The following is a 72,089-nucleotide window of genomic DNA, read 5'->3' as shown; positions in this document are numbered from 1 at the left end:
AACGGTGAGCAGTTATAAAATGCAGTCTTACCCATTCAAAATAAGAGTATCAAAATACGTCCGTGCTGGATGGTCCACCGAAAAACCCCAACGCGCGTTTCGCTGTTTTCAGTCGCTTCCTCAGGGGGTACATCAAGCCCATAATGTGTGTGGTCCTTTTATAGTGTGTGTGTGTGTGTGTGTGTGGAATGATGTGAATCCACATTAGCGCCGAGACGGGAATCGGCGCTCGTCCGATGACGCGACCGGAAGCGAGGCATGCCCCACATCCAGCCCCGCATGCTGGAGCGCACATCCGGATTCCCGACGCGTTACGGGAGTTCCGGACATGCGCAGTGCATGTATCGAGGCTGAAGGGGGCAGGCGTCGCCGCAAGCCGCATCACCGAGCAAGCGCACGTCATCGCGGAGGTAAGTGGATTCAAAAGATGAGGAAATTTAGATCCCAAGATTAGAACATAAGATATTCATCATATTTTGAAAATTCTATTAACGCAATGATGTAATTATAGGGTCATTTAAAAAATAGGCATCGATGGCATATGTGAATATACACAGTAAAACTGGACAACTGATACATGAATACAAAGTATACGTGATACACAAGTGTATTTATACAATAAAGCAAGCATTAAGTGAACACAAAAAATAGATAATAAATACTAAATAAATAAAAAGTTAAAAATAATATGTGTATGATATGCTAACGCATATACTAAGTATTGCGTAGGACATAAATTAGGGATAAACCATTAAGGTACATAAAAATGTGTACATATGGTGGTATCATAAAGAACACAAGCAAATAATAATTTTATAAATAAGCCCCGATTCGATATCAAGGTCATAAACAAAAATATAGTACTCTCTATCAAGAAATCTACTATAATATGGAAAGTTACGGGATTCTATCCCCCCAATTGATAATATATAAAGACTAAAATAAATAATTAAATATACATCCACAGATGCACTAGGTCGGCATTATTCCCGAATACATTAGTCGGGGAATATGCCACATCCTCACTCTACTGTATTACGGGTAGTTGTCATAGTAACCCACTCAGAGGAGGGCTATATTATACCGAAGTATTACGGCACAATAGCGCCATCTGCATATAATATCACATCATTACATAGCGATACTTAAAAACAGAAAAATCAAAAGACATCCTCGTTTTCTTAATCTTGTCTTCTCCTGGAAGTTCAGATGAATCGTATCATATTTGCACCACACACGAGAACCAGACATATGGGACAAGTAGAAGGATATCTAAAACATCATATCTATAATACAAAAAACATAATTAATAACAAATAAACAGACTCAGCAGTAGATTTTACAGGAACGGGGCAAAACTTAATGTTTCGTTCAGTCCCTCGGGTTTCATTGACCCCAGTAGGACGATCCACTTGCACTCTTTCTGTGCAAGTGTCTTCTTCATGTTGCCCCCTCTGATGCCACAATGGACCTTCTCAATTCCCCGTATTGATAATGTTCTGGGGTTACAATCGTGGTATGTTTTAAAGTGTCTCGGCAGTGTTTTTAATTGTGTGATGTCAACAATTTCTCTTGCCCCCATGATGTCACGTACGTGTTCCCTCGTGCGAACCCGCAGTTCTCTGGAGGTAAGTCCCACATAGACTTTGGGACATCCGCACGTCGCGTAGTACACCACATAAGTGGTGCTACACGAGATATATTCCCTAATTTGAAAATGTCTTTTTCCGTCAACCGTAGAGAAATGAGTTGCACGGCAAATGTTAGCACAGGATTTGCAGTCTCCACATGGGAAGCACCCTTTCCTAGGTCCTCGCGACCCAAATGGACTAGATTGTTGGGGTATATAGTGACTAGAAACAAGAAGATCCTTGAGGTTTCTTGATCTTCTTGCTGTCATTAAAGGTCTGGCTGATAAACCCTGTGCCAACTGTGGTTCAGATTTTAAAATGGGCCAATGTCTAGTTAGGATGGTCCTCATTGCATCCCATTGCCCATTAAAGGTTGATATAAACCGTACATTTGGATTGCCAGCAGCTCGTGATTTTGATTTGAAGAGGTCAATACGGGGAGTAGATCTTGCTCTCCTGTAGCCTAGTTTTATATTCCTATTGCTATATCCTCTTTCTCTAAATCTATTACTGAGATCAATTGACTGTTGCTCAAACAGAGTATCTGAGGAACAGATCCGCTTCATCCTGAGGAACTGACCGACTGGGATGGCTTTAATGGTGGAAGGAGTGTGGGCTGATGAAGCATGCAGCAGGGCATTAACCGATGTGGTCTTACGAAACACATCTGTATGTAGGAAGCCCAGAGTGTCGGTGAATATTTGTATGTCTAGAAATTCCACTCGATGTCAATGATGCTTATACGTTAGCTTAATATTAAACGGATTGTCGTTCAAATGCTGCATGAAATTCACCAGCCCAGACTCCAGTCCTTGCCAAATAAAGAAAATGTCGTCGATGTAACGTGTCCAGAGGAGCACATGGTCAGCGGCGCAAGCTCCGTCCCCATGAAAAACCTGCCTCTCCCAAAATCCGAGATACAGGTTCGCATAGGACGGAGCACACGCCGCCCCCATCGCTGTACCCTGTGTCTGTAAATAAAAATGATCTTTAAACACAAAAAAGTTGTGGCTCAGAATAAACTGTAACAAATCCATAATCAGGTCACATAGTTGGCCATCCCAGTTACTGGTCCCCAGGAAGAAGCGGACCGCCCCCAGACCATCATGATGTTTAATGCTGGTATATAGGGATTCTATGTCAGCAGTCACGAGGTACGTGTCTTGTTCAATTTGGATCCCATCGATCCTCCTAAGGACATCCGTCGTGTCCTTGACATATGACGGTAAATCTGCGACCAGTGGTTTCAAATAATAGTCAATAAACTTGCATATCGGGTCACAGAGTCCGTCAATGCCGGAGACGATCGGACGTCCCGGAGGATCGGTGGGATTTTTGTGTATTTTAGGCAAAAAATACAGGGTCAGTATTTTTGGGTCGGAAGTCATCAGCCCATCGTATATTTTCTTGGGAATAACACCCTTCTCAAAGGCTATATTAAGGATCTTCAGGAGTTCCCGTGAAAAGAAGCCTAATGGATTATATGATAATTTTATATAAGTCTGCTTGTCTCGCAAATGCCTGTATGCCTCCTTCTCATATTTGGTTGTTGGCCAAATTACAACAATTCCCCCTTTGTCCGCAGGTTTAATGACAATATCGTCAAGTGCTTGTAATTCCCTCAGTGCGGTCCTTTGTTGAAAGGTTAGATTATCATTAGTCCTATATACAGACAGTTTTTTAAAATCGTCAATGACTAGTTTAGTAAAAATCTCCACCTGAGGGCATAGGGACAAAGGGGGAAACCTAGTAGATTTTGGCACAACAGTTGTTGGGAACGTACCTGATATATCAGTACTTTGCTCCCGCAATAGATCTTCTAGGGCTAACAGTGCCTCTCTCTCCATCGGGCTATTAAACTCCGCAGGTACATCTCCCTTACTGTGTAGTTTTTTAAGCACCAATTTCCTTGCAAATAAATGTAGGTCTTTTAGGGCTGTGAAAAAATTAAAAGAATTTGTCGGTGAGAAGGTTAGACCTCTGCCTAGCACCTCACATTGGACATCAGAGAGGGCATATGAAGAAAGGTTTGTTACCTCAAGATTACGCCTGGGTTTCTTGTCCCACTGATCATTAGATGGTTGTTTCCGTTTCACTTGTCTATCAAAGAATCTTCGTGAGGTTTGAGGTCTGGGAGCACTAGCTACTTCCAAGGTAGTACCGCCCTCTCTTAATCTAGAGGGTTCGTCCGCCGATGTATGAGATGACATAGAGGATGATCGAGATCGTGTTTTGGATCTAGACCAGCCTCTGCCCATGCGCCATTTGTATACCCTTTGTTGTTTGTAATCTAGGACATCCCGCTGGAATTTTCCAGCTTTAGCTGTGCAGATATCCTTTTCCCACTTCTCTAGATCTTGATTCAGATCCTCGGATATTTTGTCTAAAGCTGCACTAGGCAGTTCTGTTTTAAGTGTGGCTTGAAGCTCCTCAATGTTTTTCTCGATCTCATTTAGGGTGGACTTATTGGATGATACTAGTAACTCCATATATCCCTTAGAACAGTGATCGGATAGTTCCTCCCATCTTTTTCTAAAGTCTTCGTTCTCTATATCGAATGATGGGAATACCTGAACTCTCAGGCCACGGGGGATAAGTTTCCTAGAGAGGTATTTCTCTAGGAATGCCTTGTTCCACCAGATTTTAGTTCTCTGGTGAAACAGATTCCTTAATCTACTGCTGAGTTCCCTACAATCCCTCCCACTAGTATTTAAAAGCAAACTAGAGTCTTCTTTACACATTTCATCTAGTTGTGTGAGCCATGACTGGTCACGGACTCTGAAATCCATAGGATGCTGAGAGCCAACAGCTGTGAAAAACACAGAGATAATGATTATAGATACATAGACTCCAAGCGTATATTGGTTACAGGCTAGGTAAAGTTTGAGAGACCAACTTCCCCCCATAATGTATCAGATAGACTGCTCCATGATTATTGAACCATACCGAAGAAAGAAGCTAGAGCATAACGTCTAAGTATATAAGAATATATCAATTTTTATTTTTAGAAAATAACATACAATTAAAAACACTTCATGAGAAGACTCTAGTATCAATACCGTGATACATCAAACAGCACAGGACAGTATTACGTATTAGAATGGTATAGAGGGCAAGAACATAAATGCTACCCACACAGTTAGATATATAAAGTATCTCATCCAAGTGGATTGTGTACTGATAAACCACAGCGTCCTCTCAGTTATATGTAAATACAGTAGATATTACCAAGTCACAAATGGATCACATAGGGTGAATCAGTAAATAAACGGTGAGCAGTTATAAAATGCAGTCTTACCCATTCAAAATAAGAGTATCAAAATACGTCAGTGCTGGATGGTCCACAGAAAAACCCCAACGCGCGTTTCGCTGTTTTCAGTCGCTTCCTCAGGGGGTACATCAAGCCCATAATGTGTGTGGTCCTTTTATAGTGTGTGTGTGTGTGTGTGGAATGATGTGAATCCACATTAGCGCCGAGACGGGAGTCGGCGCTCGTCCGATGACGCGACCGGAAGCGAGGCATGCCCCACATCCAGCCCCGCATGCTGGAGCGCACATCCGGATTCCCGACGCGTTACGGGAGTTCCGGACATGCGCATACCATGTATCGACCCCAGAACATTATCAATACGGGGAATTGAGAAGGTCCATTACATAGTACATAGTTACATATAGTTAGTACGGCTGAAAAAAGACACATGTCCATCAAGTTCAACCAAGGGAAGGGAAAAGGGAAGGAAAAATTTCTACACATAGGAGCTAATATTTTTTTGTTCTAGGAAATTATCTAACCCTTTTTTAAAGCCATCTACTGTCCCTGCTGTGACCAGCTCCTGCGGTAGGCTATTCCATAAATTCACAGTTCTCACTGTAAAGAAGCCTTGTCGCCTCTGCAGCTTGAACCTTTTTTTCTCCAGACGGAGGGAGTGCCCCCTTTGCTTTTTGAGGGGGTTTTACAAGGAACAGGATTTCACCATATTTTTTGTATGTGCCATTAATATATTTATATAAGTTAATCATGTCCCCCCTTAGTCTTCTTTTTTCAAGGCTAAATAGGTTTAATTCTTTCAATCTTTCCTCATAACTTAAATTCTCCATGCCCCTTATTAGCTTCGTTGCTCTTCTTTGTATTTTTTCCAACTCCAGGGCATCCTTTCTATGAACTGGAGCCCAGAACTGAACTGCATATTCTAGATGAGGCCTCACTAATGCTTTGTAAAGTGGCATTATTACATCCCTGTCCCGCGAGTCCATGCCTCTTTTAATACACGACAATATCCTGCTGGCCTTTGAAGCAGCTGATTGACACTGCATGCTGTTATTGAGTTTATGATTTACAAGTACACCCAGATCCTTCTCAACAAGTGAATCCGCCAGTGTAGCGCCCCCTAGGACATATGATGCATGCAGGTTGTTGGTACCAAGATGCATAACTTTACATTTATCTACATTAAACTTCATTTGCCAAGTGGACGCCCAAACACTTAGTTTGTTTAAATCTGCCTGCAATTCATGAACATCTTCCATAGACTGAACTATATTACATAGCTTGGTGTCATCTGCAAAAATAGAAATAGTGCTATTAATCCCTTCCTCTATATCATTAATAAATAAGTTGAATAATAGTGGTCCCAGCACTGAACCCTGGGGTACACCACTTATAACTGGGGACCATTCAGAGTAGGAATCATTGACCACAACTCTCTGGATACGGTCCTTGAGCCAATTCTCAATCCAATTACAAACTATATTTTCTAAACCTATAGTCCTTAATTTACCCATTAGGCGTCTATGGGGGACAGTGTCAAATGCCTTTGCAAAGTCCAAAAACACTAAATCCACAGCGGCCCCTCTGTCTAGACTTCTGCTCACCTCTTCATAAAAACAGATTAGGTTAGTTTGACAACTTCTGTCCTTAGTAAAACCGTGCTGGCTGTCACTTATAATGCTATTTATTGTCACATAATCCTGTATATAGTCCCTCAATAGCCCCTCAAACATTTTCCCCACGATGGATGTTAAGCTTACTGGTCTATAATTACCCGGGGAAGACCTAGAGCCCTTTTTGAAAATAGGCACCACATTTGCCCTGCGCCAGTCCCTTGGCACTATACCAGTCACTAGAGATTCTCTGAATATTATGAAAAGGGGGACAGAAATAACTGAACTAAGCTCTTTAAGAATTCTAGGGTGTAACCCATCAGGTCCCGGAGCCTTGTGCACATTTATTTTATTTAATTTAGCTTGGACCATCTCTACATTCATCCAATTCAGTATATCAACTGATATATTAACAGCACTGGCACCGGCTACATCAGCTGCTCTTTCTTCTGTTGTATATACAGAGCTAAAGAACCCATTTAGTAACTCTGCCTTCTCTTGATCCCCTGTGATCAACTCCCCATTACCATTATCTAGGGGTCCTACATGTTCAGACCTTGGCTTTTTTGCATTTATATGCTTGAAGAATTTTTTAGGATTTGTTTTACTATCCTTGGCCACCTGCCTTTCATTTTGTATTTTTGCTAATTTTATTACATTTTTACAGATTTTATTAAGCTCTTTATATTTTACAAAGGCTACAGCTGTACCCTCAGATTTGTATTTTTTAAATGCCCTTTTTTTGTCATGTATTGCCCCTTTCACAGAAGGTGTAAGCCATGTGGGGTTTAATTTGAGTCGTTTATACTTATTACCTGTAGGAATAAATTTTGCACTATAATAACTCAAAGTAGATTTGAAAATCTCCCATTTATCATTTGTTCCATTTTTTGACATTAGTTCTTCCCAGTCTATATCCTGAATTGCAGCCCTCATCCTGGGGAAATTGGCTTTCTTAAAATTAAATGTTTTTGCCCTCCCAGCCTGCGTTTGTTTTTTACAGTATAGGTAAAATGTAACTATATTATGATCACTGTTACCGAGGTTTTCACGAACATTGACATTCCCAACAAGATCTGCATTATTAGAAATGACCAGATCCAACAGAGCTTCACCTCTAGTCGGGTCTTCCACAAACTGGCCCATAAAATTTTCCTGCAACAGGTTGAGGAAATGTCTCCCCTTTGCAGTTGAAGCCGAACCATGACACCAATTAATATCCCGGAAATTAAAATCTCCCATTATCACTACAGTACCCGCCTGTGCAGCCCGCTCCATCTGTTTATATATCTGACCTTCCATCTCCTCAGTTATATTGGGGGGTCTATAGATTACACCAAAAGTAATTTTTTCAGTGTTTACCTCCCTTTCTAGTTCCACCCACAAGGTTTCAACCTCCTCACAGTCTTCACCCACTATTGTCTCTTTCACACTCGCCTTCATATCACTTCTCACATACAGACATACACCACCACCTTTCCTATTTGTCCTGTCTTTACGAAAAAGTGTAAAACCCTGTAGATTTACAGCCCAGTCATGTGAAGAGTCCAGCCATGTTTCAGCAACACCAACTATATCTATATTTTCTTCCAGTATCAAGGCCTCCAGCTCCCCCATTTTGCTTGCTAGACTTCTGGCATTTGTGAACATACACTTTAACTTGCCTGTCAGTTTTTCACTTTTATTATCAGAAATGTGATTTGACATTAATCGGTCCTTTTTATTTACACTGATGTTTTGTAACGAAAGGATCTCCTTATCTTGTTGTCTAGTCCTCTCCCCACATTCTGTTTCTCCCCCCACCAATATAGTCTGACCCCTCTCTAACCTGGCTACCCCTTTTTTTTCTACATTGACCTCCCTCCTCAGCCCTAGTTTAAATACTCCGCCACCCCAGCTAGAATTCTCTCCCCCAGCACAGCGGACCCCCTTCCATTTAGGTGCAAATCATCTGCAGAATACAGTTTGTACCCCAATGAAAAGTCAGCCCAGTGCTCTAGGAACCCAAATCCTTCTCCTCTACACCAAGACTTCAGCCATGCATTTAACTCCCTAAGCTCCCGCTGTCTTTCCTGTGATGCGCATGGCACAGGCAGTATTCCTGAGAATACAACCTTGGAGGTCCTTCCCTTCAGCTTGTAGCCTAGTTCTTTAAAATTATTCTTAAGGCTCCTCCACCTACCATTTATTCTGTCGTTGGTACCGACATGGACCACGACAGCTGGATCATCACCAGCCCCTCCCAGCAATTTGTCCACCCGTTCCACCACATGCCGAACCCTGGCACCAGGGAGACAGCAAACCATTCGGTTGAGGCGGTCTTGGCGACAAATTATTCTATCCGTCTTCCTGATTATAGAATCCCCTACAACTATCAATTGTCTTGGCTTACCTGCATTACCATCCCGCCGACTACTAGCTGGGCTGTTCTCCCGGCTGTTAGGGAGATCAGTATCCACTAGGGCTGCCTTTTCTGAGACTGACACCCTCGCATCATCACCCAACCTGGCAATTTTGCTTGGAATGCCAGAAACCGGATCGGCCTTCCTTGTCTTTGACCCCTTTCTACTGCCCCTAACTACATTAACCCAGCTACTTACCTGATCCTGCTCACCCATGTCTTCACCCTCCAGTTCTAACCCACTAACTGCATGCTCTGTGAGCAGCAAGCTCCGCTCAAAATTGTCTATCCTCCTCAGTGTTGCATTTTGCGCCTCCAGATCTCTAATGCGAGCTTCCAGGTGAACAACATGCTCACATCTGCCACAGAGATATTCACCCTGGAACTCCGGCTCCAGTCGTGTATACATATGACAAACTGTGCACTGAAGAAAACCTCCAATCTTGCTATCCATTATCCAAGTTACACCAAAACAGCGAACAATTGTCAAAGTAAAAGAAAAGAAGAGTACTTACTGGGGCTTCAACTCCTCTTTTCAACTCCGGTTTTAGAACTCCACTTAGTTCACAAGCCACTTAAACCACCAAGCTCAGAAAGAGCAAGCTCAAAATGAGGTCTGCTGACTAATTTATACCACCTGTGTCCAGTTAACCCCTTCCCCCTCGTCAGCTGCTCAGCTGGAACGAATCTGCAAGGGAAAAAAAAAAAAAAAAATTGACAATTTTTTTTTTTAAATTGTGTGAGTTTTTGCTATCTTCTATTTGCTAGCAATCAAAACAGATTCACAAACACAGAAATACAGCAACACAATACAGAAGTACAGCAACACAATCCGGTTTTAGAACTCCACTTAGTTCACAAGCCACTTAAACCACCAAGCTCAGAAAGAGCATTGTGGCATCAGAGGGGGCAACATGAAGAAGACACTTGCACAGAAAGAGTGCAAGTGGATCGTCCTACTGGGGTCAATGAAACCCGAGGGACTGAACGAAACATTAAGTTTTGCCCCGTTCCTGTAAAATCTACTGCTGAGTCTGTTTATTTGTTATTAATTATGTTTTTTGTATTATAGATATGATGTTTTAGATATCCTTCTACTTGTCCCATATGTCTGGTTCTCGTGTGTGGTGCAAATATGATACGATTCATCTGAACTTCCAGGAGAAGACAAGATTAAGAAAACGAGGATGTCTTTTGATTTTTCTGTTTTTAAGTATCGCTATGTAATGATGTGATATTATATGCAGATAGCGCTATTGTGCCGTAATACTTCGGTATAATATAGCCCTCCTCTGAGTGGGTTACTATGACAACTACCCGTAATACAGTAGAGTGAGGATGTGGCATATTCCCCGACTAATGTATTCGGGAATAATGCCGACCTAGTGCATCTGTGGATGTATATTTAATTATTTATTTTAGTCTTTATATATTATCAATTGGGGGGATAGAATCCCGTAACTTTCCATATTATAGTAGATTTCTTGATAGAGAGTACTATATTTTTGTTTATGACCTTGATATCGAATCGGGGCTTATTTATAAAATTATTATTTGCTTGTGTTCTTTATGATACCACCATATGTACACATTTTTATGTACCTTAATGGTTTATCCCTAATTTATGTCCTACGCAATACTTAGTATATGCGTTAGCATATCATACACATATTATTTTTAACTTTTTATTTATTTAGTATTTATTATCTATTTTTTGTGTTCACTTAATGCTTGCTTTATTGTATAAATACACTTGTGTATCACGTATACTTTGTATTCATGTATCAGTTGTCCAGTTTTACTGTGTATATTCACATATGCCATCGATGCCTATTTTTTAAATGACCCTATAATTACATCATTGCGTTAATAGAATTTTCAAAATATGATGAATATCTTATGTTCTAATCTTGGGATCTAAATTTCCTCATCTTTTGAATCCACTTACCTCCGCGATGACGTGCGCTTGCTCGGTGATGCGGCTTGCGGCGACGCCTGCCCCCTTCAGCCTCGATACATGCACTGCGCATGTCCGGAACTCCCGTAACGCGTCGGGAATCCGGATGTGCGCTCCAGCATGCGGGGCTGGATGTGGGGCATGCCTCGCTTCCGGTCGCGTCATCGGACGAGCGCCGATTCCCGTCTCGGCGCTAATGTGGATTTACATCATTCCACACACACACACACACACACACTATAAAAGGACCACACACATTATGGGCTTGATGTACCCCCTGAGGAAGCGACTGAAAACAGCGAAACGCGCGTTGGGGTTTTTCTGTGGACCATCCAGCACGGACGTATTTTGATACTCTTATTTTGAATGGGTAAGACTGCATTTTATAACTGCTCACCGTTTATTTACTGATTCACCCTATGTGATCCATTTGTGACTTGGTAATATCTACTGTATTTACATATAACTGAGAGGACGCTGTGGTTTATCAGTACACAATCCACTTGGATGAGATACTTTATATATCTAACTGTGTGGGTAGCATTTATGTTCTTGCCCTCTATACCATTCTAATACGTAATACTGTCCTGTGCTGTTTGATGTATCACGGTATTGATACTAGAGTCTTCTTATGAAGTGTTTTTAATTGTATGTTATTTTCTAAAAATAGAAATTGATATATTCTTATATACTTAGACGTTATGCTCTAGCTTCTTTCTTCGGTATGGTTCAATAATCATGGAGCAGTCTATCTGATACATTATGGGGGGAAGTTGGTCTCTCAAACTTTACCTAGCCTGTAACCAATATACGCTTGGAGTCTATGTATCTATAATCATTATCTCTGTGTTTTTCACAGCTGTTGGCTCTCAGCATCCTATGGATTTCAGAGTCCGTGACCAGTCATGGCTCACACAACTAGATGAAATGTGAAAAGAAGACTCTAGTTTGCTTTTAAATACTAGTGGGAGGGATTGTAGGGAACTCAGCAGTAGATTAAGGAATCTGTTTCACCAGAGAACTAAAATCTGGTGGAACAAGGCATTCCTAGAGAAATACCTCTCTAGGAAACTTATCCCCCGTGGCCTGAGAGTTCAGGTATTCCCATCATTCGATATAGAGAACGAAGACTTTAGAAAAAGATGGGAGGAACTATCCGATCACTGTTCTAAGGGATATATGGAGTTACTAGTATCATCCAATAAGTCCACCCTAAATGAGATCGAGAAAAACATTGAGGAGCTTCAAGCCACACTTAAAACAGAACTGCCTAGTGCAGCTTTAGACAAAATATCCGAGGATCTGAATCAAGATCTAGAGAAGTGGGAAAAGGATATCTGCACAGCTAAAGCTGGAAAATTCCAGCGGGATGTCCTAGATTACAAACAACAAAGGGTATACAAATGGCGCATGGGCAGAGGCTGGTCTAGATCCAAAACACGATCTCGATCATCCTCTATGTCATCTCATACATCGGCGGACGAACCCTCTAGATTAAGAGAGGGCGGTACTACCTTGGAAGTAGCTAGTGCTCCCAGACCTCAAACCTCACGAAGATTCTTTGATAGACAAGTGAAACGGAAACAACCATCTAATGATCAGTGGGACAAGAAACCCAGGCGTAATCTTGAGGTAACAAACCTTTCTTCATATGCCCTCTCTGATGTCCAATGTGAGGTGCTAGGCAGAGGTCTAACCTTCTCACCGACAAATTCTTTTAATTTTTTCACAGCCCTAAAAGACCTACATTTATTTGCAAGGAAATTGGTGCTTAAAAAACTACACAGTAAGGGAGATGTACCTGCGGAGTTTAATAGCCCGATGGAGAGAGAGGCACTGTTAGCCCTAGAAGATCTATTGCGGGAGCAAAGTACTGATATATCAGGTACGTTCCCAACAACTGTTGTGCCAAAATCTACTAGGTTTCCCCCTTTGTCCCTATGCCCTCAGGTGGAGATTTTTACTAAACTAGTCATTCACGATTTTAAAAAACTGTCTGTATATAGGACTAATGATAATCTAACCTTTCAACAAAGGACCGCACTGAGGGAATTACAAGCACTTGACGATATTGTCATTAAACCTGCGGACAAAGGGGGAAATGTTGTAATTTGGCCAACAACCAAATATGAGAAGGAGGCATACAGGCATTTGCGAGACAAGCAGACTTATATAAAATTATCATATAATCCATTAGGCTCCTTTTCACGGGAACTCCTGAAGATCCTTAATATAGCCTTTGAGAAGGGTGTTATTCCCAAGAAAATATACGATGGGCTGATGACTTCCGACCCAAAAATACCGACCCTGTATTTTTTGCCTAAAATACACAAAAATCCCACCGATCCTCCGGGACGTCCGATCGTCTCCGGCATTGACGGACTCTGTGACCCGATATGCAAGTTTATTGACTATTATTTGAAACCACTGGTCGCAGATTTACCGTCATATGTCAAGGACACGACGGATGTCCTTAGGAGGATCGATGGGATCCAAATTGAACAAGACACGTACCTCGTGACTGCTGACATAGAATCCCTATATACCAGCATTAAACATCATGATGGTCTGGGGGCGGTCCGCTTCTTCCTGGGGACCAGTAACTGGGATGGCCAACTATGTGACCTGATTATGGATTTGTTACAGTTTATTCTGAGCCACAACTTTTTTGTGTTTAAAGATCATTTTTATTTACAGACACAGGGTACAGCGATGGGGGCGGCGTGTGCTCCGTCCTATGCGAACCTGTTTCTCGGATTTTGGGAGAGGCAGGTTTTTCATGGGGACGGAGCTTGCGCCGCTGACCATGTGCTCCTCTGGACACGTTACATCGACGACATTTTCTTTATTTGGCAAGGACTGGAGTCTGGGCTGGTGAATTTCATGCAGCATTTGAACGACAATCCGTTTAATATTAAGCTAACGTATAAGCATCATTCACATCGAGTGGAATTTCTAGACATACAAATATTCACCGACACTCTGGGCTTCCTACATACAGATGTGTTTCGTAAGACCACATCGGTTAATGCCCTGCTGCATGCTTCATCAGCCCACACTCCTTCCACCATTAAAGCCATCCCAGTCGGTCAGTTCCTCAGGATGAAGCGGATCTGTTCCTCAGATACTCTGTTTGAGCAACAGTCAATTGATCTCAGTAATAGATTTAGAGAAAGAGGATATAGCAATAGGAATATAAAACTAGGCTACAGGAGAGCAAGATCTACTCCCCGTATTGACCTCTTCAAATCAAAATCACGAGCTGCTGGCAATCCAAATGTACGGTTTATATCAACCTTTAATGGGCAATGGGATGCAATGAGGACCATCCTAACTAGACATTGGCCCATTTTAAAATCTGAACCACAGTTGGCACAGGGTTTATCAGCCAGACCTTTAATGACAGCAAGAAGATCAAGAAACCTCAAGGATCTTCTTGTTTCTAGTCACTATATACCCCAACAATCTAGTCCATTTGGGTCGCGAGGACCTAGGAAAGGGTGCTTCCCATGTGGAGACTGCAAATCCTGTGCTAACATTTGCCGTGCAACTCATTTCTCTACGGTTGATGGAAAAAGACATTTTCAAATTAGGGAATATATCTCGTGTAGCACCACTTATGTGGTGTACTACGCGACGTGCGGATGTCCCAAAGTCTATGTGGGACTTACCTCCAGAGAACTGCGGGTTCGCACGAGGGAACACGTACGTGACATCATGGGGGCAAGAGAAATTGTTGACATCACACAATTAAAAACACTGCCGAGACACTTTAAAACATACCACGATTGTAACCCCAGAACATTATCAATACGGGGAATTGAGAATGTCCATTGTGGCATCAGAGGGGGCAACATGAAGAAGACACTTGCACAGAAAGAGTGCAAGTGGATCGTCCTACTGGGGTCAATGAAACCCGAGGGACTGAACGAAACATTAAGTTTTGCCCCGTTCCTGTAAAATCTACTGCTGAGTCTGTTTATTTGTTATTAATTATGTTTTTTGTATTATAGATATGATGTTTTAGATATCCTTCTACTTGTCCCATATGTCTGGTTCTCGTGTGTGGTGCAAATATGATACGATTCATCTGAACTTCCAGGAGAAGACAAGATTAAGAAAACGAGGATGTCTTTTGATTTTTCTGTTTTTAAGTATCGCTATGTAATGATGTGATATTATATGCAGATGGCGCTATTGTGCCGTAATACTTCGGTATAATATAGCCCTCCTCTGAGTGGGTTACTATGACAACTACCCGTAATACAGTAGAGTGAGGATGTGGCATATTCCCCGACTAATGTATTCGGGAATAATGCCGACCTAGTGCATCTGTGGATGTATATTTAATTATTTATTTTAGTCTTTATATATTATCAATTGGGGGGATAGAATCCCGTAACTTTCCATATTATAGTAGATTTCTTGATAGAGAGTACTATATTTTTGTTTATGACCTTGATATCGAATCGGGGCTTATTTATAAAATTATTATTTGCTTGTGTTCTTTATGATACCACCATATGTACACATTTTTATGTACCTTAATGGTTTATCCCTAATTTATGTCCTACGCAATACTTAGTATATGCGTTAGCATATCATACACATATTATTTTTAACTTTTTATTTATTTAGTATTTATTATCTATTTTTTGTGTTCACTTAATGCTTGCTTTATTGTATAAATACACTTGTGTATCACGTATACTTTGTATTCATGTATCAGTTGTCCAGTTTTACTGTGTATATTCACATATGCCATCGATGCCTATTTTTTAAATGACCCTATAATTACATCATTGCGTTAATAGAATTTTCAAAATATGATGAATATCTTATGTTCTAATCTTGGGATCTAAATTTCCTCATCTTTTGAATCCACTTACCTCCGCGATGACGTGCGCTTGCTCGGTGATGCGGCTTGCGGCGACGCCTGCCCCCTTCAGCCTCGATACATGCACTGCGCATGTCCGGAACTCCCGTAACGCGTCGGGAATCCGGATGTGCGCTCCAGCATGCGGGGCTGGATGTGGGGCATGCCTCGCTTCCGGTCGCGTCATCGGACGAGCGCCGATTCCCGTCTCGGCGCTAATGTGGATTTACATCATTCCACACACACACACACACACACACTATAAAAGGACCACACACATTATGGGCTTGATGTACCCCCTGAGGAAGCGACTGAAAACAGCGAAACGCGCGTTGGGGTTTTTCTGTGGACCATCCAGCACGGACGTATTTTGATACTCTTATTTTGAATGGGTAAGACTGCATTTTATAACTGCTCACCGTTTATTTACTGATTCACCCTATGTGATCCATTTGTGACTTGGTAATATCTACTGTATTTACATATAACTGAGAGGACGCTGTGGTTTATCAGTACACAATCCACTTGGATGAGATACTTTATATATCTAACTGTGTGGGTAGCATTTATGTTCTTGCCCTCTATACCATTCTAATACGTAATACTGTCCTGTGCTGTTTGATGTATCACGGTATTGATACTAGAGTCTTCTTATGAAGTGTTTTTAATTGTATGTTATTTTCTAAAAATAGAAATTGATATATTCTTATATACTTAGACGTTATGCTCTAGCTTCTTTCTTCGGTATGGTTCAATAATCATGGAGCAGTCTATCTGATACATTATGGGGGGAAGTTGGTCTCTCAAACTTTACCTAGCCTGTAACCAATATACGCTTGGAGTCTATGTATCTATAATCATTATCTCTGTGTTTTTCACAGCTGTTGGCTCTCAGCATCCTATGGATTTCAGAGTCCGTGACCAGTCATGGCTCACACAACTAGATGAAATGTGAAAAGAAGACTCTAGTTTGCTTTTAAATACTAGTGGGAGGGATTGTAGGGAACTCAGCAGTAGATTAAGGAATCTGTTTCACCAGAGAACTAAAATCTGGTGGAACAAGGCATTCCTAGAGAAATACCTCTCTAGGAAACTTATCCCCCGTGGCCTGAGAGTTCAGGTATTCCCATCATTCGATATAGAGAACGAAGACTTTAGAAAAAGATGGGAGGAACTATCCGATCACTGTTCTAAGGGATATATGGAGTTACTAGTATCATCCAATAAGTCCACCCTAAATGAGATCGAGAAAAACATTGAGGAGCTTCAAGCCACACTTAAAACAGAACTGCCTAGTGCAGCTTTAGACAAAATATCCGAGGATCTGAATCAAGATCTAGAGAAGTGGGAAAAGGATATCTGCACAGCTAAAGCTGGAAAATTCCAGCGGGATGTCCTAGATTACAAACAACAAAGGGTATACAAATGGCGCATGGGCAGAGGCTGGTCTAGATCCAAAACACGATCTCGATCATCCTCTATGTCATCTCATACATCGGCGGACGAACCCTCTAGATTAAGAGAGGGCGGTACTACCTTGGAAGTAGCTAGTGCTCCCAGACCTCAAACCTCACGAAGATTCTTTGATAGACAAGTGAAACGGAAACAACCATCTAATGATCAGTGGGACAAGAAACCCAGGCGTAATCTTGAGGTAACAAACCTTTCTTCATATGCCCTCTCTGATGTCCAATGTGAGGTGCGAGGCAGAGGTCTAACCTTCTCACCGACAAATTCTTTTAATTTTTTCACAGCCCTAAAAGACCTACATTTATTTGCAAGGAAATTGGTGCTTAAAAAACTACACAGTAAGGGAGATGTACCTGCGGAGTTTAATAGCCCGATGGAGAGAGAGGCACTGTTAGCCCTAGAAGATCTATTGCGGGAGCAAAGTACTGATATATCAGGTACGTTCCCAACAACTGTTGTGCCAAAATCTACTAGGTTTCCCCCTTTGTCCCTATGCCCTCAGGTGGAGATTTTTACTAAACTAGTCATTCACGATTTTAAAAAACTGTCTGTATATAGGACTAATGATAATCTAACCTTTCAACAAAGGACCGCACTGAGGGAATTACAAGCACTTGACGATATTGTCATTAAACCTGCGGACAAAGGGGGAAATGTTGTAATTTGGCCAACAACCAAATATGAGAAGGAGGCATACAGGCATTTGCGAGACAAGCAGACTTATATAAAATTATCATATAATCCATTAGGCTCCTTTTCACGGGAACTCCTGAAGATCCTTAATATAGCCTTTGAGAAGGGTGTTATTCCCAAGAAAATATACGATGGGCTGATGACTTCCGACCCAAAAATACCGACCCTGTATTTTTTGCCTAAAATACACAAAAATCCCACCGATCCTCCGGGACGTCCGATCGTCTCCGGCATTGACGGACTCTGTGACCCGATATGCAAGTTTATTGACTATTATTTGAAACCACTGGTCGCAGATTTACCGTCATATGTCAAGGACACGACGGATGTCCTTAGGAGGATCGATGGGATCCAAATTGAACAAGACACGTACCTCGTGACTGCTGACATAGAATCCCTATATACCAGCATTAAACATCATGATGGTCTGGGGGCGGTCCGCTTCTTCCTGGGGACCAGTAACTGGGATGGCCAACTATGTGACCTGATTATGGATTTGTTACAGTTTATTCTGAGCCACAACTTTTTTGTGTTTAAAGATCATTTTTATTTACAGACACAGGGTACAGCGATGGGGGCGGCGTGTGCTCCGTCCTATGCGAACCTGTTTCTCGGATTTTGGGAGAGGCAGGTTTTTCATGGGGACGGAGCTTGCGCCGCTGACCATGTGCTCCTCTGGACACGTTACATCGACGACATTTTCTTTATTTGGCAAGGACTGGAGTCTGGGCTGGTGAATTTCATGCAGCATTTGAACGACAATCCGTTTAATATTAAGCTAACGTATAAGCATCATTCACATCGAGTGGAATTTCTAGACATACAAATATTCACCGACACTCTGGGCTTCCTACATACAGATGTGTTTCGTAAGACCACATCGGTTAATGCCCTGCTGCATGCTTCATCAGCCCACACTCCTTCCACCATTAAAGCCATCCCAGTCGGTCAGTTCCTCAGGATGAAGCGGATCTGTTCCTCAGATACTCTGTTTGAGCAACAGTCAATTGATCTCAGTAATAGATTTAGAGAAAGAGGATATAGCAATAGGAATATAAAACTAGGCTACAGGAGAGCAAGATCTACTCCCCGTATTGACCTCTTCAAATCAAAATCACGAGCTGCTGGCAATCCAAATGTACGGTTTAGATCAACCTTTAATGGGCAATGGGATGCAATGAGGACCATCCTAACTAGACATTGGCCCATTTTAAAATCTGAACCACAGTTGGCACAGGGTTTATCAGCCAGACCTTTAATGACAGCAAGAAGATCAAGAAACCTCAAGGATCTTCTTGTTTCTAGTCACTATATACCCCAACAATCTAGTCCATTTGGGTCGCGAGGACCTAGGAAAGGGTGCTTCCCATGTGGAGACTGCAAATCCTGTGCTAACATTTGCCGTGCAACTCATTTCTCTACGGTTGATGGAAAAAGACATTTTCAAATTAGGGAATATATCTCGTGTAGCACCACTTATGTGGTGTACTACGCGACGTGCGGATGTCCCAAAGTCTATGTGGGACTTACCTCCAGAGAACTGCGGGTTCGCACGAGGGAACACGTACGTGACATCATGGGGGCAAGAGAAATTGTTGACATCACACAATTAAAAACACTGCCGAGACACTTTAAAACATACCACGATTGTAACCCCAGAACATTATCAATACGGGGAATTGAGAATGTCCATTGTGGCATCAGAGGGGGCAACATGAAGAAGACACTTGCACAGAAAGAGTGCAAGTGGATCGTCCTACTGGGGTCAATGAAACCCGAGGGACTGAACGAAACATTAAGTTTTGCCCCGTTCCTGTAAAATCTACTGCTGAGTCTGTTTATTTGTTATTAATTATGTTTTTTGTATTATAGATATGATGTTTTAGATATCCTTCTACTTGTCCCATATGTCTGGTTCTCGTGTGTGGTGCAAATATGATACGATTCATCTGAACTTCCAGGAGAAGACAAGATTAAGAAAACGAGGATGTCTTTTGATTTTTCTGTTTTTAAGTATCGCTATGTAATGATGTGATATTATATGCAGATGGCGCTATTGTGCCGTAATACTTCGGTATAATATAGCCCTCCTCTGAGTGGGTTACTATGACAACTACCCGTAATACAGTAGAGTGAGGATGTGGCATATTCCCCGACTAATGTATTCGGGAATAATGCCGACCTAGTGCATCTGTGGATGTATATTTAATTATTTATTTTAGTCTTTATATATTATCAATTGGGGGGATAGAATCCCGTAACTTTCCATATTATAGTAGATTTCTTGATAGAGAGTACTATATTTTTGTTTATGACCTTGATATCGAATCGGGGCTTATTTATAAAATTATTATTTGCTTGTGTTCTTTATGATACCACCATATGTACACATTTTTATGTACCTTAATGGTTTATCCCTAATTTATGTCCTACGCAATACTTAGTATATGCGTTAGCATATCATACACATATTATTTTTAACTTTTTATTTATTTAGTATTTATTATCTATTTTTTGTGTTCACTTAATGCTTGCTTTATTGTATAAATACACTTGTGTATCACGTATACTTTGTATTCATGTATCAGTTGTCCAGTTTTACTGTGTATATTCACATATGCCATCGATGCCTATTTTTTAAATGACCCTATAATTACATCATTGCGTTAATAGAATTTTCAAAATATGATGAATATCTTATGTTCTAATCTTGGGATCTAAATTTCCTCATCTTTTGAATCCACTTACCTCCGCGATGACGTGCGCTTGCTCGGTGATGCGGCTTGCGGCGACGCCTGCCCCCTTCAGCCTCGATACATGCACTGCGCATGTCCGGAACTCCCGTAACGCGTCGGGAATCCGGATGTGCGCTCCAGCATGCGGGGCTGGATGTGGGGCATGCCTCGCTTCCGGTCGCGTCATCGGACGAGCGCCGATTCCCGTCTCGGCGCTAATGTGGATTTACATCATTCCACACACACACACACACACACACTATAAAAGGACCACACACATTATGGGCTTGATGTACCCCCTGAGGAAGCGACTGAAAACAGCGAAACGCGCGTTGGGGTTTTTCTGTGGACCATCCAGCACGGACGTATTTTGATACTCTTATTTTGAATGGGTAAGACTGCATTTTATAACTGCTCACCGTTTATTTACTGATTCACCCTATGTGATCCATTTGTGACTTGGTAATATCTACTGTATTTACATATAACTGAGAGGACGCTGTGGTTTATCAGTACACAATCCACTTGGATGAGATACTTTATATATCTAACTGTGTGGGTAGCATTTATGTTCTTGCCCTCTATACCATTCTAATACGTAATACTGTCCTGTGCTGTTTGATGTATCACGGTATTGATACTAGAGTCTTCTTATGAAGTGTTTTTAATTGTATGTTATTTTCTAAAAATAGAAATTGATATATTCTTATATACTTAGACGTTATGCTCTAGCTTCTTTCTTCGGTATGGTTCAATAATCATGGAGCAGTCTATCTGATACATTATGGGGGGGAAGTTGGTCTCTCAAACTTTACCTAGCCTGTAACCAATATACGCTTGGAGTCTATGTATCTATACATAATACACAGGTCTGGCCTGTCCATGTTCACCTTTTTGTGTCATATAAATATGGTTTATCATTTGGATACTTAACACTAGAGTAACACTTTATATTTAGCCTGAGAGCAGGACAGCCGATTGTGTTCAGATTAAAATTTTAGATACTCACTTTTAATGATCTTCAGTGCGCCGGCAACAGCAGAACAGAGATCTTAGTCTAAAAATAAAATAATGACTTTCTTGACATCAGACACATCAGAGCAGTGATAGAGAATACACTTTTGACTGGATAAAAGGGAATCAGTGGTGCCCTAGTGGGTGGGATGTAGACACTGGTAGTGGTTACAGGGAGGCTGTGCCATGTAGCTGGGTTCACGTACGGGTGGTATTACAAGCCAATGTAATGGTTACACAAAAATGTTTTCTGTTCCATAGTCTATTCCTATAGAAAGTTTATGCAATTATCGCTTTCTCATGGGCTTAAGTTTCAATCACTTATACTTATTTACTTATATAAGACTATAAATATTATATGGAAAAGGATATAAAGAAAACGTAATCTTGTAGCCAGGTCACCAACGCATGCAGGTAGATATATTATGTTCATAATGATTATAGTTACATCCTTGCAGCAAAACATTACCGCCCTGCAATATTCTAAACATATTATAAAAAGTCTTCTAAAATGATATACAATATTGTTCTGGTAACAAAGGGTGACATTACGCAGTCAATGTCTTTACATTTCTTTCTATAAAGTACAGATGGCAAAACGAATGTAAAAGAATTCAGTAAATTGCCACTGCAGCAACAGTGTTGGCCGATTATACTATAGATGTGAACAGAGTCTAACGTCTCTGGGCAATCTGTTTAGGTCATACAGGACTTCTCCGTTCTTCCATATTTGGAGCAACTGCTGGCAAAAGCCATGTAAGAGAAAACTACAATTAATTTTTGTTTAACCCCTTGACACCATATGCTGAGTTATAACTATTGGTTCCTCACCTGGGAATCTGCACGGGATCCTCTGTCTCTTCTACTGCAACCTCCCTGTTTATATATATTACATAAAACAGTTCTTATATAAATATATAATATATATGACTGGCAGTCGGCAGGGATACATGATTATACAAATACTTGTTGGGGGGGATTATAGAGGAAAACCTCACAACAGATCACAATGGGTTCATATGTCAACCCATAGTCTCCAGCAGTATGATGTCCGCTCTTCTGCTTCTTCATACTTACATGGTGGTCTCCAGTTTAGGGCGCCATTTATATTCCTTGAACTTAAATGGTCTATAACAAAAAGCACATATTTGTTTAGGATTATTGACACTTTGTCCTATTTGAAAGTTACAGAAAATCTCATGTAGGTTAGGAACACACACAACGTATTCAGTGCGGATACACTGCATCAAGCTGTGCAGCGTATCCGCCCTGAACACCGCAGGGAATGCCGTCCGAAACCCTGCACCACGGTGTGGTGCGTTATTTCGGGTGTACATTCCGCTGCGTAAATAATCGCACCCCCTCCCTCCCCTGACGTCCGCTCTAGCCTCCCTGTGATTGGCTGCAGTGGTCACATGGCCTGCAACATCATCCAGGGAGGCGGGACCGGAGAAGAAGCAGGGAACTCTGGTTAAGTATAACTTTTTTTTTTTCTTACTTGCGACTCACTGTGATTCCGCCACAAATATCGCAACACACACTGTTTTGTTGCAGGTTTAAGCACCCCTTTGAATACAATGGTTAAACCCGCAACAGAAGAGTTGCGAATCCGCAGAATTAATCGACATGCTGCGGTTGAAGTAACCGCACCGCAGGTCAATTTATGTGCGGTTATTTAGGCGGAAATTTACCGCAGTGTGGGGGACAAGATTTGTTGAAATCTCACCCACACTGCTGCTACTGTAATACGCAGTGGATTTTCCCCAATTAATCCGTTGCGGAAAATCCGCAGTGTTTACGCTGTGTGTGTTCCTACCCGTATAGTGAAATGTCAATAAACTACATGAATTAAAACCTCAGGATTTAATGTTGCTAAATTGACACAAATCCCGGACTAATTCTGAGTCCCTATGTCAAGAAGACAGATAACAGATAAATACCTGAATTCTCTCGGTGCCTTCATCACCTTCTCAATCCATCTATTGTGAAAAAATAAGAAATGTTACATATAATAAGGGGGTAACAGTCACTCCTCCAGGTGCTACACATTGGGGGAGATTTATCAAAACTAGTGAATTGAGGAGTAGTTGCCCATAGTAACTAATCTGGTTGCAGTCACACGCTGTGTTGTTGAATCATAGTTTGGCTGCAATTTTGCACAAAACCGCAGCAAAAACTGCAATTCAACCTCAATGTGTAAATACAAGGCTGGAGGAATCACACATGCAGTTTTTATCTATATAGTACATTTTATATTGTACTATAGACTTTAACCCTGATGATTATTTTCTCGTGACATATTGTACTGTATGGAAAGAATTGTATTCGGCACACTCTTAGATAGGTAAAGTGAATTTTATTTTGATTTTTTCGTGATGCCAGTGGCTATATGTGCAACGTTTCAGTCGTTAGAACTTCATCGGGCACTGAGCCGTACTGGGGACTTTTTTCACGAAGCTGGCGCTCTGTAAATAATGGCGGCTTGCTGCTTTCAAAGCCGCCATTATTTACAGAGCGCCAGTGTAACGACGGGGGTAGGGAAACGAACAAGTGAGCCCTAATCTACCCGCCACTCTGTCCCTGCCTACTTGCAACGACCCGCCCTAGGCGACGGGGTACAACTGGGCGGCGGTCCCTACGCTCAGTAAGTGCACGAGACAAACATACAAGGGAATACAAAGCAAAGGGAAAGGGGCAGTTGCCCACGGCAACACCGTGAGCAACCAGAGTGGTGAACGAGCCAAGTCAAACCAGGAGAGCACGAGTTACCAAACGCAGAGCAGGAGAGTAGTCAGTAAGCCAGGGTCAGTATGGAGCAGGATCAAATAGTAGGAGCTGTAGCTGGGCCAGGAAACCACACGGAAAGAATCACAAGCAAGGAGGAACAGGAAAGGCAGGTATTAATAGACAGAGGGCGGGAGCTAGCTGAGTCTGGCCAGGCTGCGATAGGCTCTCCCACTCCTAAGCCTGCCAGCCTGAGTGGTGGAAGCTGGAGTCAGTCTCAGAGACATAAACTCAGGTGAAGATTGATTATCTATGGGCGTTAACCCCGAAGCTGTGCCTGGCAGATCCTTTACAGCCAGCTTCGTGAAAACAGTCCGCAGTACGGCTCAGTGGCCAATGAAGGTCTAACGACCGAAACGTTGCACATATGGCCACTGGCATTCCAAAAAAAATCTAAATAAAATTCACTTTACCTATCTAAGAGTGTGCCGAATACAATTCTTTCCATTCCTTCAACTGGGTTGGGACCCTATTCTGAGCACCTGAGAAAAACTAGTGCTATCTGAACAACTCCACACGGATATTGTACTGTATGTTAGCGGAAAAATGTGATCAATAAATTCAGTATTTGTTTGTAAAAAACACCAAACTTTGGAGAAAATTTGCTTGTAAAACAGATAGCAATACCACACAAAATAGTTACTAATTAACATATTCCATATGTCTACTTTATGTTGGCATTGTTCTTTAAACATCCTTTTTTTTTTCTAGGACGTTACAACTCTTAGAACTTCAGCAGCAATTTCTTACATTTTCAAGAAAATTTCCAAAACTTATTTTTTTTGGTACCAGTTCAGTTCTGAAATGGCTTTGAGGGCCTTATATATTAGAAACCCCCATAAGTCACCCAATTTTAAAAACTGTACCCTCAAAGTTTTCAAAACAGCATTTAGAAAGTTTCTTAACTCTTTAGGTGTTTCACAAACAGGAATTAAAGTAATGTAGAGAGGAAATGTACAAATTTCTTTTTTTTGTCGGAAAATCCATTATAATCCATTTTTTTCTGTAACACAAAAGGTGTTACCAGAGAAACGCAACTCAATATTTATTGCCCAGATACTGCAGTTTTTAGAAATAGCCCACATGTGGACCTAGTGTGCTAATGGACTGAAGCATCGGCCTCAGACGCAAAGGTGCACCTAGTGGATTTTGGGGCCTCCTTTTTATTAGAATATATTTTAGGCACCATGTGAGGTTTGAAGAGGCATTGTAGTGCCAAAACAGTGGAAACACCCCCAAAAAGACACCATTTGGCAAACTACACCCCTCAAGGAATTTATTAAGGGTTATAGTGAGCATTTTAACCCCACATGTTTTTTGCTGAATTTAGTGTAATTAGTCTGTAAAAATGAAAATCTACATTTTCAATTATCAATTTTTGCAAGGAATAAAGAAGAAAAAGCACCCCAAGATTTGTAAAGCAATTTCTCCTGATTATGGCAATACCCCATATGTGGTAATAAACGGCTCTTTGGACACACTGCAGGGCTCAGAATGGAAGGAGCGCTATTTGGCTTTTGGAGCTCAAGTTTGCTGGATTGGTTTTTGGATTTCATGTCGCATTTGTAAAGCCCCTGAGGGACCAAAACAGTGTACACCCCCCAGAAGTGACCCCATTTGGGAAACTACAGCCCTAAAAATAATTTATGTAGGGGTATAGTGAGCATTTTGATCCCATAGGTTTTTTGCTGAATTTAGTGTAATTAGGTTGTCAAAATTCTATTGTTTTTTATTCTTTTTTTTTTTTTACGGCATTCACCGTGCGCTACAAATGACATATTTAATTTATTCTGTGGGTTGATGCGATTACGGCGATACCATATGAATATGTTTTTTATGGTGTTTGCACGATAAAATTGTGGTTTTAAAAGAATTATTAAGTTTTTGTGTTGCCATATTCTAAGAGCCACAACGTTTTTATTTTTCCATCAAGAAAGCTATGTGAGGACTTTTTTTTTGCGGAAGAAACTGTAGTTTTTATTGGTACCATTTTTGGGTACGTGCGACTTTTTGATCCCTATTTATGCCATTTTTTGAGAGCTGAAGTGACTAAAAATAGTGATTCCGGTATAGTTTTTTTAATAATTTTTTTATGGTGGTCACCGTGTGGGATAAGTTACTAAATTACATAATATTTTTATAGTTCATAGTTTATTTATTTTTTTGTAATAATAAAGACTTTATAAGAGAAAAAGGGCGATTTTCAAGTTTTATTATTTTGAAATTTTACTTTTTTACTTTTGTATATTTTTTTGTAACTTTTGTAACTTTGCCTTGCATAGATGGCAGACCAGAAGCCTTTGTTAGGCTTCCAGTTGCCATAGCAACAATTGGCCCCCGCAATCGTGCCGCGTCTTGCCGATGTTGCTATAACAACTTAAATGCATAACAACTTAAATGTGACGGTCACTATTGATCGCTGCATTTAAGGGGTTAATCGGTGGGGATCACGGGATGTTTTCCCCCCAGTACTAAGGCTGCTAGTAGAAGCCTGTACCGGGTGATGCTGGGCTGCGGGGAGTGCCTGTGCCTTTTATTATTTTAACGGGCTGCAGGCACAAGGACCAGTGCTGCAGCACGTTAAAATAATAAAATAATGCTGCGAAAACCACCATTAAAAAGCCACGAAAAACGCAGCATGACGCAGTGTGTGAATCCAGACTGGGTAAACTTTCACACGATAATATTTAGGTCAGTATTTGTAAGCCAAAACTAGAATTTGGTCTAAAACACGGGAAAAGTGCAAATATTTCCATTGATTGGTGAGGATCACCTATTACACAATATATGTCATGTCAGAGAGACCACATGGTGTGCACCACCAATTTGAGCTGAGTTGAATCAGGGAAAAGGAAAGGGGAAAAGGATGTGGTCTGTGAAGAAATTAATATTTAACTTTTATTAAGTATGCATTAAGAAAATTGATTAAAAGGTCCAATGGTGCAATTTGGTATGTGTGAGTGACCCCTCAATTCACATACCCTTGGCCAAAAATTAATAGATGAGGTAATATATAATATTGCTGTCCGTTGTTCCGTTACTAGTACCAGATAATTAAACTGCAGTGGCCACAGATTAATGAAAATGAATGAAACTGTAAATTAGTAGTTCACTCTGTCTTAGATTGGACCGGCTGTATAGCCTGGATTAGAGTATTGACTGTTATACTGTATAATACTAAGTGCAGCTGGGCCAGTAGCGGTGTGCCCTGTAATGAGAAGAGGTATGAGAATAAGCAAGGTGAAACCTTGCAAGCCTCTTACCCCTGCGTTAGTGTTGGTATGGTGGTGTAAACAGTAAATGAACTGCACCCTCACGCTGGTGTCCCTGGGGATCAGAGCAGCAGCGTTGGGAACGGTCGTGTAATACAGTGAGAACACTCTCAGCTGTCAGCTGAGAGGCAAAGTGAGAACGGCCGTAAGCAATAGTAGCTGTGCTCAGCTGTGAGCCGAGAATGAACTGCACCCACACGCTGGTGTCCCTGGGGATCAGAGCAGCAGCGTTGGGAACGGTCGTATATTACAGTGAGAACACTCTCAGCTGTCAGCTGAGAGACAAAGTGAGAACGGCCGTAAACAATAGTAGCTGTGCTCAGCTGTGAGCCGAGAAGCAGTGTGTGCGGCAGGGTTACTGTCAGTACCCGCAGGTGAACTGAGTCACCAGCGGGAGCCGGCGATAGGCCAGACAGGATGAATCACCCAGCTGATAAACTCAGCAGGGCGCACTGCAGTCACAAGCACGGACAGCCAGCAAGCAGCTGGCAGCCGTGGTTGAAGGAGGATCGTGGAGCAAATAGTGGAACTTGGACAGGGATGCCAAGTAGTGCACCATAGGATTATTAAAATTGTTGCTGAGCACCCGACGCGCGTTTCGCCAGAATTCTGGCTTCTTCTAGGGGACCCCTAGAAGAAGCCAGAATTCTGGCGAAACGCGCGTCGGGTGCTCAGCAACAATTTTAATAATCCTATGGTTATAATCCTATGGTTATACAGTTATACAGTATAACAGTCAATACTCTAATCCAGGCTATACAGCCGGTCCAATCTAAGACAGAGTGAACTACTAATTTACAGTTTCATTCATTTTCTAGGGGACCCCTAGAAGAAGCCAGAATTCTGGCGAAACGTGCGTCGGGTGCTCAGCAACAATTTTAATAATCCTATGGTGCACTACTTGGCATCCCTGTCCAAGTTCCACTATTTGCTCCACGATCCTCCTTCAACCACGGCTGCCAGCTGCTTGCTGGCTGTCCGTGCTTGTGACTGCAGTGCGCCCTGCTGAGTTTATCAGCTGGGTGATTCATCCTGTCTGGCCTATCGCCGGCTCCCGCTGGTGACTCAGTTCACCTGCGGGTACTGACAGTAACCCTGCCGCACACACTGCTTCTCGGCTCACAGCTGAGCACAGCTACTATTGTTTACGGCCGTTCTCACTTTGTCTCTCAGCTGACAGCTGAGAGTGTTCTCACTGTAATATACGACCGTTCCCAACGCTGCTGCTCTGATCCCCAGGGACACCAGCGTGTGGGTGCAGTTCATTCTCGGCTCACAGCTGAGCACAGCTACTATTGCTTACGGCCGTTCTCACTTTGCCTCTCAGCTGACAGCTGAGAGTGTTCTCACTGTATTACACGACCGTTCCCAACGCTGCTGCTCTGATCCCCAGGGACACCAGCGTGAGGGTGCAGTTCATTTACTGTTTACACCACCATACCAACACTAACGCAGGGGTAAGAGGCTTGCAAGGTTTCACCTTGCTTATTCTCATACCTCTTCTCATTACAGGGCACACCGCTACTGGCCCAGCTGCACTTAGTATTATACAGTATAACAGTCAATACTCTAATCCAGGCTATACAGCCGGTCCAATCTAAGACAGAGTGAACTACTAATTTACAGTTTCATTCATTTTCATTAATCTGTGGCCACTGCAGTTTAATTATCTGGTACTAGTAACGGAACAACGGACAGCAATATTATATATTACCTCATCTATTAATTTTTGGCCAAGGGTATGTGAATTGAGGGGTCACTCACACATACCAAATTGCACCATTGGACCTTTTAATCAATTTTCTTAATGCATACTTAATAAAAGTTAAATATTAATTTCTTCACAGACCACATCCTTTTCCCCTTTCCTTTTCCCTGATTCAACTCAAATATTTCCATTACAGTTTTTCTATTTATGTCCCACTCCCGGTTTTGGCTTCTAAATACTAATGCAAAATACTGACAAAAATACTGCTCTGTGACCTAAAAGGCTTTTTCACACATCTTTTTTATAGACTTTTTTTGCTAACCCCCAGACATTTAAAAACGCCAGTGTTTCTTATTAGTACATGCGCTTCTTTAAATTCATGTTTTTCAAGTCCTATAGAGAAGCCTGTGGGAAAAGGGGCAGTAATAATGCCATATCTAGAGAATGTTGCGCATTGAAAAAAACACCACTGACCCAAAAAGCGCACCAAAAGGTCAGAAAAAGCCACAAGTAAAAAACATTGTAGTGCATTTAATATTTCCCTGTTGAATTTCAGCAAACATCTGTCCGCCACTGTTTCTGCCTTAAAGGGAACCTGTCACCAGCATTTCACCTATTAAACCAGCAATACCAGGGAGTAGTGGGTGAAAAATCATTTCTATATAACCTATAATTGTCTTCTTAGTCGGCTCTGTAGCTTTAGTATTCAGTGTTTTAGTGTTCCCACACCGTATGCTAATGAGAAGAAAAGAGTCAGATCTTCTCTTGAAAAGAGTCAAATCTTCGTTTGAAAAAAGTCATATCTACATTCCTCAAGTCTTTCCGCGTTTCCCCGGCCTCCTTACTTTTGATTGACAGCTCGTCGCCTTCCCCCAGCACACAAAATCCTGCGCTTGTGAATTGATGTCCTCTTCTGGTGTGTGCGCACAAAGGGACGCCGGATTATTACGATAAAAAGCGCAAAATGTTTGCAGACCGTTATTTACAGTCGGGGGAGGAGTTTAGGAGAGGGGATAATGGCAATGAACTTTTGATAGCAGCGGCCAGTGAGGGATAAGTGAAGTTCAATAGGTGAAATCTGGTGACAGGTTCCCTTTAAATAAAAGCTGGAGAAACGCAGCAAAAAGCGCAGGGTTTTTCCTAAGGGTATGTGCACACAACCTCTTTTCCGGCTGAAAAGACGGCTCCAATACGTCGGCAAACATCTGCCCATTGCTTGCAAAAGACGGCGCGTAAAATTACGGCCGCGTCAAAGAAGTGCAGGACACTTGGGACGTCATTGGAGCCGTTTTTCATTGACTCCAATGAAAACCAGCTCCAATTACGTCCGTAAAAGACACCGCGAAAAACGCGTGCACTTGTAAAAACGTCTGAAATTTTGGAGCTGTTTTCTCCTGAAAACAGCTACGTAATTTCAGACGTATTTTGGCGTTGTCGTGTGCACATACCCTCAAAACTCTATGTAGGCTTTTGCTCTACTTCTTGCATCATTTTTGATAAATCTCCTCCATTGTCCTCATTCATTACACAATATCTTACAATGATATACTTACAGCACGTCTTCTGGAAACAGAGTCCTGATAGTCACAGAATAGAGAAGACAGTGAGTACAGTGAGATTTATTTATGTCATTTCATCAGTTTTCTGGTGTAATAGTATCTAGAAGAATCTAATTTATAAGTGAATGTCCTCCCAGCAATAATACAGTCGTCATTTGTATCTGTGAGGCTAAATTCACACTGCGTTCCCCGTTTATGTTTGCTGAACATATAGACAAACTTATGGAACTGTGTCTGCCTTAGACTGTTAAGAATACACAATATGTACCACATGGTATATTTTTTGGAGGACAGTTGTTTTGAAATGCACAGTTGACTGCACTGTTCCAATATATATTAGTTGCGGCTGTGAGATCCTGACCAAACATATGTCAAAAGGACAACATTTTAGCATATGATTGCCCATGATAGTTTATGGGTATGTTGGCTTATATGACAGAAGATTTTCCTGGCGTATACACCACACCACAAACAGAAGGGTGACTTTAGATTCAAAGGGACTTTTCTGAATGCCAGTGAAGTGAACAATGTTAGGTTGTTCAGCAGTGTGCGTCATAACAGACGTGCTGCGTTGGGGAGTACATTTCCAGCTACACTGTGTTATACCAGATAGGGAGCATAGGAGACTTGAAGCTTTCCCCTTGGTCATCCACTGAGCATATGGCTGTTTCTACACGACGAGTTTGGTTGCACAACATCAAGTCACATAAAATTTGTGTGACAAAAAAAAAAAAAAGTGTGCGTTTTCTCTGCAGCATGCTGTTACATTAAAGTTGCAGGACTATTTTAGGGTGCTATTTGTTGAAAGTCGCATACAATTGTGTGACATCCAAAAAACAACCACAAGTCGAAAATTAGTCACAGTCACATGCGACTTGAATTGAGCTCTGTGCTGGAAAAGTCGCTTGCGATCTGCGATCAAAAATCCAGCAGATGTGGTCGCATCACGTCACATGTTGTAAGAGAACCACATTCACAAGCATACTTGCGATGTCGCAATGCAACCAAGCGATCTTTGTATTGTGAAGGATGATTTATTTGCTTATATTCTCTGTATGAAATTACATTGTGAATTATCAAGCAGGAGGCTGAATTACTAAGATATGTATTATGTGAAAGTGATGATAATGTTTAAATGATTTAGTTTCGTGCAGCAGCCATCTTGTCTGGAGTTCCCATCTTGGTTTTATTGTAGTGAATAGAAAAGTCATTGTTCCTTTAATACAAGTAATGTTGATTTCGTATGTTTTATCTTTGACCTTGGTTCCCATGCGAAGATGGACAGGGAGTGAGATGGGAGTGAGATGGGGGGATGGCAAGTATGCGTGAGGGAAGGTCTCCCCCCATCTCCACGAGGACATTCTGTCCAAAAGAGAGATAAGAAACCTGTAAACATAATGTGTGAAGAATTATAATGATGTATTTTATTGTATGCTTTTTACTGAATAACAAATATTGTTACATTGTCTCTGATTGGTTTATCTCAAGCCTACACCCCTTCTGAATTTCAGTTTAACAGTTTGAGTTTGGTAATAAATCCTTCAGATGAGAATTTTGAACATTTCAGCGTGTCTGTGTGTTTTCTTCTCGTCTCTCGATATATATCGGTGAAATATCCTAATTAGGATTCTGACTAATGGAGTCTGGCCTTGAGAGTCTGTTGGGACTCGTATAAATTTCAGTCTAATATATTTTGAGCGATGGATTTCCACGACAGTAATGGTGCCGATAAAACCCAGGAAGATTGCACGTCTGATAAGCTGTCACTGGAGAGGTCTGGCTTTGCATCTGTGAATTACAAAAACCGCGGTAGGTAAGGAGCTTATTCTTACACCATTCACACATGTATTGCGTAAGCCTTGGAATCCAGCTGTCAGAACGTCACTTCTATGGACGAGACTCCTTAGTCAGTGGGTTGCAAGATGGATCCAAAAAGGTATGTTGAAGCTTTTTGTGTGATGAAGGATTGCAGGTGTGTACGTGATCTTAAACTGTTGATATGAAAGACATGAGAGAATTTTTGCCAGCAAATACATAGTTAACCAGGAAAAATTGTGAGAAGCCTTTGGAATGCAGTGACGTAGCGCATGGCAGAGAGAAGTCGTAACTCACATGTGAAGTATTTGAAATGCAAAGAGTTTGGGCTGGACTGTGAGGAAAAAACAAAACTTCTGCTTGCTGCTTTGTTGTAGCGTCATTTGTTATTTAGTTGTGTAAAATTGTTGAGGATTAATAGTTGTTCTGTTACCCGTTTGTCTGGGATTATAGTTGGGAGGTACTGACTGGTATTGGCTCAGACCCATAGACAGTTGTGAGTAATATCATGTAGTACCACAGGGGCTTCAATGGTTAAGTCCTGATAATGTAGAATCCAGTGCAAGGAGAAGCAATTGTGTCTATATTGAATTTGCACTCAATACCATTACCCAGTGCAATAGGGAAAAACTTTGAATACTGTATTAGAAAATCATTTATATTTTCCTGGCTCATTGCCAGACAGTGATATTGTGTGTAAGGGTCCATAAACCAGTTGTATGCATTGCCAGACTGGCATAAGGTGGGAATCAGTACAGACTGATTTCTAGCACATGATAATCCGGCATATACACTTTGATGTAAAATAACATCCAAGTAATTAAGTCTGTAGTAGTATAACATCAGACCGCTGGATTGAATACCGTTGTAATATAACATCCTGTATTCATTGAATGACCCTGACACTTATCCCAGGTGCCACCTGTGTCGTAGTAGTAATTACAGTGAAGAACATTGGTATTGGCTCAGACCCATAGCCCGTAAAGAAATTATCACCAACATAGATGACAACCCCCTAAACTACAACCCACAGAGTGAACGGCTGAGCGGGGAGGATAATATATATATGTTACCAAATATAATTTGCATGTGAAACCATTGCAAAGTGCTAGAGGAAAGAGTTTGGGATATATGTTACATCATGGGCTCTATGAACTGAAAGACACACCCCGGCAGCAAGTGTTCTGCATAAGTGAAGTGTTACCAACTCCTGCTTGAATCAATGGAGTTTCATGAATGTCGATTGTGTTGAAGAATTTGCTCTTGTAATTGTTGATTGGCAGCATTTTGTCTGTTCTTGATGTTCAATCCAGTGAGGGATCAGAGGATCCTACTGCTAGAATGTCTGGAGGAACGACTTGTGATATCGTATTGGTAAGACAGTCTAGGAGATAGACTGGTCTGAGATATCTGTCGGCAAACGTGGCCTGTTTGCCTGGAGGTGGGGGATTTACCGGAAATCACCCTACTGCTCTCCGACCATGGGGTCAGGAGGAAGTTGGACAAAGATGCTTTGGGGCACTGGTCCCGGCCAACATTAGAATGAGCAAAAGGAGCTGGGGCTTTAATTCTAAAGTATGTGAAGGCAAAATAACACACTGAAAAAAATTGTTGAAAAGGCTGGCAGCGTAAGAAGGATGTTTGCATGTGAGAAAGAACAATTTAAATACAGGTGTAAATTTTCATTGGAAGAGTGAAGAAAACGGAGCAGCCAGGTACATTGCAGTGACTAACGTGGGTCAGAACGGGGGGAGTGTAATGTGTGATGTGATGAGACATCTGTGTGATGTGTGCAATGTAACATGTGTGATGTGATGAGACATCTGTGTGATGTGTGTAATGTAACATGTCTGAAGTTTGAAACTAATGGCCACAATAAAAGCAGAACTATATTGTATGTTTCCTATTTTTAACAGCAGTAATGTCTAAAAATGTTAGTGTTTTGTGTATGGGGTTAAAATCAGTTCTACTTTTTTTTTCATTTTTTTATGGAACGTGTTTTATTTTCGCGCAGCGCAGTCGTCTGTAACTACACCAAGCGAGAAAAATATTACAGCCGGCTGGATCTGTTTGTAGAAAGATAAAAGCTATACTGCAGATTAATGTGTTATAATGTGATAAGATTTATTGTTGGAATGTTTTGATGTTGATTCAAATGTATTAAACTACAGATATTGTGAGACACGGGGTCTTGAACATGTATGTGCCCCCTCTGTTCCCTATTCTTATGTACAGCTTATTGGTTTGCAGTAATTAATATTACCAGATATATTATTTTCTGTGTTATTGAATAACTAATTACAATTGTTTTGTTTTTGTTTTCACACATGAGGCACGTGCTATAGTGCTGCCTAAATGTTATTTTTTTAAAAATGTGAGATGTTTTACAGGTAAATGGTTGCAGGTCATTTTAAAGATAAAATGTATTTTTGTCAGGAGAAAGTCATCTTTTTTTGTTCCAGGCTGTTGTGTATTACAGGGGGTTAAACTAGTGCCACCCCGATAGAGTGCCTAATCTCATTATGTTAATATGTAGTTTTGAACCCTGCTACATTACTTTCGCAGAGTCCAAATAGGAGGGAATGTTGAAGGGACTGATCAGGTAGTTTTTGTTTTTTGTTCTCCTTTTTTACAGGCAATTTTATGACCCCTTCACAGCCAGAGGGAGCTATGCCAAGCACTGCCCTATCCCAGTGGCTGAGAAAGGGTTGAAGATTTCCCAATGGTGAAGGGACTGATCAGGTAGTTTTGTTTTGTGTTTTATTTTGTTTTGAATTAATGAATTTGGTTTTAGGAGATCTACAAAATGTGTATGAGTTTTAAGGAGTAACCCAGATTAAATGTGTATGACAGTAACTTATATTTTGAGGTTTTTCTGTGTAGATGGTTCCAGATCCCCCTCCAGCCAATTTACACAGGAGGTGAGGTGACGTCACTCACAGATGAGTCTTTACAGATTTAGATGGGGAGAAGTCAAAACAAAAAAAAAATTGTTTGAATATTGTTTATTTTATGCCAGATTTCAGTAACATATTTTGTTTGTTTTTGTATTAATCAGGTATTTACAGGACCTGGTGGGTGGGATGTACAAGTGTTCTGGATCATCAGATAAATGTGGAACAATAAAACTCCACCCTTTTGAAATGTTCTATCTATATGTGACATGGGTTTCCAATGTAAATTTGTAATGAAGACATACTTTATCATATACAGCATGTGTAGAACAGGATACGAGGCACCAGGTAAATTACCCAGAAACCACTCTCACCTTCTTGTTCATCTCAAGGAGCGGAGTTGGAGGTGCTCGCTGAGGCTGTAACCTGGCAGAAGGTAAGACGGCCGACATTTACACTGACTCTAGGTACGCTTTTGGCATCGCCCACAATTATGGGCCCATTGGTAGTAGGAACTTTATTGGATCATTGGGTAAGCCAATTGAGAGAGCAAGAGAAAACAGAACTGACAACAAGGGTATATGCAGCCAGGTGTCAGTAAATTGGCTTGTCCCTGGATACAATAATGCAAGCACTAGGTTTGTAGCAGCCGGCATGATGTGCGCACGGCATGACATAGGTAAAACAGCAAAGGTACCTGTGAAAAGTGCAGCCCGGCCAGATTAACAGTCCCAGCGACTGCAGAACATACAACTACCCGAGGTAGAAGTGTATGACGCGGTGCTCGTGTGTGTAGACCTGTTCTCAGGGGGGGCTGAAGCCCGGCCTGTATTTTCCCCACTGCAGACGTTGTGTGTAAGTGACAGGGGAATAGTGTTATCCCAAGTATTGACCTGATGTTTGTACAATACGATATCAGCAGTTCTCCAGATGTTATTCCAAAGTTAGTTTGTTTAATAATTGTATTTAAGAAGTGTTGTGGTAATATTAAATACTGAAGTTAAGTTTTATGTAAAGTTCTGGATCAGCCTTAGCATTGGACTATTAGAGTCATGCGTCAGATAAAAGGTACAGAAGTGGAATATTCCCATTTGAAAATATTTTTAGTTATTTGTTTTTTGTCGTTGTTATTGTGAAAGGAAAATTCTGTGCAGTGTTTGTGTGTGTGTGTGTATATATATATATATATATATATATATATATATATATATATAAAGAAGAAAAATGAGTTTGCATGTATCATTTCTAGTTATTGCTCAATGTGAACGTTTGATGTAAAGATGTTATTTGTTAATGTTTTTCTTCAAATTAATTATTTGATTAAGATCAATTAATGTTTATACAATGAAAAAGTTTGTTCTCCACAGGAAGAGTCCAACTGGGAGCGGAAGGCGTGAGAACCAGATTCTAACAGAATGTGGACGGATAAGGGAACGTGAATCGGTAAGACCCAAGGCACTCTTGATGGCTTTTGCATTGATGGTGTATGACCTCACATAGGCCCCAAGACTGCAAGGATCGATTTGGTGAGATCTAATTGGTATGTCCCAGGCTTTACAGCTGTTGCTGCTAAATTCTGTTAGAGCTGTTTGATTTGCCTACAGAACAGTCCTGGCAGACCGGTGCCAACCTTATCATACCCGCCTCCCACAAAGAGAACAGACCTTGAGAGGTCTCCCCATGCAATACAAATTAGAGTAAGGAAAATTGGTTTGCGACATTTGTCAGATAAACATGTTGAATCTGTGTATATTTTGGTGAGCTGGAAATGTTCCAGGCAATCAGATCAGATCAAGGTACAAATCCTGCTGGAAAGCGTGACACTAAGTGCAAATGAAATGTACCCAATAATTACACATCTTCTAGGTGCCCTGTCCATTGGAACAGAGACGTTTTTCTTATATAAAGGTGTTTGTTTGATTTAGTTTAAGGGCCTGACATTGTTACGTAGATGTTATCACCAGATTAGTAACAATTGACAAGGGTTGGGGTCCTCGAGCAAGTGGCAGTAAACATGAACTAAAAGATTTTTAATACGATGAACTCCATTACTGAGGTGCGGCAGGAGCAGCCGGAGCCAGTACAACGCGTTTGTCATGAACTGACGGCAGTGTCATAATTCCAAGCAGCCGCCCAGACAAGTAAGAAGACAGATGAGCGGAGGGTTTGTGGGGTCACAATAACACCCCACTAATCCGCCTACGTGGGATCTCACACCAGGCTCACAGCATGAGGTGTTGTGTATAGCCCGGTGACGTAAACTAAAAGAGACGGTGTCTGACAGATGAAAAGGACCAAATCAAGTCGTGATGACATCAGCAAAATTCCAAGTAAAGACCAAAGACCTGAGTGAATCCGTCAGCAGTATCAAGTGTTCTAATCAGAAGACAGGAGAAGAAGAGGACGATGATGTACATGACTTGTCAATGCACTGGTGGGACCCCATACCCTAACCGGACATTGGTGATGGCATCATATTAGTTGTGGCCCTATTGATATATTGTTTGAGTTTCATAATCATAATATATAATTTCTGTAATTTAATATGAGAAAAAGGGGGGTTTGTGAAGGATGATTTATTTGCTTATATTCTCTGTATGAAATTACATTGTGAATTATCAAGCAGGAGGCTGAATTACTAAGATATGTATTATGTGAAAGTGATGATAATGTTTAAATGATTTAGTTTCGTGCAGCAGCCATCTTGTCTGGAGTTCCCATCTTGGTTTTATTGTAGTGAATAGAAAAGTCATTGTTCCTTTAATACAAGTAATGTTGATTTCGTATGTTTTATCTTTGACCTTGGTTCCCATGCGAAGATGGACAGGGAGTGAGATGGGAGTGAGATGGGGGGATGGCAAGTATGCGTGAGGGAAGGTCTCCCCCCATCTCCACGAGGACATTCTGTCCAAAAGAGAGATAAGAAACCTGTAAACATAATGTGTGAAGAATTATAATGATGTATTTTATTGTATGCTTTTTACTGAATAACAAATATTGTTACATTGTCTCTGATTGGTTTATCTCAAGCCTACACCCCTTCTGAATTTCAGTTTAACAGTTTGAGTTTGGTAATAAATCCTTCAGATGAGAATTTTGAACATTTCAGCGTGTCTGTGTGTTTTCTTCTCGTCTCTCGATATATATCGGTGAAATATCCTAATTAGGATTCTGACTAATGGAGTCTGGCCTTGAGAGTCTGTTGGGACTCGTATAAATTTCAGTCTAATATATTTTGAGCGATGGATTTCCACGACAGTATCACGCGACCAGCGTCGCCATGTAGCCCTAGCCTTATTTAAATATCCTGGATTTTATAAGAGAAAAATAGTGCAGCATGGAATATAGAAATTATACTGGACTCCAACCAATCAACATGCTGCCTTGCGCCAAATATTATAGGAAACAGAAAAGCTGCAAGGGTTCCTGAACACCTTGGTTATTTACTACAATAAAAGGGTTGTAAGGGTCCTGCGAAAAAAATCCAAATGTATTAATATATGGATATTTCCTTCAATCGCGACCATTTAACTCCTTAGATGGCGTGGTGAAAAGAGACCGTGGCATCTAAGTGGTTTACAGAGGGAGGGAGCTCACTCTCTCACCCATTGGCAGTCTGCAATTGTGATTGCGGGCCTCCTATGGGTTGCCATAGTAACCAGGGGCCTAACAAAGGCCCCCAGGCCTGCCCTGGCTATATGCTATGTGCCAGATGCATGGCCTAATACATTGCCTGTCAGTTTTAGGCCTCGTTTACACGAGCGTGTGCGTTTTGCGCACGCAAAAAATGCGGCATTTTGCGTGCACAAAAGGCACTTAACAGCTCCGTGTGTCATCAGCGTATGATGCGCGGCTGCGAGATTTTCTCGCAGCAGCCATCATTATGACACTCCGTTTGGATGTAGTTAAACAGAAAAACACGTGGTGCTTTTCTGTTTATATTCAGAGTTTGACAGCTGTTGCGCGAATCACACAGTTCGCACGGAAGTGCTTCCGTGCGGCATGCGTGATTTTCACGCACCCATTGACTTCAATGGGTGCGTGATGCGCAAACAGCGCACAAAGATAGGACATGTCGTGAATTTTTTTCAGCGGACTCACGCTGAGCAAAACTCACGGACTGTCTGCATGCCCCCATAGACTAATATAGGTGCGTATGACGCGCGTGAAAAGCACGCGCGTCGCACGCACGTATATCACGCTCGTGTAAACGCGGCCTTACACTGAGAGGCAACAATGCTTTGATATACTAAGTATACCAAAGCATTATATAAGCGATCAGAAGATTGCATAGTGAAGTCCCCTAGTGGAACTTAAAAAAAAAGTAACTAATGTGAAATAAAAATTATTAATAAAATGTGCACCGTAAAAAAAGAAATAAATTATAAAACAATTAAAAATACACATATATGGTATCGCTGTGATCGTAATGACCCGAAAAATAAAGTTTACATGTCATTTAAACTGCAAATGAATGCCATACATTTTTTTTATAAAACAACAGCGGAAATGCTATTTTTTCTATTGCCCGCCCAAAAAAGTAATAATAAAAGCTAATGAATAAGTCCTATGTACCCCAAAAAAGTACCAATGAGTACCCCAAAAAAGTACCAATGAAAAACTGTCTCGTCCTGCAAAAAACAAGCCCACATATGGCTACAGCGACGGAACAATACAAAAGTTATGGCTCTTGGAAAGCGGCGATGCAAAAACAAATAATTTTAGTTAAAAAGTGTTTTTATTGTGCAAGAGTAGTAAAACATAACATAACTATACATATGTAGTAACGTCGTAATTGTACCGACCCATAGACTCATAAAGGTAACGTGTTATTTATGCCGCACGGTTAACTACATAAATTTAAAACGCATAGAACTATGGTGGAATTTTTGTTTGTTTTCTATTCCTTCCCCAGAAAAATGTAATAAAAGTTAATAAAAAAATCATATGTACCCCAAACTGGTCCTATTGAAAAACACAACTCATCCCGCAAAAAAACAAGTCCTTATACAGCTATGTCCATGAAAAAAAAAAAAAAGCTATAGTTATTTTAATGCGACAATGGAAAAAAGTTTAAAAATTGCTTGGTCGTTAAGGCCTAAAAAAAAGGCTGGTCACCAAGGGGTTAACCCATGAAATTACTCAATTAATACTCAAAAATAAAATAATAATAAAAAAAAACAGCTTAAGGCCCCATGCACACGAACATAAAAACGTCCATAATTACCGCATATTTTTACGGGCCAATGGACTTCTATTGGCCACGGGTACCTCCCCGTATGCTTACAGGAAGATGCCCGGGCCGTTGAAAAATATAGAACATGTCCTATTTCAGGCCGTAATTACGGCACGGGCAGGCCCATAGAAGTCCATGGGGCTCCCGTAATTACGGGTGACTACGTGTGTGCACCCGTAATTACGGGAGCGTTGCTAGGCGACGTCAGTAAATAGTCACTGTCCAGGCTGCTGAAAGAGTTAAACGATCGGCAGTAACTCTTTCAGCACCAGGGACAGTTTCTACCGATCACAATATAGATCAATATAGATCATACTTACCCAGAGCCAATCACAGGCTGCAGCGGTCACATGGACTGCCGCGTCATCCAGGGAGGTCGGACTGGATGTCAAGAGAGGGACGCGTCACCAAGACAATGGCCGGGTAAATATGAATTTCTTTTACTTTTATTACGGAAAGGGCTGCCCCTTCTCTCTATCCTGCACTGATAGAGAGAAGGGCTGCCGATTACTGCAGTGTAACTTTGCATAGAAAACGTGCCCGTAAATACGGGTGGAATACTGGTGACACGGGCCCGTATTTACGCCAGTATTTACGGGTGGACAAAAATACGGTCGTGTGCATGGGGCCTTTGGCTGAGTTCACACAGAGTTTTTTGCAGGTGGAAAATCTGCCTCAAAATTCCGTTTGGAATTTTGAGGCAGATTTTCATCTGCCTGCGCGCCGATTTTCACTGCGTTTCTCGCCCGCGGTCATAGAGCGCCGTGGGCATAAAACGCCCGTGAAATACGCTTTCTCTGCCTCCCATTGATGTCAATTGGAGGTCAGAGGCGTAAACGAAGTGCATGTCGCTTCTTTTTCCCACAAGCTGGTTTTTCCGCTCGCGGGAAAAAAACGCCTCCGTCTCCCATTGAAATCAATGGGAGGCATTTTCGACCGTTTTTTTAAATAAAACTCAGTGTGTACTCCCCCTCCCCTCCGTCCCTTTGCTTTTAGCTAGGGTTATGCAACTTTATGAGACAGGTTTCACATTTACAATGAAGATTTACTTACCGGAATCTTCGTTCTGCAACTGAAAAAAGAAAAACACTAATTTAAAATGAGATTTGCACAAGTAATTATATAAAATAAGAATAAAACTAAACTCATTTTAGCGTTCATATTATTGCCACAAGATCAGGTCTGGGTCTTACAGATATAATACGCATGGACACTACAATGCAGCCATATTATGACTCAATTGCTTTGTAATGGGCTTTACTGACCCTTTTACTCCTATCACAGAGATGCCATATTTGATCAGCACGACTACAATGTGTAATAGGACGATTTTCTTTCAACCTCTCCATGCAACTATCACAATATTATAACATAATGGGGGGTTATGAAGTGACAAATGTGTCAGTAGAAGATGTCAAACATGGAAACTATGGAGATACATTGCTATAGAATGGCACTCACCCTGTGCTTCTTTCACTGCAGCCTGCAATAGTAAAGACAGAGGGTAAGCAGAGAATATAAATGTGTCACGTGGTATACGGTTATGTAATATTACGTTTACCTCGATGTAGCTCTGCGTCTGCAGTTCCTTTATATATAGAGATGCCGGAACCTGTAAATGTAAGAAAAAAAACCTACAAGTTATCTGCTGAACATCAAATATCTCTCTTTATCCATCTAATGTATTGGATTGTATGCAGGGGCGTAACTAGGAAAGACTGGGCCCCATAGCAAACTTTTGACTGGGGCCCCCCTCCCCTGGGTGTCACACAACCCCCCCCCCCCCCTTGTAGATAGTGCCTTTTTTACAAACCCCCCCTTTTGATAACGCCATACAGCCCCCTGTAGATAACGCCATACAGCCCCCCTGTAGAGAACGCCATACAGCCCCCATGTAGAGAACGCCATACAGCCCCCTGTAGAGAACGCCATACAACCCCCCTGTAGATAACGCCATACAGCCCCCCTGTAGATAACGCCATACAGCCCTTTGTAGATATCTACAGAGGGGGCTGTATGGCGCTATCTACAGTGGGGGCTGTATGGCGTTATCTACGGGGGGACTGTATGGCGTTATCTACGGGGGGACTGTATGGTGTTCCCTACAGGGGGGACTGTATGGTGTTCCCTACAGGGGGGACTGTATGGCGTTCCCTACAGGGGGGGACTGTATGGCACTATCTACAGGGGGGGGCTGTATGGCGCTATCTACAGGGGTGGGCTGTATGGGGCTATCTACAGGGGGGGGCTGTATGGCGCTATCTACAGGGGGGGCTGTATGGCGCTATCTACAGGGGGGCTGTATGGCGCTATCTACAGGGGGGCTGTATGGCGCTATCTACAGGGGGGCTGTATGGCGTTATCTACAGGGGGAACTGTATGGCGCTATCTACAGAGGGGGCTGTATGGCGTTATCTAGAGGGGGGACTGTATGGCGTTATCTACGGGGGGGCTGTATGGCGTTCCCTACAGAGGGGGCTGTCTGGCGTTATCTACAGGGGGGACTGTATGGCGTTACCTACAGGGAGTCTTTATGGCGTTCCCTACAGGGGGGGTCTGTAGGGAACGCCATACAGACCCCCCTGTAGGGAACGCCATACAGCCCCCCCCCTGTAGGGAACGCCATACAGCGTCCGTCCCCCTGTAGGGAACGCCATACAGCATCCCCCCTCCCAAAAAAATGCGACCTACAGTGTGTCCTAATAAAAGACATGTATCCCCTATCCACAGGATAGGGGAGACATGTGTGATCGCTGGCAGCGATAGGGAGAACGGGGGACCGAAAGTCCCCCTGAAGTTCTCCATGACTAACCTCTGACTTCCGGCGTCTGCGCAGCTCTGTAGAAATGAATGGAGCGCTGGTCACGCATGCGCACAAGCGGGACCGGCGCTCCATTCATTTCTACGGAGCTGCCGACACAGACCCCGGATGTCCGAGGTTTGTGATGGAGAACTTCAGGGGACTTTCAGTCCCCCGTTCTCCCTATCGCTGCCAGTGATCATACATGTATCCCCTATCCTGTGGATAGGGGATACATGTCTTTTGCTTAATGGCAGAGCGGGGAGATACCTCCCTGCTCTGCCGTACTGTTCAGTGGCGTCCCATAGCGGCTGCTAGCGGAGCCTCCGGCCATGGTGGGGGCCCGTGAAGGCGGGCGACACGGGCCCCCTCATGCCGCGGGCCCCGTAGCAGCCGCTACTGCTGCTACGGCGGTAGTTACGCCACTGATTGGATGTGATAGTCTGGTGGGGGCAACAAGTAAAATCATTAACACTTTCCTGGCTGGACTGTTTGCTGTTACAGTTTTTGGGATTTGCTCCTATATAACAGGCTATATACTTATGTTTGGTTGGCACCACTCAATATATCACTAGTGCAAACATGCAAAGTGCCTTACACAAACATGTACATACTTATTTATAAGATAGAGTAAAAATAGCATACATGCACTGATATGTAAAAATATAATCCTTCATTTAAAGGGGTTATGTGGGGACCAAAAATGATTCGCCGTGTACTCACTGCAATATGTGAGTACACTGCTAATATATATTCCGGTCCCCCGTCACGCTGATTCTGAGATTTTTATAGTGCTACCGGGGGACTAGAAGTCTAGTTTCATAGTCTTCTTTGATGACTATGCGACTCTTCGTTATGTGACCGACCCTGCTGTATTCTATGTACTCGCTGTACTACTGCTCCTGCTTGTACATAGAGTACAGCGGGGTCGATCACATGACGAAGCGTACACTGCTAATAATTTTTGGTCCCCACAAACCCCTTTAATTAACATATAAAAGCACATGTTTCACACTCCACTCGTACTGCCGCCGTGGCATCCTCAGGGGAAGCCACCGTTGGTGGCAATATACGTGGGGCCATCTTATCTCCTGCAGAGTTGGACATCTACTGGTGACCAATTTGTTATATTTATTTGTAGATTTACATTTAAACTTGTTTATTTATGATTGATTATGTGATTGTCTAAAATATAATTTTTTCTATCCCAGTTTGTGATGTTCCTCTCATCATACATGTTGAAGAACGGTCCAGAAGGTGGCAGCTTATCAGTGTCTACCCCTTGTTGAGTTTTCTTTACTGGCTGGGTAATTTTGAAATGATTTTAAACAATTTCTGTCAGTGCTCTGATATGTTAATGAAATATAGAATTATATGTTTATTGACCTAATAGGAGTGCATGCTATTTATAAACCATGTTTTCTTGTAGTATTTACAAGCCTCTATATTTTATTAAACATTTAAGAAATGTTTTAATTTTTTTTAGTCCTAGAGGACTTTTACCATGCGATCTATGAATTGCAGTGTATTGCCTTTATTGTTACCTTTATTAAAGGCTAAGTAAACCGTTTAAGCATTTTTTTTTTTTTTTACTAAAACAGTGTATTTTAGTGTTTGGTGCAACTTCGTAATCAACTTTTATTATTAAAAAAGTTTTACTTTTTCAGACACAGCTTCTATGTATGCTGAAAACGTAGAAACTGTATCTTGCACTGAAACCCGAATCCGTAAGGACAGCGGGATTGACGGCTTTGGTGACTGGGGGGCTTGCGTGTCTCTGGCACTCAGGATCCATCTGTTATCGATCACATCTTGAACACAAGTTTAGAACTTAGATGTGATTGATAACAGGTGTATTCTGCGTGTCAGAAACACGCAGGACGCACTGTCACCGAAGCCGTCAATCCCGCTGACCAGACGGATTTATGTTTATGTTACATAGAAGCTGTGTCTGAAACAGTTGCACTAAACACTAAAATATACTGTTTTAGTAAAAAAACAAAGGCATTGTTCACTCCGAGTATTTTTGCAGGCAGAAAAGTCTGCCTCAAAATTCCTCCAGGAATTTTGAGAAAGATTTTGACCTGCCTGCACTCTCTTGCCGTGTTTTTCGCCTGCGGCTATTGGGCCATTGAGCGGAATACGCTTTGATTTCAATGGGAGGTCAGAGGCGGAACCGTGGCAAAGAGAATGCCGCATTTTTTTACCATGAGCGGCCAAAAGGCGCTGCGCAAAAAAAACGCCTCCGCCTCCCATTGAAATCAATGGGAGGCGGTTTCGTATGTTTCTTGGTGCTGCTTCTAACGCGGTCTCCGCATCAAAATCAGCGTAAAAAAACTGTGTGAACTGGACCTAGATGCTATTTTAACTGAACGGCACACCGGAATGTAGATGTGGGGGTGCGATCGGGGAGCAGAGGGAGCCCCCCCTGTCACACTGCTCAGATGCCCTGGCCGCTATTGACTGAGGCATCTGAGGGGTTAAATGGCCAGGATCAGAGTTTTCCTCAATCCCGGCCATTGCAGGCATGTATGTGTCAGTTCAGGGGCATAGCTAAAGGCTTATGGGCCCTGGTGCAAGAATTCAGCTTGGGCCCCCTGCCGCGCCAATGGCTAGCCGCCTTGCCCAACAGCTCCCCCCCCCCCCCCCAGTATACTTCCCTCATAGCCACCCCATACAGTATAATGCTCCCCGTAACTGCCCCTATACAGTATAATGCTCCCTGTAACTGTTCCCATACAGTTTAATGCTCCCCATAACTGCCCCTATATAGTATAATGCTCCCGTAGCTGCCCCCCACACAGTATAATGCCTCCATACAGTATAATGCCCCCATAGCAGCCCCATACAGTATAATGCCCCCATAGCAGCCCCATACAGTATAATGCCCCTCATAGCTGCCCCCATAAAGTATGATGCCCCCATAGCGGCCACATACAGTATAATGCCTCCATAGCTGCCTCATACAGTATAATGCCCCCCATAAATGCCCTCATACAGTATAATGCCCCCATAGCAGCCCCATACATTATAATACCCCTCATAGCTGCCCCCACACAGTATAATGCCCTCCTTAGCTGCCCCACACAGTATAATGCCCCATACAGTATAATGCCCCCTTTAGCTGCCCCCATACAGTATAAAGCCCCCATAGCTGTCTCCCTACCGTGTAGTGCCCCCATAGCTGCCACCATATCAGCCCCCCCCCCCCCGACAGTATAATGCCCCCATAGGGTATAATGTCCCTCATAGCTGCCACCATATCAGCCCCCCATACAGTTTAATGCCCCTCATAGCTGCCACCATATCAGCCCCCCCATACAGTAATGCCCCTCATAGCTGCCACCATATCAGCCCCCCTCCTTATACAGTTTAATTCCTCCATATGTGCATAATAGAAAAATAATAAAGTTACTTACCTATCCCCGTTCCCACGACGGGTGGAGGAGGAGGTCCTTCTCCTCCTTTGCCCTGTGTTATGAGTGACTCGGCGCAGACAGGCGCGATGACGTCACTAAATCGCACCTGTCTGCGCCAAGCCGCTAATAGCTCATGGCAGTGAATTCTGGAGGAAGGAGCCGTCAGCTCCTTGCTCCAGGATTAAATTCAACTGGATCTGCGGCATGAGGACGCGAATACAGTTGGAAGCAGGACCTCGGTGAGTGGTTCGCGACCCCCCCGGAGATCTTCACACGACCCCCCAGGGGGAGTGCGACCCACAGTTTGTAATGTATTGTGTCGTGCAGTTTGTGTTTGCGATGGAGAGAGGAGAGGTGTAATTTAAAGCCCCTCTCTCCACCGCAAACACAGACAGTACAATACAACAGACAGTACAATACAATACAACGCACATACATTACGGGCCCCCTCTGCAGCTCAACTGCAGTCTTCCATGCTCTTCCGCATCGACTCTTCCATAGTGGCTGGAACGCCCCCTCTCGTGACGTCACGGTCACATGGTACACTGAGTATACCATGTGACTGTGACGTCTAAACAAACTGTGCCCGTAACCAGGAAGTGCCGGCATCACGGCATATACAAACTTTGTATTAGCGCGCTGCGTGGCAACGGGGGCCCTATGGGGCACTGCGACCGCTGCGACCCCTATAGCTACGCCGCTGTGTCAGTTGTATAAAACAGCCGACATCCGCCGCATATGCCGTGGGCTCAGCTCCTATGCCCGCTACATATTGGGGTAGCTCATATTCACCATACATTTATGGCGGATGTCACTATGTGGTTAAGGCCAATAGAGTGGAGAATACTGAGTAGGATTTGGAGACCTATATAGTCAAACACTGCAGAGAGATGCAGAAGAATCAGTAGAAAGTAGTAAGGGCACATTCAGACTTGGCGGAATTGCTGTTGAATTCCGTTGCGGACAGTCCGCAGTGGAATTCTGCAGCAGCCGGTTTTTACATTCCTTTCTATATATTTTTCTGAAACTTAGTTCAGATGTTGCAGAAAATAACTGTGGAATTTAGGCTGCGGAGAGGCACAGCGGAATTTCACTGCGGATTTCAGCATTTGCATTGCAAGGGCTGAAATCTGAAGCAAGTCTTCTGTGATATCCACAACGTCTGAATTACCTGTCAAATATAAAAATGTTGCTGCAAATTCTCAAAGAATCTGCAGCAACATTTTCAGTGGAAAAATTCCGCCACGTCTGAACATGGCCTTAAGGTTAGGCCCTATTCACATCACGTTAGGGGCTTCCATCGGAAGATATATATCGGAAGCTTTCCTGACGTACAAGATATACGTAGTGTCTTAAGGTGATGCGTTGTACAGAGGAGTGTATGACGCTGACCAATCAGCGTCATACACTTCTCTCCATTCATTTACACAGCACATAGATATATTGCTATGTGCAGCCACATACACACACTATAACGTTACTGCAGTGTCCTGACAATGAATATACATTACCTCCAGCCGGGACATGATGTTTATTCAGAATCCTGACACTTCGCTAACACAATCCCGACACTACAGCACAGCAAGCGTAATCTCGTTTGAAATGACAGTTTACAGCATAATCTCGTGAGATTACACTTGCTGTGCTGTGTATCGGGATTGTGTTAGCTAAGTGTCAGGATTCTGAATAAACATCACGTCCCGGCTAGAGGTAATGTATACTCACTCTCAGGACACTGCAGTAACGTTATGGTGTGTTTATGTGGCTGCATACAGTGATATACCTATATCGCTATGTGCTGTGTAAATGAATGCAGAGAAGTGTATGACGCTGATTGGTCACTGATTGGTCAGCGTCATACACTCCTCTGTACAACGCCCACTTGGCCAAAAAGTAAAACACGCCCATTTGTTCATTAAGAAACTCATTAGCATAAAGCTAATATAGGTCATAACTCCGTCAAAAATTATCATTTTTTCAAATAAAAAACACTGCTGTAATCTACATTACAGCGCCGATCACATTATGATCAAGATAGGACACTTATAATGTGGTGACAGAGACTCTTTAACCCCTTCCCGACATATGACATACAGTTATGTCATAGCCGGGCTGGGGAAGTATGGGGCGGGCTCACGGAGTGAACTCGCTCCATACGATGCTGGTGTCGATGCTGTTTAAATCGTTAGAAAGGGGGGACGGCCCCTAACAGCTCATCGCGGGACTAATTAAAAAAAGTAAAAATGAGTTTCCCATTTTCCCACTAGAGCATAAATAAATAAACATAATTGCTATCGCCGCGTCCGTAAAAGTCTGAACTATTACAATATATCATTATTTAACCCTGCATGGTGAACGCCGTAAAAAAAAAAATTGTAAACGGCAGAATGTCTATTTTTTGGTCACCTAATCTACCACGAAAAATTAAAAGTGATCAAACCGTCGCGTGTACACCAAAATGATATTATTAAAAACTACAGGTTATCCCGCAAAAGATAAGCCCACATACCACTTCATCGATGGAAAAATAAAAAAGTTATGGCTCTCGGAATTTGGCGAAACAAAATACATTTTCTTTTTTACACTTAGGTTTTTACTTGTAAAAGTAGTAAAATATAGAAAAAACTATATATGTTTGGTATCGCCGTAATCATATTGACCCGCAGAATAAAGTTAACATGTTGTTTTAATTGCACAGTGAATTTCAAAAGTGTCTAGAACAGTGGGCGTAGCTTAACCCCTTAATGACCAGCCTATTTTAAACCTTAATGACCAAGCCATTTTTTACGTTTTTCCATCGTCGTATTCCAAGAGCTATAACCTTTTTATTTTTGCGTCGACATAGCTGTATAAGGTCTTGTTTTTTGCGGGAAGAGTTGTATTTTTTAATAGCACCATTTTGGGGGACATATTATTTATTGATTAACTTTTATTAACTTTTTTTGGGGGGGGAATAGAAAAAACCCTGAAATTTCGCCACTCTTTTTCGCATCTTAAATTAACGCCGTTTACCGTGTGATATAAATAACACAATAACTTTATTCAGCGGGTTGTTACGATTGCAACGATACCAAATTTGTAAAGTTTTTGTATGTTTTACTACTTTTACAGAGTAAAAACGCTTTTTTTTCAAAATTATTTGTTTTGTTTTTGAGCCGTAACGTTTTTATTTTTTCGCTGATGCGGTTGTATGAGGGCTTTTTTTTGCGGGAAGACTTGTAGTTTTTATTGGTATCATTTTGGAGTAGATGCGACTTTTTGATCACTTTTTATCACATTTTTTTTAAGTCAGGATTCACAGAAAACAGCAATTTTTACATAGTTTTTTATTACATTTTTTACAGCGTTCACCGTGCGGGTTAAATAATGTAATAGATTTATAGTCAGGAATGTTACGGACGCGGCGATACCAAATATGTGTAACTTTTTTACTTTATTTTGGTTTTCTAATAGTAAAGTATTTTGTAAGGGGAAAAGGTGGGTTTTTCATTTTTTTTCTATTTTTTTTTTTAAATTAACTTTATTGAACTTTTTTTTAACTTTTTTACTAGTCCCACTAGGCGACCTTAATATACGATTCTCCTCCGATCGATACTTTTGTAAAGCAGTGTATTACTGCCTGTCCGTTTAAAACGGACAGGCATCTGCTAGGTCATGCCTCCGGCATGATCTAGCAGGCATTCGCTCCAGGCAGACCTCAGGGCCTTTATTAGGCCCCCGGCTGCCATTGGAGACACAGACACTCGGCGATCTTATCGCCGGGTGTCGGTGGGAGAGAGAGGGAGCTCCCTCGCTCCAAAACCACTCAGATGCGGTGTCGGTGGGAGAGAGAGGGAGCTCCCTCGCTCCAAAACCACTCAGATGCGGTGCACGCTATTGTGCACCGCATCTGAGGGGTTAAACGGGTGAGATCGATACTTATATCGATCTCACACGGGGACGCCCCCAGCCCTCAGCTCCCTGCTCTGTTTACTTTATCCTGATGCAGTGCCGTAAAAAGGCATATGCATCAGAATAAAGCCCGTTAGTGGCCCCCGTTAAAAGGCGTATTGGCGGTCACTAACGAGTTAAAATGTGCCGCCATTTGCCCAAATTTTGGCACAAAAAACTGGCATGTACAAAGTCAACAAAAAAGTGGTATACGGAAGAGAAAAGTGTCTAACATATTTAGCAAGATGCGCAAAATTTATCATATATTGTGCGCCAATTTAATAAAGTTGGTGCATCTTCTCACTGCCTGGTCTAAGTTTACGCTATCTAAATATTAGACAGAATTAGTCAATCTGATCCAGTGTCCTTTTAGGCTGGGTTCACACGACCTATTTTCAGGCGTAAACGAGGCGTATTATGCCTCGTTTTACGTCTGGAAATAGGGCTACAATACGTCGGCAAACATCTGCCCATTCATTTGAATGTGTTTGCCGACGTACTGTGCAGACGACCTGTCATTTACGCGTCGTCGTTTGCCAGCTGTTAAACGACGACGCGTAAAAATACAGCCTCATCAAAAGAAGTGCAGGGCACTTCTTTCAGACGTAATTTGAGCCGTTCTTCATTGAACTCAATGAAGAGCAGCTCTAAATTTACGCCTGTCAGAGAAGCCTCGCAAAATGCGAGGAGGAGTATTTACGTGTGAAATGAGGCAGCTGTTTTCTCTTGAAAACAGTCTGTCTTTTCACACGTAAATGCTTGCTATCGTGTGCACATACCCTTACTGGAATTTTTAACTGAATGAAAAACGCATTTAATAATGCCAGCTGGTGGCGATTTTTAGATGCTTTGTCTGCGTTTAAAAAAACAACAAAAAACACTGTCCACAAAAACACCATTAACCAGAATGCACTGTAAGTAGTGCGTTTTATATTTGACTATTGACTTTAATTTAACAGGTTCCCGACCGCTGGCCGTATTTATACGGCCAGCGGTCAGGGTCTCTGAAGTCCGCCGTATAGACTAATTACGGCGGCACTTCAGAGACTGTGCACGAGCGATCGCGTGCACACAGCTCTATGCCCTGGCTGTTGCTAACAGCCATGAGCACTGGGCAGAATGTCAGGGGCCAATCTTTTGGCCCCTGAACATGTGATCGCTGTGACAACCAATCCCAGCGATCACATGCATTTCTGCATATAAAACAGTGTGCATGCGATCGCGTGCACACAGCCCTGTGCCCACGCTGTTACCAACAGCTCTGGGCACTGGGCAGAGTATCGGGGACCAATCTGATGGTCCCTGAACATGTGGTCGCTGTGAAAACCTATCACAGCGACCACATTTGTTTTATTTTGACTTTTCTGGCAGCAAATCTCCTGCCTCTTTTCTTCTCCTCAAACATTGTTTCAGTTTCAGGAGAAGAAGAGACTCGAGAGAATTGCTGCCAGAAGAATACAGTGAAAGAAAATACAGTTACACTATAAAACCTTCTCTGTATAGATAGATTTCTATCTATCTACACAATATATCTATCCATCTATCTTTTTTTCTATCTATCTATCTATCTACCTTTCTTTCTTTTATTCTATTAGAATAGGCAGGTAGGGAGTATATAATTATATATATATCCACATATATATAATATATATAGCAATAGTGGTTTATTTTTTTGTTAGCGGTAGTATATATATATATATATAGCAGTTAGTTTGTGTGTTTTATAAAAAAAATAAAAAAATAGTTTAGTTAGTGTTAGTGTTAGTGTTAGTTACGTTATGGCGAGGAAGTTGTTTAGCGCCGAGGAGGCATGCCATGCTGTGGTCTGACTCGGAGACCGCATCAGAGATGGCGTCCGAGATGGAACCTGTTTTAGGTAGTGACGATGACAGCGTCACTTCAGGTTCATCTTCAGGGGTCGTTGTCCCTGATGCAGTTGAAACTGCAGAACATGAAAGCGCAGGGCCAAGTAGCGCTGTAGCACAGGACAGCCTGGTCCCTCCAGTCCAGGCTCTTGTATGGGCACCTGCCCCATCTTTTGGGCCTAGAATAGACGGATTTACTGCCACTCCTGGCATAACCGTGGACAATATAAATTTTGTCCAAATGGATTACTTCCATTTATTTATAACGGACGACATCCTAAATCAGATTGTCCACGAAACAAATTTATATGCCACTCAATATATAAGGCAGAAACCTTCATCCACCCATGCCAGAGATTGGACGCCCACCAATTTGCAGGAATTAAAAAAAAATTTGGGGCTCACCCTAAATATGGGTATTGTCAAAAAGCCCTCCATTAGGTCTTACTGGTCAACAAGACCCGCCCAAGCCACCCCAGTATATTCTGCAGTAATGCCCAGGTCTCGTTATGAGACAATAATGAGGTTCCTCCACTTCAATGACAACGCACAGGCCCCCCCAAGTACCGATGCAAACCGGGATCGGTTGTTCAAAATAAGACCGCTAATAAATTCCCTGAATAATTTATTTCTGCAACTCTACACCCCTGAGCAGAATGTAAGTGTGGACGAATCCCTCCTCAACTTCCATGGCAGACTTAGCTTTCGCCAATATCTACCTTCCAAAAGGGCAAGATATGGCGTTAAGCTCTACAAATTGTGTGAAAGCGGGTCAGGATATACCACCGCCTTCAGGATTTATGAAGGGCGGGACCGCACAATAAATGTTCCTGGATGCCCCCCTGATCTTTCCACCAGCAGCAAAATTGTGTGGGAGATAATGCAGCCTCTGCTTCACAAGGGGTACCACCTGTACTGCGACAATTTTTATTCCAGTGTGCCCCTGTTTAGGCATTTGCATGCTGCAAGGTCTGGGGCATGTGGTACCATGCGCAAAAACCGAATTGGTTTTCCACAGCAATTAGTGGGAAAGCGCATGGTAAAGGGGGACTCCTGTGCTTATGCATCCGAGGAATTGCTGGCGGTCAAGTTCAGGGATCGCAAAGATGTGTATGTGCTAAGCACGATTCATACCGCAGGAACAGTGGCAGTGAGGGAAAGGGGGGCATCATCGGACAAGCACAAACCAGTGAGCGTGTCCGAATATAACAAGTACATGGGGGGGGGTGGATTTAAGCGACCAGGTTTTACAGCCTTATTTAGTAAAACGCAAAACTAAAACCTGGTACAAAAAGGTGGCCATTTATTTGTTACAGGTGGCAATCCACAATTCATTTGTGCTCTACAAAAAAAACAGAGGCAGAGACACATACCTGGATTTCCAGGAAAAAATTATTGAAGGCCTCATTTTTGATGTTCAGGACACCCGAGAATGCCCCCAGTCTGAGGATGTCACGCGACTGACTGAAAGACACTTCATCAGTCGGATTCCCCCAACACCAACCAGAAGCAACCCCCAGAAAAAGTGCCGCGTCTGCAGAAAAGACGGGCACCGCAAAGATTCCCGATATTTCTGTCCCTCATGTCCCTCGCAACCAGGCCTGTGCATTGAGCCATGTTTTAAAAAATACCACACTGTTCTGAATTATTAGATTTTAGTTAATTTGTTGAAAATATATTTGCCCTACATTACTTTTTTATTTTTCCCCTGATGTTACTCCAAGGGTGAGGGAGGGAATGGGTGGGGGGTGAATGTCATGTTTGATGTTTTCTAAAGATCATCTGCTGAATAGCTCCATTTGCATAAACCTGCAATTTCTTATTTTTAGAAAACTCCAAAAAATAAATTCCCATTATACCCCTAGATGAATATTTTGGGATTTCTGCTTCAAGAGCAGATATTTTGGAAGTGTTATAGAAACTCTGTTGAGTTTTGTAAAACCAGCTTTGAAAAAAAGCGATTTGTGAAATAAGCTTCTTCTATCGTCCACCCTCCTACATCTCTATGTGATAATAAGGTTCACATATTTGGTATCCCCATGCACAGGAGAAGTAACAGAATGTGAAAGGAGATTAATTTTGTCCGTGGTCTATACTGTGTGTGAAAAATGCTGGCATAAACTGACGCATTTGCTAAAAAATTGGTAATTTTATTTTGATCCATCTTATTCAAGAAACTTTCAGAAGAAAACTGGACTGTCTAAAAATATGATAAACCCCTTGAAGAAAACCTTGTGGGGTCTACTTGTGTGAATGAAGTCATTTATGGGGTGATTCTAATGTTTCAGCAGCATTACGCCCCCAAGAAAACAGTACGCTGCTATAAAATCAAATGCAAAATTCCTGGACCAAAAAGCCTCCTATTATGCCAAGCCCTGGCACATGCCCGCACAGTGAATAAGGCACACATATTTGGTGTCCCCATGCACGGGAGAAGTGGAAGAATGTGAAAGGACATGAATTTTGTCCGTGGTCTATACCATGTGTGAAAAATGCTAGCCTAAACTGACGCATTTGCTAAAAAAAAGCGCTGATTTTATTTTGTTCCATCTTATTCAAGAAACTTTCAGAAAAAACTGATAAACCCCTTGAAGGAAACCATTTGGGGTCTACTTGTGTGAATGAAGTCATTTATGGGGTGTTTCTAATGTTTCAGCAGCATTACGCCCCCCAGAAAACAGTATGCTGCTGTAAAATCAAATGCAGAATTCCTGGACCGAAAAGGCCAAAAAGCCTCCTTTTATGCCAAGCCCTGGCACATGCCCACACAGTGAATAAGGCACACATATTTGGTATCCCCATTCACGGGAGAAGTGGAAGAATGTGAAAGGAGATGAATTTTGTCCGTGGTCTATACCGTGTGTGAAAAATGCTGGCATAAACCGACGCATTTGCTAAAAAAAAGCTAAATTTTATTTTTCATCCAGGGAGGTTGGGAAGGATGTCGAAAGAGGGACGTGTCACCAAGACAACGGCAGGGTAAGTATGAATTTCTTTCTACTTTTACTACGGAAAGGGCTGCCTCTTCTCTTTATCCTGCACTGATAGAGAGAAGGGGCTGCCGATTAGTGCAGTGTAATTATGCAGCGAAAACGTGCCCGTAAATACGGGTGGAATACTTGTGACACCGGACCCGTATTTACGGGCACTGGTCCGTAAATACTGGTGCAATACGGGTTGAATACGTGTGACCAAGGACCCGTATTTACGCCAGTATTTACGGGAGGAAAAAAATAAGTTTGTGTGCATGGGGCCTTAGGCATTAAGAACAAATTTGCATAACACTTAAAATGCTCTAACTTTGTAACAAATAAACATTTTTTTTATTAAAAAAAAACCAACACATTACTTATGTACATTAACCCCTTAGTGACCAAGCTTGTTTGGACCTTAATGACCAAGCCAAATTTGTCAAATCTGGTATGTGTGACTTTATCAGAGAATAACTCTGTGAAAGTTTTGAATATCCAAGTAATTCTGACATTGTTTTTTCGTCACATGTTGTACTTTATTTTAGTGGTAAAAGTAGACTGATACGATTTGCGGAAATAACTTAAAAAATAGAAAAATTGAAGAAATTTTGTAAAAATTATCATTTTTCCCTATTTTTAACTGCAATATGTCACATATGTACAAACATACTGTACAATTTTTTTTATTAAATATATATTTCCATCTCTTTACTCTATTTTGGCAGCACTTTTGAAAAAAAAAATTAATTTTTGAGCAATTTATAGGACTTACAAGTTAAGTAATAATTTTATAAATTTTGTAGTACATTTTGTTTTCCTGCACCAAGCCAGGTTTTCATAGGCTCATAGGTGTCAGAATGGTGGAAACCCCCACAAGTGACCCCATTTTGAAAACTAGACCCCTTAAGGTATTTATTAAGGGGTGTTGTAAGTATTTTGACCCCACAGTTTTTTTGTAAGAATTCATGCAAAGCAGGCATAAAAAAATATAATTTAACTTTTTTCATAAAAGTATCACTTTGAAGACCGATTTCTTTGTAAAGCGACCAAGGGAATGAAGAAACACACCCAAAAATCTATCACCCTGTTTCTCCTGTTTTCAAAAATGCCCCCATTGTGACCCTAATGCGTTGCCTGGACACACGACAGGGCCCGAAAGGGAGGGAGCACCCGGAGGCTTTCAGGACTCATATTTTGCTTGAAAATGTTTTAGGCCCCACTGTACATTTGGAGAGGTTTTGAACTACCAGAACGATAGAAACTCCCCATAAACGACCCCATTTAGAAAACTAGACCCCTTAAGGTATTTATCTAGGGGTGTAGTGAGTATTTTGACCCCACAGTTTTTTGCTAAATTTAATGCATAGCAGGTGAAAAAAAATAAAAATTCACTTTTTTCATAAAAGTATCACTTTGAAGACCGATTTCTGTGTAAAGCGACCATAAGAATGAAGAAACACACCCCAAAATCTATCACCCTGTTTCTCCTGTTTTCAAAAATGCCCCCATTGTGACTCTAATGCATTGCCTGGACACACAGCAGGGCTTGAAAGGAAGGGAGCACCCAGAGGCTTTCAGGACTCATATTTTGCTTGAAAATGTTTTAGGCCCCACTGTATATTTGGAGAGGTTTTGAACTACCAGAACGATAGAAACTCCCCATAAACGACCCCATTTAGAAAACTAGACCCCTTAAGGTATTTATCTAGGGGTGTAGTGAGTATTTTGACCCCACAGTTTTTTGCTAAATTTAATGCATAGCAGGTGAAAAAAAAAAAAAATTCACTTTTTTCATAAAAGTATCACTTTGAAGACCGATTTCTGTGTAAAGCGACTATAAGAATGAAGAAACACATGCCAAAATCTATCACCCTGTTTCTCCTGTTTTCAAAAATGCCCCCATTGTGACTCTAATGCATTGCCTGGACACACAGCAGGGCTTGAAAGGAAGGGAGCACCCAGAGGCTTTCAGGACTCATATTTTGCTTGAAAATGTTTTAGGCCCCACTGTACATTTGGAGAGGTTTTGAACTACCAGAACGATAGAAACTCCCCATAAACGACCCCATTTAGAAAACTAGACCCCTTAAGGTATGTATCTAGCGGTGTAGTGAGTATTTTGACCCCACAGTTTTTTGCTAAATTTAATGCATAGCTGGTGAAATAAAATAAAAAAATCACTTTTTATATAAAAGTATCACTTTGAAGACCGATTTCTTTGTAAAGCGAACATGAAAATGAAGAAACACACCCCAAAATCTATCACCCCGTTTCTCCTGTTTTCAAAAATACTCTCATTGTTGCCATAATCTGCTTATTAGACGTGTGGCTGGGCCAAAAAGAGAGGGAGCACCCTTTGGCTTTCAGGGCACAATTGAATAAATTCTAGGCCCCATATCATGCATTTAGAGGCATTGAGCTGCCTGAACAAAAAAAAACCACGCAGAAATGACCCCATTTTAAAAACTAAACCCCTAAAGGTATTCATCTAGTGGTGTAGTGGGCATGCGGACCAAAAATTTTTTAAAGGAGGAAATAATGGGTATCATTTCAGACACTATGGGTATATAATGTTTTCTTCAAGCTTTTATTACGTTTCCACATGAAATAGAAGAGACGTGGTAGAAGGTTATTTTGTTAGAAATATGCCACATTAATAAATTTGTGTGGCACAGAATAGAAGTGAAGCCGTGTATTCATAATGGATACATGTTGCTATAGACGTATTTTCCTGTACTTATGACTATGTCTTGCTGAAGAAGCAGTTGGTGCCATTATGATGTCATTGTGGACAGAATTCTGTCCTAATATAAAATCAGTCAGAGAGGAAAAAATAAACTGTACTGGAGTGACGGGCAATATCTTCAAACAAATGGAGGAAAATGTATCCAACTATGTTGCAAACTCGAGTCTGTTCACTAGATAGAAGAACACCTGCAGAGCTGTCATGACAAGGATTTTTTTTTTCAGTGACTGGTTGTACAACGTCTCTTTAGCTCCATCAATCCTTATGAGGGACGAATGTGCCAAGTGACGCGGTACACCATAACAGACCCCTGCCCGGCAAGGTAGGAACCGCTATGTGCACAAAACAACCAATCACCTACAGAATATATAAAAGGACAGTGTCCAAAACCATCTATAGGAACAGTAAAGGATCACTAATCCCCAAAATGATGTCAGTATTTCCAGAAGAACCGTAACAAAGCCCATGGTGTATTGATAAGGAACAGCTCAATTATTAGAGATCCTCCAAATAAAAAAAAAAGATCATGCCCGTATCACGGTACAGAATTAGGAATGTAACAGCTGTATGTGGCAGGACATAGTCATAAGAACAGTCAAAATAAAAAAATTGTGGATGTGGGATTTTGTACTGGACAATTAATTCCAGCACTTGATCACCCACAAATAAATAAAAAAAATCATAAGGGGTAAAATTAGTTTCACGGTCTGAAAAAAATGTGCTCTACAACCTCTCCCACAAGAAATAATCCCTACTTGGAAAGCCCACGAACTAAAAAGAAAATATAAAGAAATTGACTCCCTAAAAAGGCCCCCAACCCATTTTTTTTTTTTGTGTTAAATTCTAGTAATTTGCAACCGTGTGAAAGGTTTCGAAACAGGGGTAGTTACAAAGGGCTGGTTTTGATGGACACATGGGGCAATAAAAGCGGGTATCCCTCCTCCTGCCATGCCTGCTACATACCCGACACCTTTTTTGGGGATATTTTTGGGTCTCAGTGGAGGGAATAGGGTGTAAAAAGTGGCGCTCTGAAAGCCTGCGCACATCCTCAGATTCGCAGGATTGTGCCGGTATAGTGGACTCAAAAAGGAGATGCTCAATGACCTTCTCCTGAAATTGAAGGAAAGTGAGCGTTCCTTGGGCTTTTTTGAAAATAACAAAACTGTTATAGGTAGCAACCTGGATGAGGTAGATTGCTACCTTTTTGTACCAGGCCTTATTTTTGCACTTCACCAGGTAAGGCTGAAGCACCTGGTCGGAAAGGTCTACACCCCCCATAAATTTGTTGTAGTCTGTTACACAGACAGGTTTCTGCTTTGCAGTGGTAGCCCCCCTCTCCGTAATTGCCACAGTGGTGTCCGTGTGTACGGTGGACAGCATGTAGACATCCTTCTTGTCGGCCCACTTCACTGCAAGCAATTCCTGACTTGCAAGGGCCATGGATGTTCCCTTTCCCAAACGCCTGGACACCAACTGTTGTGGGAGTCCCACTCTGTTCTTCCGTACTGTCCCACAGGCCCCTGTATTTGCAGCATGGAGGGCTTTATAAAGGGCAACGCTGGTATAAAAATTGTCTGTATAGACGTGGTACCCCTTGTGCAGAAATGGCTCCATTAGGTTCCACACAATTTTGCCAGAGGTGTAACCCGTTGTGCTCTCGCAAACTTTGTACAATTTCACCCCATATCTGGCTCGTTTGGAAGGGATGAATTGACGAAAGGAAAGACGCCCTTTGAAGCTCATGAGCGATTCATCTACTGACAAATTTTTGTCAGGGGTGTACAACTTTAAAAATAAATCATTTAGAAGGGTGATTAATGGCCTTAATTTATTAAGCCGATCATAAGCTGGGTCACTTCTTGGGGGGACTTGGGAATTATCAGTAAAATGCATGAATCGCATTAGGGCCTCATAGCGGTTTCTGGACATCACTGCTGCAAATACAGGGGTAGCGTGGACAGCACTACAAGTACAGTAGGACCGGACAGAGGGTTTTTTAACCAAACCCATATTGAGGGTAATGCCTAAAAATTTTTTTATTTCTGGGACACTTGTGGGGCTCCACATTCTGGAGTACATAGACGCAGGCTTTTGTAGAACAAACTGCCTAGCATACAGATTAGTCTGCTGGACTATCAAGTCTAGGACCGTATCACATATAAATAAATTAAAAAAATTATAGGGGGTAAAATTTTGGACGTCGACACTAATTCCTGGGGTCGCTTCAAATTGGGGTACTTGGGGGGAAAATTATAGTGCAGGATCCCACATCACGGGAGGGACTGCAACACTCGGCCCTGCACTTGACACCTCTACAGCGACTGACGTATCCACCACCATAGGACTATGGGGTTCAGCGGTGGAATTAGAATCGTCACTGTCAGGGTATGTTCACACGGCCTATTTACGGACGTAAATCGGGCGTTTTTGCCCCGAATTACGGCCGAAAATAGCGCCTCAATAGCGCTGACAAACATCTGCCCATTGAAAGCAATGGGCAGACGTTTGTCTGTTCACACGAGGCGTATATTTACGCGCCGCTGTCAAATTACGGCGCGTAAATAGACGCCCGCGTCAAAGAAGTGACCTGTCACTTCTTTGGCCGTAATTAGAGCCGTTATTCATTGACTCCAATGAATAGCAGCGCTAATTACGCCCGTAATTGACGCGGCGTACAAGCGCCTGCACATGCCGGTACGGCTGAAATTACGGGGATGTTTTCAGGCTGAAACATCCCCGTAATTTCAGCCGTTACGGACCCCCGCCGTGTGAACATACCCTCACTGTCTGGAACAAATTCTGAAGCGGTGTCTGTTTCGCTTTCAGAAGTGTCGGAACATAGCAAGGCGTAGGCTTGCTCCGCGCTGTACATACGCTGAGACATATTTATAGATGTGTATGTATATATATATATATATATATATATATGCCCTATAAGTCCTAACCCTAAAGTAAACCTAAAATCCTAAAAACGACACAAATTATTTTTTATTTTTTTTATATATATTTTTTTTTTATATATATTTTTTTTTTATATAACAGACGTAAAATTAATTCTAAACGGCCCTAAACACGAACGCTAAACTAGCCCTAACCCTAAAGTAACGCTAAACTAACGCTAAACTAGCACTAACGCTAAACTAGAACTAACGGTAAACTAGCACTAACGCTAAACTAGCGCTGACGCTAATCTAGCGCTGACGCTAATATAGATTTGATATATTATATATATATATATGTGTGTATAAGAACTATGATTTTTTATCACTTTCTTTCTTCACAGCACAGGACTTAGACTGATTTCTCTCTCCTCTCAGAACAACTACAATGGGAGGAGAGAGAAACACAGCCCATGTCCTGGCTGTGTTTTGAAAATAACTGTCAGTGATCTCTGTGATAGGTTTTATCACAGAGATCACCTGATCAGGGACCAGTCACAACGGTCCCTGATTGTTGCTGTGCCAGATGACGACACAGGTAAGTTATGCAAAGCGCACTCGGGCGCCATTTTGGGGGGGGGGGAATCGGACCGTGGGGGGGGATCGGACCGGGGGGGGGGAATCGGACATGAAGGGGAATCGGACGGGGGGGATCGGACGTGGGAGGGGGGGGGCGCACTATTTACCCGTTCTCTCTCCTCTCTAAGGAGTTATTCCATGAGAGGAGAGAGAAATGGCGATTATCCGCCGGTTTAGCGTGAACGCCGTGAAATAGCGATTCACGGCGATCACGTGACCCCACCACTCGTTATGGTCTCTGGTCGTTGCCCCGAACTCTCAGCTACCTCCGGTAGCTGAGAGAACGGAGCCCCGATCTTTAATTTCGGCGCTACTTTAGGCTAATGCGATCACGTTAAAAGGCGTCGCATTAGCCTAAAGCCCATTAGTGAGGAACGTAAAAAGGCGTACTGTTGGTCACTAAGGGGTTAAAGCGCCTATTAGAATAGGTAGAAGATAGAGCAGTCATAAACTGGTGACAGAGCCTCTTTAAACTTCACCCTTTACCAAGCAAAGGGGAAAATCTGTGACAAATCTACAAAATCTGTGGCAAATTTGGCATTTTACACAAGTTTTACACTGTAAAAAAAAATGTTTTTTTTTAAATTAACATTACAGATGATAAAACCTGAACTAGTTCTACAATTCTGTAATACTGCGTGTTATTGCAGTGAAGTCTGAATAAGGTCTTAGACCTGGTTCATGCTTTATGTTGACAATGTGATTTCTCTTTATATCTATGGAATATATTTCTGCTTATCAGAAGAAAAACAAAAAAGTAGAGACCACATAACACCCACAGTACATGAGCCCGGCCATAGACCACACACTAACCACACATCATTATCAGGTGCACAGATTCATGCTCCAACTAAGCTCCGCCCACTTCAGGGGAGAATTCTAATTGGCAGTTGGAAATGCTCCATCATGGGAAATAACTGACAATAAATGTAAGGTATTTATTGGTCTCCATTCTACAGATTTCCTCCCCTATCACCACTGGTCTCCTATAGGGGGGTCATCAATGTTACATCATGTGATCACTGGAGGATTTTAAATAATTACAGACAGAATAATCTACACAGACAGCCCAGAGTACAGACTGTCTGCTATATTCTCCTATATTGTATCCTGTACAAGTAAATCACACACTGGGGATTACCTGGATTATATTATCAAATTAACAAAATGTCATTCTCCCCAAATTCTTTATTGGATGGGAAATTCTGACTTACATAATCCGGGAAAAATAGTGGATAGTCCATGTCCTCGGCAGGTCTTTATCCACGTAATCCGCTCCTCTTCCTCCTCCAACGGTATATCGCTCCTCTTCCTCCTCCAACGGTAATCCGCTCCTCAAACGCTCCTCTTCCTCCTTCAACAGTCGTCTGTCGCAAAAATCTCACAAAAAACGCCTTTAAATAAGAGGAAAAAAAACATAACATGAAGCAAACATTTACAAGGTAGGTGGGAAGAAACAAAAAATAAACAGTGGTCAATGAAAGGCATACTAACAATCCAACTCCAACTGAAACCCTCAAAGAAGTGTCTGGTCGGCGGCGGCTTATATAACCTCCCTTCATGATGTCACAATGGGACAGCTTCATGCCATTTAAGGTGGTATCGTCTATAAAATTCAATACCACTAAAATGTGGGTCTAAATTTCCATTAGCGTATAGTCTTTTAAATCTAATGTATTACATAATAAACTATTGACATGATTTGTGCAGATTGTGTTTCTTTCATGTAATGTTAATAAGAATAACTGTATATTCTGTACCTAAATGTTATATTCTTTTGCTATAGTTTTTGTGGAGAAACACACTTAAATAACACCAGCAGTCTGAAGAATTTTGAGTGGTGCTTTGTATTTTGTGTCATTTTGTACAAGCGTTTTTCCATACATAGAGCATGCTATATTTTGATAAAAATGCCACTGACCTGAAAAATGCCACTAAAATGTTATGTATTTTCCTGGTCCTGGGGTATCTGGACCCCCTAGGCCGCTCTGCCGTAGCAGAGTGGCAGCTGGCAAAACAAAAGTCTATGCAAAAGTCTTTTAGCACAAGGGTACCTGTAAGAGTCCAGACAGACACGAGGTGTAGCAGATGCTTTGGCACAGATGAGGCTTGACGTGGCAGATGGCACCAGATGTGACAGACGACAGCAGACATGGCAGACGACACCAGACGTGGCAGACGACACCAGACGTGGCAGATAATACCGAGATGTGGCAGATGATACCAGACGAGGCAGATGATACACACACGACTTCAACTAAAAGCTTAGGTCAGGAACAAACACAGCAACAGGATAAGGGAACACTGAGAGCAGGAAACAACTAAGGGACCATTTGCAATACGAACATGGGTAGAAAACAACAATGCTCAGGCAAGGAGTGGAAGGGCAGAGCCTTTTTATAGTTTAGGGTGATCTGGAAATAATTGATAACGGAGTCTTCAGAGGAGTCTTTAGAGCAGGACGGCTGTGGAGGACGGATTGTGAGCCGGCGGTCCACTGCCATTACATGTATGAAGAGAAGTTCATAATTTATTACAGACTTATGCCCCCTGCACATAGCCGTACACATGGTCTGTGATTACAGGCACGGACGACTGCGGACAGAACTAATGGACCTACACTTTGATTCGCAATTACGGATCCGTAATTGTGAATCGAAATTACGGTCATGTGCATGGGGCCTCAGTGTTTTAGCCCTCCAATGCGAAATGTGTAAAATAAAGTGAAAAAGTATAGGAGGTTTATCTGCAGATTGAAGTGTAGATTTTGTACATTTGTGACAAAATTGAAATAATGGAGGCAAATAGCGGCCAAAGGCTTTTAAACTTGCGCAGGCAATATTCACACCTGATGCACTTCATTATAAGAAGTGTGTGACGTCGCCGCAGGAGCTAGGTAAGATCAGAATTGTGTTTTTTTTTTTTTATTTGATGAAAGTGAGATGGAATTATTTACCTATACTACCCTGTCAAAAAAGTGATAGACTGTACAAGCACCCCTTAGTCACAGTGACCACAGAGGGGTCATTTTGCCATGCTCTATGGAGAGCTATGGAAGTAAACATTATTTTTCTTTATTATAAGATAATACAACAACATATTAGGTGAAAATGTTTTTAACAATTGTGTTTTTCCCTTTCCTTAGGTATCCTAAGACATTTTTTCTTTTTTTTGCATCTTCCCAATGAAGAATTTCATTTGTTGTCATATATCACCAAGGCTGACACGTTGATGAGGTAGTCCGTCAATGCTCAAGAAAGGCTGCTCATTCAACCAGCAGTGTATGACCACATATGGGGTATTGGCGTAATCGGAAGGAATTGCTTTTCAAATGATTTTTCTCTTTTATTCCTTGCAAAAATAAAAAATTTGCATATTTTATCGGAAAAATATGTGATTTTCAATTTCACAGCCTAATTCCACAAAATGCAGCAAAAAAACCTGTGGGGTCTAAATGCTCACTATACCCCTCGATAAATTCCTTGAGTGGTGTAGTTTGCCAAATGGGGTCACTTTTGGGTGAAGACCTCTTCAAACCTGACATGGTGCCAGAAATATTTTCTAATAAAAAAAAGAGGCCCCAAAATCCACTAGGTGCTCCTTTGATTCTGTATCCTGTGATTCAGTCTAGTAGCATACTAGGGCCACATGTGGGATATTTCTAAAAACTGCAGAAACTCGGCAATAAATATTTAGTTGTGTTTCTCCAGTAACACCTTCTGTTTTACAGAAAAAAATTAAGTAAAAAGGATTTTCTGGAAAAAAAAATATTGTAAATTTCACCTCCACTTTGCTTTAAAATCCTGTGAAACGTCTAAAGGATTAAAAAAAACTTTATAAATGCTGATTTGAATACTTTGAGGGGTCTAGTTTTTAAAATGGGGTGTTTTATGGGAATTTTTTTTATATATAGGCCCCTCAAAGCCACTTCAGGACCAAACTAGTCCCCCCGGAAAAAGTTTTTTTTACATTTTCTTCAAAATATGAGAAATTGCTGCTTGTGTTATAAGCCTTGTAACGTCCTAGAAAAATAAAAGAATGTTCAAAAAATGATGCCAACATATAGTAGACACGTGGGAATTGTGAACTAGTAACTATATTGTGTGGTTATTACTCTCTGTCTTACAAGCAGATACATTTAAATTCAGAACAATGCTAATTTTTCAAAATTTTCTCTAAATTTTGCTATTTTTCACAAATAAACATGAAATATATCGATCAAATTTTACCACTAACCTAAAGTACAATGTGTCACGAGGAAACAATCTCAGAATCGCTTGGATAAGTATAAGCATTCCAGAGTTATTACCACATAAAGTGACACATGTCAGATTTGAAAAATTGGCTCTGAGCCTTAAAGGGGTATTCCCATGAGAGACATTTATGACATATCCAGGATATGTCCCACCTCTGGAATAGCGATATACTGCAATATATTAGTATTGCAGTATCTAGTGCCTACTCCTTTCAAGCCTTGCCAAAGGTAGGGCTTAATAGGAGTACAAAGATGGCAGACCTGGGGGCCTTCATTAGGCCTCCAGGCTGCTATGACGACCATCGGTACCCTGCGATCGCATCGCGTTGGGGGCCGATGAGCCGTCAAAGGGGGCCTTCCCCTCTTTCTAACTCCTTAGATGCCGCGATCGAGATTGACCATGACATTTAAGGGGTTAAAGTGATCTTTGATTCTGCCCTTTGCAGTGGGGTGGCGACTGTATTACACATCCATCACCCACTAAGTAAAGAGCAAGCTCAGGCCGTGAGCCTGCTCCATGCTTACCTTTAAGGCTTAACCCGTACAGTTACGTGATAATACATTAAGAGGTTAATTTGGGTCCTAGGCTGTATCCACATGATTGTGTGATCAGTAATTGTTCATCCTGCATATTTTTTATTTATTTCAGTTTTTTTAAATACAGATCAGACCCCATAATAAGAACCAGGAAAACCATCCCCAATGGAAGGTTTAACCCTTTCAGGACCAAGCTCATGTTGGCCTTCAGGACCAGCCCCATTTTTTCAAATCTGACGTGTCAGTTTATGTGGTAATAACTCTGGAATGCTTTTGCCTATCAAAGCGATTCTGAGATTGTTTTCTCGTGACATATTGTACTTTATGTTAGTGGAAAAATTTGGTCAATAAATTCATTGCTTATTTGTAAAAAACACCAAAATTTAGAGAACATTTGCAAAAATTATGATTTTTCTAATTTTAAATGTATCTGCTTGTAAAAGACATAGTAATATCACACAAAATAGTTACTATTTCACATATTCCATATGTCTACTTTATATTTGCATAGTTTTTTGAACATTATTTTATTTTTCTAGGACGTTACAAGGCTTAGAACTTTAGCAGCAATTTCTCATATTTTCAAGAAAATGTCAAAAGGCTATTTTTACAGGGACCAGTTCAGTTCTGTAGCGGCTTTGAGGGCCTTATGTACTAGATAGAGCCCATAAATCACCCCATATTAAAATCTGCACCCCTCAAAGTATTCAAAACAGCATTCAGAAAGTTTCTTAAACTTTAGGCGCTTCACAGGAATTAAAGCAAAGTAGAGGGGAAATTTACAAATTATTTTTTTTTTGCTGAAATTCATTTGTAATAATTTTTTTTCTGTAACACAGAAGGTTTTACCAGAGAAATGCAACTCAATATTTATTGCCCAGATTCTGCAGTTTTTAGAAATATCCCACATGTGGCTGTAGTGTGATAATGGACTGAAACACCGGACTCCGAAGCAAAGGGGCACCTAGTGGATTTTGGGGCCTCCTTTTTTAGACTATATTTTAGTCACCATGTCAGGTTTGAAGAGGTCTTGTAGTGCCAAAACAGTGGAAATCCCCCAAAAGTTACACGGTTTTGGAAACTAAACACATCAAGGAATTTATATAAGGGTATAGTTAGCATCTTGACCCCACAGGTCTTTTGCTATATTTATTGGAGTTAGTCTGTGAAAGTGAAAATCTACTTTTTTTCTGAAAAAATATAAAAAAAAATAATATTTACAAGGAATAAAGAATAAAAAGCACCCCAAAACTAGTAAAGCTACTTCTCCCGATTACTGCAATACCCCATATGTGGTACTAAACTGCTGTTTGGACCCACGGCAGAGCTCAGAAGGGAAGGAGCGCCATTTGGATTTTGAAGCTCAGATTTTGCTGGATTGGTTTTCATTGCCAAGGTCGCGTTTGCAACTCCCTGGAGGGAGCAAAACAGTGGAAACCCCCCAAAAGTGACCCTATTTTGAAGACTATACCCCTCAAGAAATTTTTCTAGGGGTATAGTTAGCATTTTGACCCCACTGTTTTTTTGCTGAATTTAGTGGAATTAGGCCGTGAAAATGAAAATCTTTTTTCTTTTTTTTGAAAAAACATAGAAATGTTTAATTTTTACAATGAATAAAGGAGAAAAATCACCCCAAAATTTGTAAAGCAATTTGTCCTGATTACAGAAATACGCCATATGTGGTAATAAACTGCTGATTGGACCCACGGCAGGACTCAGAAGGGAAGGAACAATATTTGGCTTTTGGAGCTCAAATTTAGCTGGAATGGTTTTTGGATGTCATGTCGCATTTGCAAAGCCCCTGAGGTACCAAAACAGTGGAAACCTCCCAAAAGTCCCTTTAGGGGACTGGAACGAGCGATCATTAGGTCGCTGGTACAATACAGTATGATATCATTTTTACAGGCTCCTGTAACAGCACGATCGCTGTTCCTGTCCGTTAGTCCCGGGTGTCAGCTGTAATACACAGCTGACACCTGCAGAATATGGAGCGTGCGCAGCGCATGAACCCGCTCCATATATAACCCCCCACACCATGACATGTTATTAAAGAGGCTCTGTCACCACGTTATAAGTGTCCTATCTCCTACATAAGGAGATGGGCGCTATAATGTAGGTGACAGTAATGCTTTTTATTTTAAAAAACGATCTATTTTCACAACGTTAGGAGCGATTTTGGTTTATGCTAATGAGCTTTCTTAATGCCCAAGTGGGCGTATTTTTACTTTCGACCAAGTGGGCGTTGTACAGAGGAGTGTATGATGCTATCAGCATCATGCACTCCTCTCCATTCATTTACACTGCACTAGCGATATAGTTATATCACTATGTGCAGCCACTTACACAAACCCTAATATTACTACAGTGTCCTGATAATGAATACACTTGACCATCCAGCCTGGACGTCATGTGTATTCAGAATCCTGACACTTCTGAATCTTTTCTGTGAGATTCCAGCAACCGAAACGAAATCTTGCGAGATTACAGTGCTAAACGATATTTCGTTTCCCGTGCTGGAAATCTCAAAGAAATGAGTCAGAAGTGTCAGGATTCTGAATACACATGACGTCCAGGTTGGATGGTCATGTGTATTCATTATCAGGAGGACACTGTAGTAATGTTAGGGTTTGTGTATGTGGCTGCACATAGTGATATAACTATATCGCTAGTGCAGTGTAAATGTATGGAGAGGAGTGCATGATGCCGATTGGTCAGCGTCATACACTCCTCTGTACAACGCCCACTTGGTCGAAAGTAAAAATACGCCCACTTGGGCATTAAGAAACTCATTAGCATAAACCAAAATCGCTCCTAACGTTGTGAAAATAGATCGTTTTTTTAAATAAAAAGCATTACTGTCACCTACATTATAGTGCCCATCTCCTTATGTAGGAGATAGGGCACTTATAATGTGGTGACAGAGCCTCTTTAAGTCGTGGTGCGCGAAGGCGTTAATGCACAGCGGATTGTGCAAAGTTAAAATTAACATTTTTAACTGATATGCTATTTTAATGCACAATATGTTGTGCCCAGTTTGTGCCACTGAAGACAAATACCTCATACAATGTTGAGCGGTTTCTCCCGGATATAAAATATATATGTGGACGTAAGCTGGTGTTTGGGCACGCTGTGGGGCTCAGAAGGGAGGGAGCGCCACTTGGCTTTTGGAGCGCAGATTTTGCTTGGTAACTGTTGGGGTTTTGCTGGTATTTCGGTTTATAATGTGGGGGCGTATGTGAGCTGTGCGGAGAACATCAGGACATAATAAGAGGTTATAATAATGGGGTAAATAAATAATAATCCGCAGATATGTGGCCGATCTTATCTGGTTTTGGACACTGCACAATTTCTGTCGCTATATTCTGAGACAGAACTTTTTTTATTTTTTCTTCACCGGAGCTGTTTGAGGGCTTATTTGTTGCCGAAAAATCTGTAGTTTTCATTGGTACCATTTTAGGGTACATGTTATTTTCTTTATCACTTTTTATTCGATTTTTTTGGGCAAGCAAAGTGACAAAAAAACATAAATTCTGACACTGTTTTTGTCTTTTTTTTTCACAGTGTTCAACGTGCACTATAAATGACATTTTACTTTATGCTGCGGGTCGGTACGATTACGGCGATACCAGATGTATATCTTTTTTTATGTTTTGCGGCGTTTGTGCAATAAAATCAGTTTTCGATTAAAATTATTTATTTTTTGTGTCACCATATTCTGAGAGCCGTACTTTTTTATTTTTTTGTCAAAAAAGCTGTGTAATGGCTTGATTTTTGCGGGACGGGTTGTAGTTTTTATTGGTATTATTTTGGGGTACATGCGACTTTTTGATCACTTTTTATTCTATATTTTGGGAGGGTTGATGACCAAACAATAGTGATTCTAAAATAGTTTTTTAATTATTTTTTTGCGGTGTTCATCGTGCGGGAAAAATAATACAATATTTTTATAGTTTGGGTTGTTATGAACGCGGTGATACCAAATATGTGTACTGTTTTTTAACATTTTCATTTTTTTCCTATAATAAAAGACTTATAGGAAAAATAGCATTTTTGGTTTTTGTAACTTATAACTTGTTTTTACACTTTTATAAAACATTCTTATTACTTTTTTTTTTTACTTTTTACTTGAAGACCTGCAGCACTGATATAGTGTAACGTATTATAAACTGTCAGTGTGACGCTGAGAGTCAGACTGACAGGAAGCCTATGAGGACCGGCCTCCGGCTGGTTCTCATAGGCTGCAGTGCATGGCAGACCTGGGGGCTGTTGTATGGCCTCCGGTTTTGCCTTGTAACCGACTGCAGCACCCACAATCGGTCTCCGGGAAAGTTTGTTATAGCAACAAACTTTCCAGTTTGTTATAGTAACAAACTTTCCAGTTCGTTGCTACAACAAACTTTCACTGCGATCACATGACCGGGACCTGAAACAATTAGGTCCCGATCATGTATTCGGGGCCAGAGGCAGGGGATAACAGCGCGATCCGGGTGTCAGCGCTACTCTGAGACACCCGGATCGCGCTTTTAACACCCACCATGAATTCACGTTGGCGCTGCACAGAGCCCAGCAAGCGCCGACGTGAATTTACTGTGGGCGGTCGGGAAGCGGTTAAGGTAAAGTTTTTCTGCTTACCTCTAAATTGGACTTCAATCTGTTTTTGGTATAAAGTATATAGCGCTCAGGCTGACCAGAAATACAATACTGTGAAATACAGGCGTAATAAAATGTCAGATGCTATCAGAGGTCTATCTATAAATAAAGACATACATTCAGGGGGTTGGAGGAGAAATGTTTGGATATGTGGGTCTATGGGTAAACACCTTTCTCTGGGCTGTGGGTGGGTCACAGGTCAGAAAAGTGGAATTTGGGTTTACATTTATAGACTTTATTATACACACCTGCCCTTTTACGATTGGAGCTTCTCTTTATGGAAATTAGACACATGACACTGGAGTGCAGCATGGATAAGTTCCAGAGTGAATCCACATTAGAATTAGTGATCTGAGCGACTTCGAACGAGGCATGATCATCGGTGCTACACTAGCCGGAGCCAATATTTAAAAAAAAAAAAAAAAAATGACAACCTGGTGTGGTTTTCCAGGAGAGGATGTCAAGAATCAT

The 72,089-nt window shown here is 41.6% G+C and overlaps 1 long non-coding RNA gene across 1 annotated transcript; it reads right to left on the bottom strand.

The window, feature by feature from the left end:
• Positions 1 to 21,646: 21,646 nt before the first annotated feature.
• LOC142741203 (uncharacterized) lies at positions 21,647 to 42,539 on the bottom strand. Its single transcript, XR_012881032.1, has 8 exons — positions 42,488 to 42,539; positions 42,388 to 42,409; positions 41,980 to 41,998; positions 30,976 to 30,999; positions 23,599 to 23,637; positions 22,736 to 22,786; positions 22,490 to 22,534; positions 21,647 to 21,701 (listed from the first exon to the last, which is right to left on the bottom strand). It is a non-coding gene; the product is annotated as an uncharacterized LOC142741203 (long non-coding RNA).
• Positions 42,540 to 72,089: the final 29,550 nt, after the last annotated feature.

The sequence above is a fragment of the Rhinoderma darwinii genome, chromosome 2 (assembly GCF_050947455.1).
Source record: "Rhinoderma darwinii isolate aRhiDar2 chromosome 2, aRhiDar2.hap1, whole genome shotgun sequence".
NCBI lineage: Eukaryota > Metazoa > Chordata > Amphibia > Anura > Rhinodermatidae > Rhinoderma > Rhinoderma darwinii.
Note: the sequence above shows the minus strand (reverse complement) of the source record. Positions and strands in the feature narration are given on the sequence as shown.